At 44.6% G+C, this 55,522-nt stretch overlaps 2 protein-coding genes across 2 annotated transcripts; both read left to right on the forward strand.

The window, feature by feature from the left end:
* The first annotated feature begins 9,069 nt into the window (after positions 1 to 9,069).
* On the forward strand, positions 9,070 to 30,929 carry LOC131282299 (mitogen-activated protein kinase kinase kinase 13-A). Its single transcript, XM_058311714.1, has 8 exons — positions 9,070 to 9,301; positions 20,820 to 21,428; positions 22,929 to 23,123; positions 26,024 to 26,689; positions 26,777 to 27,991; positions 28,034 to 28,204; positions 28,319 to 28,423; positions 29,194 to 30,929. Exons 1-8 carry the CDS (start codon positions 9,180 to 9,182, stop codon positions 29,645 to 29,647), a joined length of 3,537 nt encoding a protein of 1,178 aa, XP_058167697.1. The 5' UTR covers positions 9,070 to 9,179; the 3' UTR covers positions 29,648 to 30,929.
* A 3,098-nt stretch (positions 30,930 to 34,027) lies between these two features.
* LOC131281587 (ADP-ribosylation factor GTPase-activating protein 1) lies at positions 34,028 to 36,545 on the forward strand. Its single transcript, XM_058310933.1, has 6 exons — positions 34,028 to 34,109; positions 34,233 to 34,798; positions 34,872 to 34,986; positions 35,072 to 35,182; positions 35,354 to 35,413; positions 35,563 to 36,545. The coding sequence occupies exons 1-6, from the start codon at positions 34,050 to 34,052 to the stop codon at positions 36,169 to 36,171; spliced, it is 1,521 nt and encodes a 506-aa protein (XP_058166916.1). The 5' UTR covers positions 34,028 to 34,049; the 3' UTR covers positions 36,172 to 36,545.
* Positions 36,546 to 55,522: the final 18,977 nt, after the last annotated feature.

Below are 55,522 nucleotides of genomic sequence, written 5' to 3' on the forward strand. Positions count from 1 at the left end.
ACAGGGTGATTAAAATTGGAACATTTGAGCATATGTAAATGTAAACAAAATAACAAAGTTGGCCTGAAAGACTGCAGATATCGTGGGCGAAGGAAAGCGAATTAAATCAAGTCAAATACGCGCACTTCTCTCGTATGTGTGTGCGTGTGTATGTGTGTGTAGGTACGCGCCATCATCAGGAAACGAACTAGCCTAGCAAATGGGACGTTTGATAAAATGGAACCAAATTGAATTTGAATATAAATCGTGAATCAAACGATAAACAATGGCAGGTGGAAGTCAAGTAGAACAAAATGGTGATGAAAGTTTCGTCAAAGCACACATACACACATACACACGTACACACCTCCCCCTTCACAAACACACAACTGATACTGATACCGATCTGGACCGACCAAGCCACGTGTTTCTACTGGTAGCGAGGGGGGAGGAGGAGGAGGAAGTGTGAGAAAACAGGGAATGGGTCAGAAAAAAAAGAAATGTTAGAAAGCAGCAAACATTATTGCTACAAAACGCTACTAGTTGCTGCAAGCAGACAATGGGAAAACAAATAAGAAAAGAAGAAAAAAACGTTAAGCAAGTGGTGGTTAAGAGTGGTAGAGTTATAAAACTAAAGAGAATGAGAAAAATATGAAAAAAAATACATTTGTTGTAAAATAAGCTGAGAAAAGGTTATAACCTTAGGGAGAGATAAAAGAGCGGTGAAAACGAAAGGAAAAGAGAAAAAAAAGATGAAAAATACTGTGCGATATGAAGTATAACATAAAAAAAAGAGAAAAAAACGAAACTACAAAAGAAACAAAAAAATACAAAACAAACACAAAAAAGAGAAACAAACATGTGGTGTATTTCATTTTTCATTGAAGAAAACCTAGATGATATATTAAAGAACGATATTATGTTCATGATCTGAGGATCATGAAGAAACCTGATTTTCAGGACGGGTGAGTATTTTTAAGTATTTATGAAGTAGTTTTCGTATAATTGATAATGATTCATGTTGGAAATGTTGGATATGCAAGGGGTCGTTTCTATTACTGTACGTTTCTATAGTGAATTACTCTTAGAAAAAAAGAAAAATATGTTGATATCCATTTTAAAATCCATACAACCATTCCCGCATGACGTTCGTTCGCTTTCTCCCCAACTTGACCGCTAATCGTAAGAACAGTAACACTTGGGTCCACTTCCGCCCAAACTGGTTATGCGTGAACGGCACGATCGAAGAATCGACCCGGGAAAAGGGCGATCCGTCGGATGGACGGCAAGAGCAACGGAAAAGCGCATCCAAATAATCGCCTTCCACCGGCCGCAGAGAACGCAAAAGAGCAAAACATACCGAACAGGTTACCCTTCTCGCTAACAACCGTAATTAAATACGGATCATTCGTCCACTTTTTTCCACTTTATTTGCCTCATTCTCGAACACATAAGCGCGTATACACGCACTGCCCGATTGGTCGTTGTTTTTCTGCCCTAGGGGCGACTCATCTTCGTGCGAATGAAGAAAGTAAAGAAAAAAAAAACACTAATTACATAAACGTGCACCACCATAGCGTCGATCTGAAACGCATCTTTAGTCGGTGCGGTGGGACTTGTATGTTTGCGATCTTCTCCATGCTCGGATGACTCATCCTCCGAGGGAAGACACACCCGGAGGGCCAATTTTATCATCCCCTTTTTTTTCTTCTTGTTTGTCACATTTCGTCTTGTTTTGATTTTGTTTCCCAAGTCAAGTTCTAAACGGAAACACCCCGCTGGTGCGGCCTAACCGAGTGAGAGTGTTGTATTTTTTCACATTTCATATTCTACAATCGTGCGATCGCTCGAAATGTCGCTAGAACATGCAAGGGCGGACGAGGGATAGGGAGAGGCAAAAACAAACCCAACCGAAAACCTGATCAAACACAGAAAACGAGCCAAGTGTGGTTGAAAAGATGCTAAAGGGGGAACAAAAGGAAATCTTCTTTCCAAGACGGGACGCGAAGGGAAATGAGGGAAGTCGAAGTGGTAATAAACTGACAGCAAAAGAAGCCAACAATCCCGGCGAAAGACGTAGCGGGCGAACAATCAACAGGAAAGTGAAACAGGTCAAACATATTCGAGTCGTAAAATAAGAAGAATATAATAGAACGTTCGATGCACGGAAGGGAAAAGGGGCGGCTAGTAAGGGCAGCGAGGAGGGGAGCGATATGTTGTGGAGTCCTTTGGGATCGATTTCGGCGGGGATCGACGACGGGCTCGGCTCGATAACGACTCGCACAAAATCCCCTCCCGGAACGATCACAGATTTGGAAAAGGGAACAGAAAGACTTGATCGCGCCGAAAAGCGACGAACTTGACTTAACCTTTTGGGCTGTGTGTTGTTTGTTGGCGAGCAAAAGAAATAAGGTACGAAAGCAAGGGGGCGACAAGAGGACAAGAAAAAGAAGCTGCGGGATGTCGTACGGGTTCGGATCGACAGTGGATGAAAGCCGATATGAGTCATGAAGGAAGTATGTGATGTTTATGTGCTGACCGGCAGCACCAGCAGCAGCAATGTCCGAATAGCTGGCCCAAGGTATTGGGGGGTGGGGTTATGATGATCGTGGTGTTTGAAGGTGCGTTGACCAAAGATTGTGGAACGAGAAGATCTTTGTTTAGCAACACACCCCATCGTATCTTTGCGAATATAAAGAAGCAACAATTAATGCAAATTAATTCTAAAAGAAAGAAAAGTCGAGCGGCTTAGTCATCCCAGTGATCTCTTTTCAATCCAACCATTTTAATTGGTAGAGTAATAATTTATTTTGAAAATGTAGCTTCAATACTTGAAACGTAAACGTGTAAATTAAAAAATTATAAATATTATCGTTCGATGATAGACCTAGTGCTTTACACAACTCATGACGATGATGAAACATGATGAATGATGGTCATGAACATGATGAAATTATTGTCCTTTTCGTAACTCTTGATCTTTCCGTTAATTTTATGGTTGCCATCTTCTGTATTTTTGTAGCATTTCTCCTTCGTTGCTTCGTTTTCGAAAGATCACGCAAACAACAAGTTTTAGACGAAAGGAAGAAGCAATTTTACGACCCTAAATTCGAAGGATACTGCACCGGTCGAAGAAAGAAAACGGAAAAGCAACATGGGAAGAAATGATGGCAGAATTGGAAACATTCCTTCCTTCCAATGCACCACCGTCTCCGTGTTCTTTCAGTGCAGGTAGCTGTACCTGCCCTCCGATCCCTTATTCTTTCAGGTGCACAAACAGCAACCATTCTTCACTGGGTTTTCTTTTCCAAAATCCACCCTTCTGACCGCTGCGAAAACGAAGGGTTCTTTTGTTTACCAACTTCTTCTTGGATTTATGTTCAGTCCCATTTCACGAAAAACTACTTTCTCAAGTGTGGGGACGCATTGCATTCTTTATGTATGGCTAGGGAAATAGACAAATTTATGTACTTTAAAAAAATGAAACTTGTTTGAGGTCATTTAACTTGTGTATGTTATATATATTTTATTTTTATTTAAAGTTCAACGGTTTAGTTTGTTTTTCCATTGTTTATAAATCAAAATTTAAAGGACAGGATTAAAACTGTGAACTAAAAGGGATGGAAAAATAAAGCCGGAAAAGATATGTTGCGCAGAAGAGGGAGAAAAAGTTAAAGCACCTTCTCTCACTCTCCATCCTTTTCATTCTCCCTTCCACAGGCTCTCTTTCTCCGTTGTTCCGCTTTTCGCTCACGTTCCTATGGTTTGATGTTTGCTCTTCGAAACAGGTAGAGCAGAGCACGAAAGCGCACAACTGGTCGTCTCGCTCTCACCGACGTCCTACGTCGCGTTAACTTCGATCCTATCCACGGTGGTTTCAGTTTCCATCGAAGTCGCTCGGCGAACGGTTGTCAGGACCGTCGCGGTTCGTTGTGCTTTTCCCATCTAGTGTGCCGTGTTTGTGGTCCCCCCCTCCGTGTGAAGCAAACTCTCCATTTGCCAATGTTGAGCGCCGAAGAAATGATTGTGAAAAACGCGTCTCATTCGAGCCATCGTCGGGTTTAGTGTAAGAGTAACTAAAAGTGTTGCTAATTGCAAAAACGCAAGAAAAAATTAGCGCACGTAAAAGGTGTCCTCGAAGCCCCAGCAGCGGCAGCCTTAGCACAACTGTGCTATAATTTGATTGGGTCCGTTCACTGGTGTGTGCGAGTGGTGTTGTACGGTGGATACAAAAAGGTTCTTCGCCACTCTAAAGGCAGAAATATTGGATAAATGTTTGAATTGAAAAATCTTCCCTCGCGAAGAAAAGTGAATGTGTCGATGCAAAAAGCGTGTACCGTCTAAAGGCGAGCGTTTTGGTCCAGCAAACCAAGCGGTGGTGCCACACTAAGGTTATGCGAAGCTCGCCTTTCGGGCAGCCATTTTGAGCCGCAGATCAGTGTTTGTGGGTAGAGCTACTAGCAGCGCACAGGCAGCAAGAGGAGGTAGGTGTAAGGGAACCGAACGGTGTGCGCTTGCGCTTGCGAGAGCGAGCGAGGGAAGCTGTAGCAAAGTTGGCGGAGGGAAAAAGAGGCCGATAGAAAATACAGCTTGTGGAAGAAGAAGGGGCGGCGGGCAGTGAAGTGCGGAAGGTACAATCCACAACAAAACAACCAAAACATACTCTACTCGACTATACGCACAAACTAGCATCTCTCGAACGGTTCGAAAGATCGATTTTCGCGATGAAAGCTAGGGCTGAACTATCAAATTCGCGAGCATCACATGTGTGTGGTTTTGCGCTAAGCGAAATCTGCCCGGAACGAGTGGAGTAGGGCAGACAAGGAGTAGGATAGGGGTATGCACGTGTCAGCAAGGAAGAAAAATGACTACGGCATCCTCTTGCCTTCCCTTCTCCATGGTTGCAGCGGGTACCGCATACCGTACCGTTTGTTGTTCACTGTATTTTGAAGGGCTATGTTCTAGAAACGATGTGCTGGGTTTTCCCCGAGAACCTGTGTTTGTGTGCCTTATTTGCCGCATGGGAGTTAACGGTGCCTAATACACGTAAAATTTGTTAATGAATTTTTCCCTCTATTGGTTATTATTCTTTTACGAACACCGCGGTTGACATGTGGCGATAAAAAAAATGAACGCACGACATTCAAAGCATTCTTCTGAAGGTATTGCGGTGGAGAGATGTAGCGATATAAAAAGAAAAGGATTGTTTAAAAAATCACACAGCAAGCGACGAACCTCGATGATCGCGTACGTGTTGATCGTTTTGGCGCAGGAGTTTTCTTCAATGACTAGATCATGGAACACGGTCTCTCTCCAACTTTTGTTTCAGACAATCAGATTGAACAAAATTATAAATCGAACTTGTATTATAAAAACTGCAAAAAAGTTAGTAAAGTAAAATTTAGCTAGCACAATATCACTTACGAAAAAAAATTCAGCTAATGCGACAAAATTTAACACAAAACTGAATATTTCCCTATACAGCAACAAAATCATGCAAAAGTGTATTTTTGCAATGCGAAATTAAACCATCCATTGGGGTTCAATGTAGCACTTTGGTTTAACATATAAAAAAAAGTAATTTAAAGTTATCAATGAAATCATTATATGCTTGCAGTTTCATTTTCTCTGCAGACAAATCTGTTCTAGTCCGTCATTAGAAAAGATGCGTGTAATAAACACGCATTTCAATGCTGCACGTCGCACGGCGGTTTCTCCGAGTGGAATAGCTTATTGATTTTTATTCGATCGTTTAGTTCTTCTCTTCTCGTAAAGGCTTGCTATGCTATTAATGCCAGTTACCTTCCCCTCTCCCTTCACTGCCACTGTTACTTTTCGATTCACAGATTTCCTTCAATATCCTCCGCGAATTGTGGTGATGGTTCTCGTGCGTCACAATTTCGTCACGATGTTTCAGTGACGCTGGGGGTAGGGATGAGGTCCGGGTACGCCGTGGCAACGCATGGCCCCACGGTGGTTTGTCCTCGATATCGGTTCGGTGCGGTATTTTCTTTTTTAAATGCTCTCGATGACCCGCCGAGAAAACCAATGGAAGAGTGAGCGAGCCAAGACGTCGAGGTTCGATCCGCCGAACCGTGTGAGCCGAAACCGTGAAACTTCACGGCGATCGGGGAACGGGAAAGCGGCCAGATGGGAGGAGACCGGTGTCTTGAAGAGACACCAAGGCGCGTGTGGCGTGATGCAATAGCAGAAATGGTTTTATTGCCACCAGAAGCTGCGGCGTGGAAAGTCCGTGAGGGCCGCGCGCTGTACAGAACCCGCCCCGTTACGCCCCGCGGGTTCCATTTTGCATTCCGATGCGAATGGAATGTCGCATAGTCTTCTTTTTTACCCTTTCTTGAAAGCGTCCGCCCAGGGGAAATGCTAATCTGTGGAATTCAAGTGTGATGTAGTGTATTTATCCTTCGAATATTTTGTATTGTGAAAGAATTGCAAAAAAAAAAATCAATTTAAAATATTACTTGAATACTTTCAACCTCTTTCCTCTTTATGGCTATTTTACAAACAATGTTTTAGTTGCAATAAAGAAACAAAAATATATATTGCATTTCCATGTCGCTTTCGTTTTAATCATGAAAACAGATAAGACCTTTTTGGAATGAAAAAATTGCCGGCCCAAACCGCCACTAAGGAACGGAAAGCAATAAATCTTACCCAGCAATAATTTTTCCAACCAATAAGAGACATTTGGCATGGAACAGCACCAGGAGCAGCTAGGGGAACGGTGGTGGCCAATTTTTGGCACGGGTTGAGTTTTGTTTGCCAGCCACCCACCTCGGTGCAGTTTATTTTTTTCTCATTTGTATTTGGCCACAGCAAAGGGAGAAAGAGCCGTTTAGGTTGGTTCGACCTCTTTAGGGTTGGTAGGCAGCGAACACGTGCGTGTGGTTGCGTTTTACGGCCGTGTTGCCGCCATGTGGCCGAGTGCAGCCGCGTTTGGCCATTGTCCCTTTAGTATTTTTTTTATTTAACTGGTCAGTGTTGGCAACGCCGCTGCAACGATGCAACTCACCGCTGTTTGCTGTGCGCACGTCTTAGACAGCTGAAAACCGAACGAACGAAGGGTTCTTTGCAGTCGCTAGCCCCAGGTGTTTTTTTCACATTTAATGCGTTTCATGCGCCCCCTTTTCCAGCTGGGGGATTAACGCGTTAAGTCACTGCGTCGCATGCGGTCACGCGAAAAACAAAAAGAAAAACCCGCCTGTGGTCAACGAAGGAGGGGAGCGCTTTTCCAGAATGGCGATTCGTTAATGAGACATCACAAAACAAAAACCCTTCGAACGTACGAACCTGAACGGTGGTCACCCAACGTATGAACGAGTGTTTTTTTATACGGGGACGATACGTGTTTTTAAAGGTAGTTCTCCCTTCCAAGAAAAAGTAAGGGTCGACACATCTTCTATCAATGGACGCGAGAGAACTAAACAATTATTCGGGCGTTGTCGTAATTGCGTGTCTACGTACGTTATCTACAATATGTGCAATTGCATACGCATTCGGGGGTTCAGCGAGTGCACTTTGATCCACAGAACGAAAAAGTTGTTTTTTTTTGATAATCCAAACCTAAAGCCCCCTTTTTCCGGTCTTGACATGATGAATGAATAAGCTGAGAGGAATGTGGCGTGTACTTGAGCCCTTAATAATTGTTGGAAAAAATGGCATTGTTTCATTTTCCATCCAGGAAATATAGGGTTGTTTCGAAGATAAGTGATTGTTTCATATTACCTAACAATTAATTTCGCCATAAATAAACGATGATCTTTTTAAACGATATGAAATGTATGGCTTTCTTTGTGAAATAGCATTCTGCAGGACTAGAACCCAGACATTTTAGTATGTTTGGACCAATGGACAATTGCAACTGTCACCATCAAACAAAAGGCAATGAAAACAAATTTCCATGCCCTTATGAACCAAAGGAATAATACTAAGGTCGTTTTTAATAAAAATCGTCTTCAGTAAAATAGTTTTAACGGGAAAAATGCTCCTTTTCTGCAGCTGGGATCAATAAACCCTCCTACTTAGCTATACTTCTACGAAAGTCGAGCATTCTTGGAAGCCGTCTCTTTGCGCCACAGACTCATTCATAGTCCAGAGCGAAGTTTATTTTCCTTTGGCACCAGGCCAACCGATTTGAGAAGAGACGATGGCCGCTGCTGTTCGTTCCGATGCTTCTTGGCTCGACACATAATCACCGCAAGACGTTTTATTTATGGTTGTTTTCTCCTCCTGCATCACCCGAAAACGCTCGATGATGGCAATCGTTAGTTTTTCCACTGATGGCTTCGAGACGACATGGCGACATGGCAATGTCCTTTTGTTTCCTTTGCGTCGTCGGGGTAATCGTCTCTGTACGTAGGATGGATAATCAGTCGGGGAGGGAATATTATTCGCATTGCTTGATGCGTGGAAGGAGAATTTTTCATTTTATTTCATAATGTCTTTGCCAAGAAATTCACAAGAGCATTTTACTCAACTTGGCTACATGAAAAACAGTAAAGAAAAATCATTAGAAAATCCATTTTTTTAAACTATCTATTTTTCATCCTCTGACTTTCTGCTTCGTTCTCTCTTTCCCAATAGGTGTGCGTGATTTGCATTGAATCGACTTGTCCGGGAATACTCCACGTCAGCGCTAAAACATAAGAAAAAACGTCAAAGCTCGTGAGAAAAGAAGCAGATCGTCCGACGGAATCGATTATCGATCGCGATCGTTCAAACAATCGCATCCACCGGATTTAGCTAAGTGTATTGGAACACGTGCCCAGGAAGCAGGTTTCTGTGTTTTTTGCTCCGTTTGAACCGCATAACCCTATTAGCCAAAACAAAACTTCAAGCCAGTGTTTGTCATAACACGCGTGTGTGCGCCTCGCGAAGCGTACCTTATCTCACTTAACGGCCATCCGTACCGAAAGGGAAAAGGGTGTAGCCCTCCAAAAGGCACAAAAGTAAAAGTTCTACCCCGCGGGAGTAGGGTTGCAAAATGTTGAGTGATGCGGTTAAAAACATCTCTGGCCGTGGCTAGTGGTGGTGGTGGTGTTGGGTGAGAAAAGTGCTACGAAGAGCTAGAGTGATAAACGAGAAAGGTGGAAAGTACAGGAGGTGGGCCATTAACAGCCCGAAACAATTGTTGTTTTTCCACGGAAAACGGGATTACCGCGATCGAAGGCAACGTCAGAATGGAGCATTCGGGTGAAACGCGAGCTACCTCGAGCCAGGCTCGCATCGACGACTATCAGAAGATGAGCACTTCGCTGCAAAACCTGGCCACCGATCAACCGGATCATCATCTCAGGAAAAGGTAAGTTTCAAGGCCTGCGGGAAACTGTGAGAATGACGTTAGAGCAAACGGAAACGAGAATGTATTTACATAATGTATTTGAGGGAAATGTGCATTATGAAACAATATCGGTATTACTTTCGTTTTGATAGAGAATGAATGCCTTTGAATGTAAATTGTTGAATGTAATTGTTTTGAACAATATCAAAGATAATGTTTATGTGTTTAATTTCTATCAACATTTTTTAGCGCCAAGAACAAGAATAGTTGGATGCAATGGATTATTCTTATCGTTCAGCATATCTTTCAATTGTAATTTTGTGCAGATATGAACCAATGTCAGTTGCTAATTGACTATCGTTGATGGAATTAGGTTTGTAAACATATCCATGTGGCGAATTTTTAACAATAGAGTTTACAAAATATTCACAAAAAATGGTGTTACATCACTTCTTCTTCTTCTTCTTGGCGTAACGGCCTCTTGGTCATGCCTGCCCGTTAAGGGCTTGTTTCCCTGTTGTACGTGGAGTCAGTCGTCTCGTACAGGGGAGGGTCCGGTCTCTGTTGGGATTCGAACCCACGCCGTCGAGGTGGTGTGCCCCGGCGCTGCTTATGGGCCGATTTTCTAAGCGGCGCTACCGCTCGACTGTCGCGGACCCCCTATACATAGGAGTTACATCACTATACATAGGAGAAAAAGAATTTCATCATGTAATCGAACAAACGATGATTGAGACGCGTTAACTCCTGTCCTGTGGGCTATGAGACTAATTCCCATAGTGTGCGATATTCTATTCCTATTGAGATTCCAACTCCAACAATTTTGGGTTTGTCTTTTTGCGTTGTCTTCATTACATTAAAACAACCTGGGACATTTGACATGATTGTCATTGGCAAAAGGATCGTATTTTATATTGATTAAGCTTTCTTATCTTATATTAAGGGTATTGTAAACTATCTATAATGAAATGATGAAATACTTATAACCCTTCATTGTAACAGAACCCCTTTTGCTCCATTCGTTCCATTCGCTCCACCAACTAAACTAAACGAATCCTTGAATTGGTCAACCTTGATTGAACCCGCTCGAGCTCGATTCAATCCGTCCGTGTAACCGCAGCTCCTTAGTCCCGAACGTTCCGTTGCCTAGCCAACTGGAGCCATTGGGGATTATTTGACAACAGCGCGGCAGAAGCTTAAACGTTGCGCGAGGCTCGCTTCCCTTCGCGAACCTATCTCGTGCGCTCTCTGCTCGATGGAGGCACGCGAGTGTTCCGTTACTCTCGGCGCCAGCTGCCATCTTCTCCGGCCGCGAGCGAACTAAACCCGCGCGGCCTCGGTTCGATTAAATACTCGCGGAGAGTGGAACCAGCGTTTTTGTCGCTTGCGCCGCGAAACGTTCCGTCGGATGGCGGCAGTAGAGTTGCTGTGATCATTGTGAACGAACGCACTTTTGTGTCCGGGACAGACTTGGCCGTCGCGCTTAGTATTCCGCCTTCGCGCGTTTACCCCCGGCCCCGTCGGAGCCGGCCCCCGCGTTGGTCCGTACCACCACCCTACTTTCTCTATCAGCCTTTGTGTGCGCCAATGTGTGTGAGCGAATGTGTGTAAGTGTGCGGATGGGGTGGTTTTTGTTTTGCAATTGTGTTTCGCGACTACATCTGTGCTCGGGGAGGAGATACCCTTGAATGTGGACTGTCAAGGCCCAGCCACTAGCGGGGTGGGGAGAGGGTACCGGAGACGAGAAAGTCGAGAGGCCCTTTTTGCCTTTTTTCGGACGCGCTTGTGAGCACAGCCTACTCGATTGGGATATAGTAGTAACGCCTTTGTAACCGCACCGTGCATCTCCCAGCGTTGGCTCAGAGTAGAGACACCTGCGGATGAACTACTACACAACTGGTCCGTGTGTGTGTGTGTGAATCGAATTCTGCCTCTTTGACGGACCTCGCGAGAAACGTCCTCGCGGTGCTTACCTGGTGGCGGATGTTTCGCGTGTCATCCGAACGCAGACAGATGCACAGATGACAACCAGGTGTGCAAAGGACGGCACAGTTTCTCTCCATCTCTCTCCTTCTCCTCCCCTGCGTGAACTGTAGGAGGCAATGGCGTTTTATTAGGTGTACACTGTGTTTTTATTACCTTCCAACTCGGCCCGGCTCGTTATGAGTTGCGTTAAAAGTGTGCAGTGACGGAAGAAAAACGGAAAAATCGAAGCAAACCAAACGCTCGAAAAATCGCCCCCTAGCAACTGGAAAATTTTCGCGCGAGCCTCAGAAGATCGAGTGATAAAAATCCGTCCAATTCCCTTCGCTCACTCGACCGAGGGTTTCGGCAGAAGGCTGTTTGTGGCGAACCTCATCTCGTCAGTTTGTTTCTTGCTACCCCAACCCCTCCGCAAGGGGTGCAGTGTTTTGATTGTGGTTTGTTTCAAAAAAGTTCCTGAAGACGAGACGGTGGAGCCGTCGCGGTGGCCTACTTTGGGTGGTGTTGGTGGCTGGTGGCATCGTTTCGGCCCAGCGGTTGCGACCTTTCGCGCCGTTGGCGGTGGTGGTGATTTTCTAGAAGTGGACAGTGGTGGTGGGAGTGAGGGAGATTGCAGAGAAGACAGGTGGCAACGGGGTCGGTGGTTTAATATTCGACTTATTTAATGGTTGTTTTATTTTCAAAAGGTGCAGTTAATGAAATAAAAGGTCGTTATTGAAAAAAAAACAAAAATAGTGTGTAACAAAGAGGAAATACCAATTGAATTTAAATATTCCACAAACAAAACATCCAGACAGACATCGCTATTTCTTTGTACCTGGATGGAGGGTACATAAAATCCGCGTAAACAACGTGACTCGCCTGATAGATGCAACCCATGCTGCATTGCGAGACCGGGGCAGCCATATTTTGTTTGCTGTACGAGAAGAAAATTGCAAACCCCCATTCGATGCAAGTGGTCAGTTTGAGAAAGTGAAAAACAAAATTCCGCAAGCGTACGAGTGTCGATAGGTGTCACCGTGCGTGACTGACGCGTCCGAGCAATATTGGATTCCCAGCAGCAGACGAAGCAGCAACCATCCTCACCGATCGGTTTCCAACGGCAACCTTCAACATCGGCGCACAGCGAAGGTGGCCAAGACAATCGCACGATGGTGTTCATGGCCTCCTGCTTCGAGCGCACCAGCGACCCCCCGGATAAGCCAGCCCTCGAGAATGCCATCGTTAAGAAAGGGTTGGTATTTCGCAGGACTATGGGATTGATTGATCATTCGATCGAGTCCCGAGCAGCGACAAAATGCAAAAGGAGGGCTATAAAAACGTACAGGAAACATAAAACCCTTTCGACGAACCATCCTGCGACGGTTGTCTTTTTGGACCGAGAATGTCGTGCGCATGCGCAAAATTTGCTGCGTGGTAGCAACGTGCACAACAGCAGCGTGTCTTCTGCAGTCATGGCAGAAATCGCTCGGCCAAACGTGCAAAATCCCACGTGTGGAGGCAGCAAGCGCGAACGCGCACACTTCCACAAATGGCGAACTCTTTGTCGTGCGATGCAATACGCCGGGGTGGGCAATTGGTTGGGACAGGAAGCTCATAAAACAACCCTACACATCATTTCCGGTTGCTAGCTGACGTCTAGCTGGCAAACGATTTCGCCATTTTAATGGGAAATCGTTGTTTTCGTATTGAAATCTTGGATTAGATTATCAGATCATTTAAATCGTTCGCGTTGTTCCTGAAGTAAAACTCGAGCACCATTTATTTCCCCATCGGTTTTAATTGGTTTGGCATGCGCAGGTAAAGGCGTCATATGTCTTCCTTCCTGCAATCAGGCCAAATTTGTTTACAAATATATTATTTTTAGCTTTCGGTAGTTTTTAGTGAAATATTGTTTGCAATTAATCGCACGCCGTCTGATCATGATTGAACTTGATCAACCGTGAATTGCCGGGTGGAAAATGCAAATAAACTCCGATAAGACTGGGAGTAGACACACACTGGCACACTCGATCATCGGTCATTTCCGTTCCAATCGGTGCGTCTCAATAAAACCGACGACTTCCTACACCGACGGGGTGGGTTGGGTAAAAAGTGCACTGTTGGGACAAGATTAAGATGGGAAGATAAAGACGACATTAACTAGACACAGGCAAAGCAACGGCAGACCACTGTGGAGATGTAATGTATTTTCTTCGATGGCGGTTTTTTCCACCTTGCTATTTTTTGTTATCGTTTTTTCTCCCTCAGGCTGTTGTCTATCGCTATAAAGCCGCAAGACTTTCAACATTTGGTGAAATTTAACGAAGTTGTTCCGTGTGTTTCATTCTTTGACAACCTGTACTTCAGTCAGAATTTCAAAAGCTATGAGATTTGTGTCAAAGATTATTTAATTTAAAAGCTTGTTGCATGCTTCACTACCTTAGAAGCAACTCAAGTACTTGTTCCTTGGTTCCTTTTTGAACAAACACGAATCTAACACACACTCGAATGGAATGATGGCAGGATTTCCTACCGTGTCGTAATACTTTTGTATACAAAAAAATGCCTATTTTGGTTTTACTTTCTTTTCCCTTCAGGCTGAGGTCGCATTCTCATTTGCCTCATTTGTGTCGCCTTCGGGAAGATCGATGATCCCCTCCCGCTTATGTCGGCTTGGAAAGAAAATGTACACAACAGAAATAAGGTAACGAGAGGGGAAGGCGGCTGGAAGCGGATCGACCTCCGCTCAAAGTTCATCACCGCGAGTCTAATGTTTTTTCCTTCGCTGCCCTAGGCCCCACAATCATTGTGCCTTCGGTTAACCTCCTCCCTCTTTCTCTCTCTCTCTCTATCTCCGAGCGACCCGATGAGTTCGATTTGATGCTTTGTTTCCTTCGACTGATAAGAACCGATCGGAACGTTGGTACACTACGGACCGGCCCAGCACGGGTGCGGTAATGTCCTAATCGGATTAAATGTGCCCTATACCTGCCCGTCTGCCCCGCCTGCACAACTTATTCCCACCCGCTCCCGTTGGGTGACTGCCGTTCTGGAATTCCTTGGGCGAACCGACACCCCTGGCGTGATTTTCCGCCCGATTGCCGCCACCCAGACGCGTTGTAAGGGCACGTTCGGCGGCTAGCAAGCGATCCAACCAGCTGTGCTCTTCCTTATCGCACACAAACATCTTCACGACGAGAGACGAGTGACCGTCCACCATCTTGACCTATTCGCGGCCGACGACGCGACAGCAGGGCGAGAGATCGGGGGCGCTCTGAGTTTCATTAGCAGCCGGAAATCGTTAATCGAATTAAATTGTGCACCTTTTTCGCTTCCTTTTTGAAAACATTAAAATCTTTCATTAATCCGCATCCGCGTGGTTCTTCGGAGCAGAATTTTACGAACATTAATTATGCCCGGCAAGGGCTAATGACGATCGCGGAATAGCATGTGTCGAGGCGTCTTCGGTAGGTGTTCAAGGCTAACTGATGCGCAATTGTTTCAAATCAATCTAAAAGCGAAGAGAATTAAATCTTTATTTGTATTTCAATCGGACTTAACTTCTTTCGAGTTTTGTCCTATTGTTTAATCATCAATTCTAATTCATTGCTGTTCACTTATCAACTAACTTACTTTTTTTCCTGCAGTTTTGTAAACCCTTTTTAATGTTATTTGTAATTCGAACGTTTTTTTTTAATTTGTGATTGTAAAATTGGTTTAATTTTCATTCAACGATTTTGCTCGTTTGTTGCCGGAACATCCCTGCCAAGTTTCATAGTGGCTTTCCATTCCACTCTTTTGTCGTAATATCACCTTAATTTTTGTTTTACAAAAACTGTACTTTACTCGCGTGGAACTAGATTTATAAATTACCAGCTCCAAATCACATCAACTGTTCGATACACTCGTAAACTTTCTAAGCCAAAGCGAGACGAAAAATATATCGGCACAAACTGCTGGCATGGCAGTGTTTTGGAATCTTCTAGATGGAGAGGGTCGTGTTTTGGTTCAGTTGTGATTGGCCGTGTCAAAACACACACCCCAACCACGCAGTCCAGTGGAACAAATTATGTCGCTACGCGTGACAAACACCACCGCGGCCACAGCGCCATCCCGGAGTCGCCATCAACGATAGGGGTCAAGTGCATCCGACGATGCGATGCGATTCGGCTGGCGGACGAACACAGAAAAACGCCAATCACGAGGTACCGTGGACGAACGCTCCGATGCTATTTAGTTGAAGACACAACCGAACCGAATGTCGACGGGGTTTCATGTTTCCTCCGCCGCACGATGTGAAAGGTGTGCTTGGTGGTTTTTTGTACGCTCGATCAATAGCCATTTTTGCTGTTTGAAAATGCGATTCTTTTATTTGCACGATCGCACGAGAGCAAAACGAACCACACGAAACGATTGATTTAATATTTGAAACATGAACCGGCTACCCACGAACGCCGCAACCACCTAACGGGTCAAGGACCCTTTGATGGGGTTTGAAACAATATAAGTAGGCTATTTAATCATAGAATCTGCCCAAAAGGTTATCGATCGTGAAAATAGTAAAGATCTAAACACTTGTTCAGAAGAAGATAAGGAGCTGTCAAAAGGGAACACTTTGCACAGACCCGATTCTTTACTGCGCAGCAATGATTGACGGTGGAATTCTGAAATAGCAAAACGGGATAGTTGACGGAAGATTATTGCCACCAACAGTACACAAATAAACACACCACCAGGCACATGCCACCCCGTCTTGCATCTTTCCATCTCGACCAGGGAAAAAGGTTTCAGGAAAACATCGTGTTCCGTTCGATGACCGATCGCTCCCTCTCTCTCTCCTTCTGGTGTGTCGCGCGATCGTGTTCATGTTTTGCCATTTGGTTTTCAAACAAAGAAACCAACAAAGACCATTCGTTCGGAGGGGAAAGGAAAGGGGTTCCGCGAGATCAAGCCAAAGGCAACACGTTAGAACGTTGGTTTACTTTTTTTTCCAATCGCGTCTTCCAGATCAGCGCACCTTGCCGTCTTTTCACCGTCTTGCCATCTTTGGCGAGGGGCTGTCGCTTTTAATATTATATCGTCTACTCAACCGAGTCAACCACCGGTGTGTTACTAACGGTAACATCCTGGCGAGATCCGGTGGTTCCCCTTTCGCTTCGCAGGGGAATTTATCGAAGTCACGTCGTGTGGAACCATAAGCAGGGTGTCTGACCGTGCCGTGCTAATTGTGTGTGCGAAAAAGAAATAGTCCCCGGTGATAATTTGTTTAGAAGTTAGATGACAACAAAGGAAAAAATCGTATGACATGAAAAGACAGATGTCTCCCCAGGAGATAACCAAGATGGAAAGAATGTGAGCTTGAGTGGAAATGTGCAGTGCGTTGAGGCAAAACAATTTTGCCACAATGTTGATAATGACATGAAGCAACAGAGTTAGCTTCCAACAACAACCTTGTTTTAGCTCCGATTATCTACAACAATGAACATATAATAATGTGAACTGATTGATTGATTTTCTAGAATCGCACTAAACTTGAACAAAGTTCTGTTTTCTAGTTCAATGCTTCCTTTGGACATGTTAAATGTATTTGTTTTTTTAATCAATTTCAATTTCAATAATTTGTAAGTTAAATTTCTTTCCTCAGATAAGCATATTGTAATTTGTACAATGTTTTTATGTTATAGTTTAATGCTTTTTAATAATTTCTCACTGAGTTTTTCTGAAGCAATCTCGAGTTCATTCTTATTCAATTGTTTTCGAATGCCATTTCAAATTTGATTGAAATGACTATAGCAAAAAATGCGGATTAACGATTGTTCTAAAGTATTTCTCCAGTAATTATCGGTTAAGCAACGTGATCAAAATTTCACAATTGAATCTAAAAAAGTTCATTGAACGTTATCTTTATGTAAGTTTTTACTTTTTGAAGAATTTGGTTCTTCATGTATTTGCCCAGGAGATCTAAAACTAGTAAGAAAGTGTTTATCCTTTGTTAACATGTTCTCATCATTATCTACACGTCTAAACGATACTTCCTCTTGGGGAAAACTGATGTAAAATAAATCACCGTCTGGAGGATTACCTAATGGTATTTAATGAGTTTCCCCTGTCCTCCGCACCGTACTTTGCCCATTATCGGTCAAAAATCTAATCGTAAATCTCTACCCGGTACTAAGACGCAAAATGCTGCGCAGACTAGCATTACTTGACGTTTTTGTGTTTTATTCTCCTTGTTCCGCCATGTTTTGCCCCTTCCCTGGCGATAATGATGATGTCCGTGCCATCGTGCAATCAAAGCTCGAATCGATTGAATCTGATCCAACTACGTATGTGTGCGGTTCTACACACGTCCTTTGGGGGGGGACTTGCGAATGGATGTATAAACGATACCCTCTGCGAAATCAACGTTTTATTCAGCATGTGCGTTTGTCAGTGTGATTTATGGAAAATTAGTTTTTCCCTCCCTTAGCCCATTGCTGGGCCTGGCGTGAAGACGGTAGACTGCTACCGCGGAAATAGAGATAAGTTTTTCCCCCCTTCCGGCAGGTTGGGAAGTCGTTTTCCATGGTCCGAATTTTCGGCCCCAAAAAAACATGCATTGGTTTCCTTTTTTTTTAGGGACACACACACACACAACCCACCAATCCCATTTGGTTGCGGTAGGGTTTGTTGTTTACGGTGATTTGGAAGAGAAGGGCGGGGGTGGTGGGGGCATATTTGTTTTTCTCTTCGCATGCCCTTCCCTCCTTGGGTGGATGTTTTTTCCCGGCGGTTCGACTTTGTTTTGACAACCTACATTTGGTTGTTCTTGTTTTCGGTCGCCCTTTTTCGGCTTGTGTTTGAAAACGCATTTCCATTTTTTAGTCGCCACACAACAATCGCCGATTGGCAGTGTGTCTTGGTAATGATGCATAAGATGACGCTGGCAGAAATAATTCACCTAGCGTTTGCCAACCAACACACATGCCAAACCCATGCGCATCCGACGACATAACCTGGTGTATGAAAATTCCTCACTGGTGGAGGGAAAGTGTGGGGGAGGGGGAAAAGGTACTGTTACTGTTCGCAAACAAGACACTGGCACATGTTCCAGATCCTACGAGACAAGAAGATGGGAGAGAGCGCGAGCGAGAGGGGCAGGGCACGTAAGCATGGACTGATAAGATAAAGTATAAACTCTGTCGAACGATGCGAATCGATGCGGATATTCGAACGGACCGGTCCAAGGCAGTGTAGGATGCGAGGAGGGCCCGGTGGGAAGGTGTGTGTTTGACGAGGGAGCGGTTAAAAACAAGTTTGGGCTTTCAAGTGGGAGAAGTTGCGGGGGTCGGGTCGTGTGGTCGCGCCACGGAGAAAATGTTTGACGCATTTACCCGAAAGGTGCTAGATCGGGGATTGGGTCAGCCCTCAGGTGTTCCGCAATGGCATGATGTTTGTGCGTGGCTTTGCATCATCTTCAAATACATATTTTGAAAAAGAAAGATAGGCGCAGGTTTTTAACTAGAGTATGGTCATCCAGAATCAGGTTCGCGAACCTGAAAGTGATGCGTTATCTTTTTATTTATTTTTGCCGTTGGTCAACACGGTTGAATATCTTTGTGATTTCGTTTGGAATGATTCTTGAATCAATTCGAATAACAAACACTGTTATTACCCCATTGTTCGCAAAAAATGCTAATATTAGGATGCGCCAAACTTAACAGGATATTACTTACTCATTTGAAGAACTAAACAAAATTTTCCATTACTCTTCAATTTTGTCAAAACATACTAAACTAGCTTGAAGTCCCAGCGATGCTCGGTGAAGTACATGTTGGGAAAAGAGCTATGGTTTTTACACTTTTCTTGAGAGTTATGTACTAATTTAATAGTTACAATAACAACATATGTAAAATGGTTGATATTTCATCGACTTCCCCTTGTTGTATAAACTGTGCTGTATAACTTTTGATAGATACACCTTGACATAAATGTTTTTGTCATTGGATTACAGTACAGTGGTCACCGATGGATTTAGGGTTATACATGGTTCATGGTTATTTTTGAATTTATTTTTATTATTCAAATAAAAATTTTTTATTTGTTATATTTTAGTTATTTTTATTAATTAGAACCAAATTTGGGTTAATATAAATGAAAACCCCGTAATTGCTATGAATAACTATTGTTTTACCTAAAAACTACAGAAAGCTGCAGACAATTGTTGGGAAATGCAACCAAAATAATGATTTTATGCATTTTTATGATACGTTGTTTTTTTGTTAAGAAGTGTAGAATGTGTACATGCTTATTTTGTTTGGGATGCACTGAGTTTCAATTGTAAAATTAAGATGATTTTATCGAAAAATAGAGATGAAAACGAATCTTCAACAACATCTGCATTGCTCAAACGTTATGTGAGGAATGCTTCAGAATCGATGGATGGAGTTGGTCGAGTTTTTGGTGTACATAAAACTCCATACGGAAATAAAGCTACAATCTATAATAGATAACTATTCAATAAATTCTACTGTTGCTTGGATTATAAAATTGAACACAGTCCAGCAAAGGAAATTTTTTAAATAATATATTTAAACAATCAGCCAATAAGAAACATAATCTACACACAATTTTAACATTTAATCAGTCCATTTTTTGAACCGTTTCATATCCACCGGTAAGCTTCTAATAATAGACATAAGAGATTGGGATCGAGGGGAGGGTTTTCCTAGGCATTCAATTGCGCGATAAGATGTTGGATGTCTTCCAAGAGAGAGAGAGGGGAAGTATTATTTTATTACTACGTCTCCAAAGGCCGATGGCTGCTTTGCCTTCTAAGGAAGTGTACGTGAAGTACGTTCCGGGGGAGGCAGGAATGCATTCTTATTTTACGTTTATTGTCATGTTCTATTCCGATACATTCCTCCTCCGTTCCATATACGGAAGTGGTGCGCTTGGGAATGTCGTTCCACGACATCCCCTCCTCCAACGTAAAGGATGGATGTTGCAAGAGTGTTTATTTTTCGCTCACACTTTTCTCTATTTGCACCCGATTGTGGAAGGTTGATGTGTTTTCCCTTCCGTTGGACGTGGCAACGTGCCCAGGGGTGGTCGGTGCCCAATGAGGCGTTTCCTCCCCTCCCCCTCGCCCTGGGTGCTCGCTGAAGCCTAACGTCCTCCCTTGCCGCCGCTTTTTCGTCACCTTCCATCCGGAAGGGGTTACAGTGGAAACAAACACGCCTCAGGTGGTTAGCGTAGGCCACCTGCGCCTCAGTGTATACAGATCTAAACACTAACCTTCACCGGCTCGTTCGTTATCATCATGTTGGGTTTGGTTTGGGTGCGTCGATTTCGAAACGCAAACGGGGAAGTAATGGCCCCGGACGACCCTGGACGGGCGTGTGGAAACCGATATCCCTTAGTTGACCTTGCCGTTGAACTTCGGAAACTATCGGAGAGTTTGGGTAATCTTCCGCCGTCCGTGACTTCGGCCATTGCTGGGGAGATAAGATAAAATAGGGAGGAAGTTTGTCTGTGACCCATGATGGTTTGTTGCTGATCTCTCTCCCTCTCTTCTGTTTTTTCTCTTTTGCAGTATGATGTCCATACAAGAGGAGCTGGATCAGCTGGGACTGAACAACAATGAGCCGCAGAAGCAGCCACAGCTGCACCAGCAGCAACCGGCCCCGCCGTACCATCCGCAGCTGATCTACGCCGGCGAGTACCCGGCCGGAGCGAACACGGACAGCAGTCCGGATCTGATGCACCATCAGCTGCACCATCACCACCATCACCATCACGTGGCGGCCACGATGACGAACGGGTGGCCCCGGCTTCCGGTGGTGACGGGTGCGGCCGGCGAGCCTGTGGTTGGTGTCGGCGTCGGCATCGGTGTGGGACTGCCGGGGGGCAAACCGGCGGCGGCCACCAGCTGGATGGACGGGCTGTTCGGGTGCATGCGACCGGTGCTGTCGCTGATCGGCAAGGGCCACATCATGGAGATGAAGAGCAAACAGACTGAGGACTGGGAGATCCCGTACGAGACGATCACCGACATGGTGTGGCTCGGCAGTGGCGCCCAGGGTGCGGTGTTTCGGGGCAAGTGGCGCCACGAGCTGGTCGCCGTCAAGAAGGTGCGCGAGGTCAAAGAGACGGACATCAAGCACCTGCGCAAGCTGGACCACGAGAACATCGTCAAGTTCAAGTAAGTTAGTTAAAAAGGCCAAACCCTTTCGGTGTCCCCATTTCTGCCCCGTTGGCGGCGAAAGCGACACAGTGTCGCGTGCGTCACGTGTCGCGGGCGCCTCGCCATGCTTGAGGTTCTTGGGATCCGACTCGACGCTAGGTCAAAGCTATTTATATCCGGTGGCTTTTTGCTGGTGGCGTGTTGAAGGTTCCCTTTAGCGTTCTTTCCAATTCTCGTTCCGGACAGCCAGCAGTCCTTTGCGCCAACAAATGTCCGTAGTAGAGAACGGGTAACCCTTGAGTTCCTTTGGCGTTCTTGTGGAGGAGTCTCTAAACCAGGGATCGGCAAAGTCCGGCCCGCGGCCCAAATCCGGCCCGCCAACTGATTTTATCCGGCCCGTAAGAAAATTTTAGTGGTTCATACAAAAACCTCATCTCAACTTTGATCGGATTTGTCAGGTTTGTTTTCTTGCCAAAAATTGGATTAAAATTGTTCAACGAGGTGTTCCTGTTATATGTTGGGATCCAAAATCAAAATTCAACAAAAACAAGTATGAAAATGATTTAAAAAGTATAATGCTAAAATGTATATAACTTTATAACACTTTTTATATAACTTTACTATTTAGAAAGATGATACTCCATTAAAAAGGTTACTACTTTGAAAATATTCAGTCATCGTTTAAGGTATCCGGCCCGCGGTTTCAGTTTCCTTTGAATCATCTGGCCCTTTAGGGAAATGTATGCCGACCCCTGCTCTAAACTATAATTCAAGGCCCTGAAGCGGGCAGATAAAAGAATCAAAATAGCAAGTATTCTAGTAGAAAAAAAACGTTTTAAGAATTGGTAAAATGGAAATCAAAACGAACCTTAATCATACTTGATTTTTCTTAAATTTATTTTAAACTGTTGCTTCAAAGATAATTCGGCACATACACTGATAATGTATGAAACTCGTTTTATGGATTTAAGCTTTAGAATTCAGTACCATAAATAAAGCAAAACTTTAAAGACAATATCTTATGCCTTTAGAAATGATTAAGTCATGCAGAATATGTAGGAATTGATAAAAATAATTGGAATCTACCACCTCTTATATCATTGATCTAATTGAAATAAGTTTTGTAAAATATTTTCATTGAATTACTTCCTTCTCGATATTTGCTCGTTCTCTCATAACCATAAGTATAAACGGTTAATGTTAATATTCCTTGTTCATCCAAGAGTTATATCGTGCCGCGCTTGTGCATGATTTAGGGATTGGTGCATCGCGTGACGAGACCGACCGGACTGTGGAGTCCTTCCTGAGTGTACCTGACTCGTATTTCCCTTATTCCCCCTCGATCCCGCGAAAAAATCCTTCGCCCGTTTAGAACAAACTTCTCATGCACCACTCGTTCGTTACCCGTCGCAATACTAATTCATTTGATGTGTTCTTCCTTATTTTTGCTCCCCATTTCCTGCGTGGCCTGGATTCTTCGCTGGGGCGTTTCACACCATACCACCGGTTCCTCCGCAGAGGGGTGTGCACACAGGCGCCGGCGTTCTGCATCATCATGGAGTACTGTGCGCACGGGCCGCTGCATAAGAAGCTGCAGGACAGCGGTGGCATCATATCGCCCCAGCAGCTCGTCTCCTGGTCGCAGCAGATCGCCCACGGGATGCAGTACCTTCACTCGCACAAGATCATCCATCGTGACCTGAAGAGCCCGAAGTAAGTAACCGCCGACCGACCGGGGACTGTGGTAGTTCCGGGGCCGTTGTAATGATTTTTACAATTAGGTCGCCCTGGCGGAGGTTGTTTATCGTAAACAGAAAAAAGACAGGAAAAACCACCGTATATCAAACATTTATGCCAGCTGAAGGGAACTCCGTGTTGGACATTTGTTCGGACACAAAAGGTCCCGAGGGGCATAATCTACCCAAAAAAAAATTTTAGTGCTTTGATTCAACTGCTACCACTGCAGTATGGAACAGTAGAACTTGTACCAGAGTGATAAAAGCACCGCTATGGCTCGATAGGATTTTTTCCATCAAGCTAAGCTTGAGATAGAGGATTATAAAAACTATGGCACATGTGTTTGCCCCCCTTTTTTGTTGCGCTCTTTCTGACGTCATATAGAACTTCCAAAGCGAATGAGGTACGCGTTATTAAACGCTTATCAAGATCAACTTTCTTCTTACTTTTGTTCATCTCTGGAGAGAAATGTTGACAGCACGCCGAAGTTCTTAATGCAGGCAGAAAATAAAACCCGGTTCTGATTCGATAAAACTTTGACGTCGGCAGTGGTTTTTTACACGTAAAACAAAGTTATATAAGTTCGAATAGGGCTTAATAGCGTCTTATCAACACGTGTTCATCCTACTTTTTTCAAAGAATTTTCTGTATTGATAAGGCAGAAAAACGTTGAGTTAGTGCAACCTAAGGAAAGAATACTGATTAAAGCAATGGGTTTTAGCGATTAGGAAAATTGATAAAAAATACTGCTCCAACACTTTCACTATGTTTAGAATCTATTTCGAGTAATTGTCGCTAGATAGGTTTATATGGCAAAAAACCCACTAAGTGGTAGTTGGTTGACCACTAAAAAAGGTTTGTTTAGAATTCTTATCGAAAAGTTACATTTTAGAGGCTTCTCGCATTATTAGTTTAATATTTAATAACTGAAAACACAAGCGACATAATTATACAATTCTTTTTTATCGATCAATTTATTTTTAGATCTAAACGCAAGGTTTTTTTAAAGCAAGGTTACATAATTTTCGTTTAATAATATTTTTATCAGTATTTATCCATAAATCATTCACTCAGCCCTCCGTTACCTTCCGGTACTCCGTCGTTGTAGGCCTCGATTCGTCACGTACAACTTTCCGCAGTAGATACCCCGCACAATACAAATTTTCCGACGAGTTTTACTTTTTGAAAGTTTTCCCCCAATTTCCCTGCCTTTTGACTGGTGTGCTCGTGTGTGATTTTTTGCACAATTATTTCGTTACTCGTTTGTTGTACTAACGCGTCACGTTAAACCGTTCAGCGGACCATTGCCGTGTGTTAAGTTTTTTTTTCTCCTAAGTTCCTTTTCGACAACCCGGAATTAATTTTAGACAACGACGAAGACGACGCGTGTGAAGGGTGGTGAAGCGAAAAACTTTTTCCCATTTTCCGTGACGCATCTTCGGCAGGAATGGAGAAATGAATGGAAAGATGGGGTAGAAGTAAAAACAAAAAACAAACCGGTACAAGTCCGTAAACCTCAGTAAATAATCGCATGACTGTTTCATCTATCGATTGCAGATAGTTGAAAGCTGTACTTTCTTCCATCTATCGTTTTGTTTTAATTTTGATAAGTTCCGGAAAGTCGTGTTAAAAAAAATACAAAAAACACAAACCTCGTTAAGGTAGTGAGACTGTTACTTTCGGATCGGCATATACCTTCATCGGTGAATTTCGTTTTCAATCGAATTCAGCCTTCCACTGCCGAGCGATTGATTGAGCGTGCGTTGAATCTTCTTCTTCAAACCCGAGATTCATATAAAAAAATACCCCTAGTGTGATGCAAACTTAACACTCCGAATCCGCGAACGTGCCGGTGAATGGCTTTTTAGGCGCGTTTTTCCCGTTTTCGATTTATTAATAGATGGAGTCGAGTGTTTTATTAAACTTTCTGTTTTTTTTTGTTGAGTCTTGGCCGTCCTTGCCTTCGGTTGGCGTGTGGATGTGCCTTCGCTATCTTGGGTGAAAAATTCACCACTCAGAGATATGACCTTCACACTCTTGAGAAGGCGAAAACCGCCACAACCCAACGGCCGAAGAGGTCGCACCGAACGGAGGTTTTTTTTCTTTTTAGTGAACGGCACTGGCCGCGCGTTGGAAGCGTATCTTGAAACGCCGCTGTGTGCGTCGTCGGGGTTGTGTCGGTTTATGTTGGGAAAATCCAAAAATTGATCGACCCGGAACCTAGCAGGCGATGGTGGTCGCGCCGGCATAACGAAGGAGAGGGCAGGTGAAGACACACGAGAGGAAGGGATACAGTTACTTCGGTGGAGTAAAAGGAAATCGTAGCTGCATCGTATCGTTTCCACGCAGTGGTTGAAAAAACGACAGGGATACCAACGGGAAAAGGGAAAAGTACCGCCGCGTTGTGTGAACGATGGTGAAGGAAAGGACATACTTTATGCTTTCGTAACGAAAACAAACGCATGCGCAAAACAGTGCGACGCATTCGCGCGTACGGCGGTGGGTTGGGTATCCTTTGCCAAGCGAGGGGTGAATGATTGGACGGTGTTCCGGTTTCCAACGATGTTCCCTGGCTTCTGATGACGTCATGGAATGCAACGCACCGGTTAAAAGGACACATCCTTATGCAATAACTCGATAGGGAGGACGAAACAATGACGCAATAGAATGGTGTTAACCCATGGCATGTTTTGTTTCTCCAAATAGTACAAAACTATTTGAATGCTGTTCTGCACATCAACTGAGATGAACATCAAAGTAACCATAGGATTTTTTGTTGCTTTTAACTGTATGCATCTAAAACTGTTTCGAACTCCTAACCTTACTTTCTAACCTGGGTGTTTTTGTGGTTCCTTTTTCCAACCAATCTAATTTAGCATCCTGATCGGCGAGAACGACGTGATAAAGATCAGCGACTTTGGCACGTCGCGCGAGTGGAACGAAATCAGCACGAAGATGAGCTTCGCCGGCACGGTGGCGTGGATGGCCCCGGAGGTGATCCGCAACGAGCCGTGCAACGAGAAGGTGGACATCTGGTCGTACGGCGTCGTCCTGTGGGAGCTGCTGACCGGCGAGGTACCTTACAAGAACGTCGACTCGTCGCAGATCATCTTCGGGGTGGGCAACAACTCGCTGTACCTGCCGATACCGACCTCCTGCCCGGATGGGTTCAAGAAGTTGATCAAGCAGTGCTGGAACGTGAAACCGCGCAACAGGCCATCGTTCACGATCCTGCTGAAGCACCTGGACAGTGCCGGGTGGGAGCTGCTCGAGGCGTGGGAGAAGGAACAGTGCGCCGGGTATTACGAGACGCAGAAGTCGTGGCGCGAGGAGATCCGCAGCCACATGACGAAGCTGACGAGCAACGGGATGAACATACAGAAGTACGAGCAGGACCTGATCCAGAAGCGCAAGGACGAGTGGAAGCACGCGCAGGATATTCGCATGACGTACGAGCGGAAGTTGGAGCGTACGAACGAGCTGTACTTGCAACTGACCGCGTACTATCTGCAGTTGGAGCAGAAAGAGCAGGAAATTGCTGAGTAAGTGACATGTTTTGCAAGCTTTAAGTTTGTATACCGATACCGATGACCAATGTTTAATTGTATTTTCTCCTATTCATCAATTAGACGAGAGAAACATCTCCCATATAAACCGCAACGAAAGTGTGGCATCCTCAAGCGCACCGGTGACAAATCGAACCGTAAGCGACCGTTCAGTTTCCCTTCCATGGCAGCGGCCCTTCCCGGTGGTTGTGGCGAGTCGACGACACCTAGTCCAACGGCTTCTGGCTACACCGGCGTAACCGTATCTCCACCAAGGGCAACCCTGTACGCTCAAGTAAACCCATCCGGCCCGCACGGTGCAAGGTCGGTTGTGGTGGCTCCACCACCCCCCTACAACACGCTTGCCCATATGGCGGCCGCCACTAACACCACCACCACAGCAACGGCGGCCACGGTAACGCTGCAACAGCAGCAGCATCAGCAGCAATCGACGCCCCTTGCCCCAACGCCAAACTCTTCCGGACGGACGAAAAAGCTACGCCACCGGCGCGTCGGTTCCGGCACCTTCAACTCCCAAAGCCCCAAGTCGAGCCCGAGCCGAGACCGGCGGGTGCAGAGCGAACCGGAGACGCGCCACGTCAAGCTGGTCGACATGGAAACGCAGACGGAAGCGATGGAGGTAAGCGAAACGGATGCGAGTCCGAGCCCGAACGTCGCTACGAAGCGCATGTCGACGAGTTTGCGCGAGGAAGAGCAGGAGGGAGAAAGTCGGCTCCGGGAAGAGGTGGAAGATGAGAAGAAATCAGCAAATGATGCGGATGGGGCGTCGCGGCCAGCAGTCAGTAGTGTGTACAGATGTAGCAGCAAGCCGCAGTCGGAGGACGATGGTGAAGTGCCTGAGGACGAGGAGAACGGAAATTCCATCTCGATCTCGACGATGACAAATAGTCGAAGCAGCGACATGATGACGACGAGCGGCGGAGGTACGGAGCAGAATTACCGGTATGGAGGTGTATTGCGGCGGCAGCAAAGTACCCAACAGCAGCAGCAGCAAAGGCATGGAAACCTCCAGGAGGAGGAAGCGGACGGAGATGTGGAGGAGTACGACGATGAGCGGGAAGGCTCGAGTCCGGATCCGATCATGGACGCGATGAACAGCAACGATGAGCGGCTCGATCGGGCGTGCAGTGACGACGATAAGATCGACACGCTCGATCGGAAGGTGAACCTCATCTCGGAGAAGCTGCAGCAAAGTGCGGCCGCTTACGGCAACCTGTTGAACGACAACAATGTCATCGTGTACCGCTGCCAACCGAAGCTGAGCCAACAACCGCAGCAGTCGCCGGGATCGGCACGTCGAACCGGCGGGGGCGTTGAGAGTCCTCTCGGATCCACGATACTGCTCAAACATCCGGGTGCCGCTAGCAACATCAACGTTGGCGGTGGTGGCGTTGGTGTGTACCTCTACAGTGGACCATTGTCAGCCGGACTTTCCGCCAATGGGGATGGACCGAGAACGGCCGGCAAACAGCAACCACAGCAGCAGCAGCAGCAGCAGCAGCAGCAGCAACCCGCCAGCGGAGACGTAGAGCTTCGGTTGGCGGAACATGCCGCCGGCAATAATGGTCATCCTCTGCATCACCTGCACCACCAGCACCTGCAGGGTCGGCTGCGGGAAGACGAACGCCAGACGGACAGCTGGACCGACGAGGAGGGTGAGGAACCGGTCGAGAAGCAGTACAACAATAGTTACGCACTTCGCCGTAAAAGGTAAGTCGTTGGATGACTCACCGCAGTAGATTCCGATCAACGACGGTCCACCAACGCCGCCGGTGAGAAGTATTCGCAAGATAAGAGATGGCATGATAAGATGAATTTCGAATCAAATTTTACACCCAAACGCGGCCGGCCTTTGTGTGCAATCAATTAGCAAAGCTATTTTCCCTCGACAACTGTTCACCGTTGGACCACAGCTGGAGCGATTAGATGATATGGTATTTGTTTCTTCTTTCTTGATCGCGAAGAAGAAATGTTGTATTTTTTCTTATCGCACACCCACCCGCATGTGACAATGATTGCGTGTCTGTGTCCCGTGGCTACGAAAACCCGCGTTTCATTTATCACGGATTGCATGTGACATAGGGTATTTCGGAGGTTTGTCTTGTTCACCTGATCTTAGTTTCCCGTTTTATGGATCGATTGATTGGTCTTCTGACAGTGAATATCAATGTGATGATTTGTTTTTCGTTGTCGAAACCGGTTTTACACCGAATATGTAGCTGTATTTTAAGATGACGAAGTAGGGAGACCAACACATTTTTGTTTATGGAAAGCAAAAAGATTTGAAAGTATTTATATTTCGTTGTTCATGATTCAGTTTAGTTTATTTATGTCTTCGTTGCCTTGGCAAGCATCTCCCTTGGTAACGCCTGGCGAAGGTTACTTAGAGCTCCCATTTTAAAATGAAATGGTATCACATTAATGACATGCTAGGAGGATAATTACTGACATTTTCTCACTTTATCATCTTACCCCTCTAGTGTTGGACGTCTTCCAATCAAACGTGGTCGCCGCGGAAAACACTCCGGCCCGATGGCAGCTCAAGCACTCGACCACCTGCCGAAGGTGCACCGCAAGATCCCCTCGAACGTGACGGTGACCGACGAGGAGAACACGTCCGAGTACAGCCACGCCCCGTCCAGCCAACGGTCGACGCTCGAGTCCAACCCGGACCTGCCGTCGATGGTGATGAAGGTGGGCGGACGGCGTGGTGCCGTCCAGCAGCCGATGCAAAGGAGCACCACCTCGGCGAAGGACACCGACGACGATGACGACGACGGTGACATTGATGAGCACGACGATGGAAACGTCGCCGACAGTGACCTCGAGCAGGACTCCAGCGATAGCAGCTCGGACGATGAACGCCGCCAGCGTCATACGATCGCATCCCCGGCGCATCCCGTAGCCGATGTCGTCAATGGAAATCGGGTATAAATGGGTGTAGCAAATAGAAAACAGAGAGAGAGAGACAGAGAGAGAAAGAGAGAAAGTCGATGCCATTTAGTGTTGAGATTATGAATTGATGCTCTAGCCCCTAGGGAGAAGGTTAAGTGCAATGCATTCCTTTCTTCACGTTCAGGATTATTTGTACATTGTCCCTTATCTAGATACGTTTATACTTCGTCCTTTGTTTGTAGTGTGTAACATATTGCAATTCTTTCCATCTTCCATTGGGTTTTCCTCGTTAGCCTCTTTTGTTGCATATATTTATCCAGCTTATCTTTTGCGTGTGTAAAATTATTTTCTTTCTTACACTATTTGTACATTCGTTACCGGTTAGTTCCGTCCTTCATCTCGTTCACTTCCGGCAACCCTTTAAGAGCCCCCCTTGGTTAGCCTTTAAGTATGCATGTGTACACTGACCCGACTGCAAAGAAAGGTGCAAGCTCAGGGCGAAAGGATATTACATTAGGGTTACGATTGTTTATGTATCTGTATGTGTGTGTGTGTCTGTGTGTGCCGCCCGTGTGTGGGCATAATTGTGAATGCAGAGAGACTGAAACGAACGATAGCTGATGCGCGGGGGTACGTGAAACATTGTAGGTCTAGGATAAGCGATAAGGCAAGCAACTGCTAATAACTGCATTGGTAAATAATAGTCCGTAGCGTCGTACACGAAACGAGAAGAAAATCGTGCGCGCACGCGCGTACAAATCCTGGTGGCCTATTTAATGGACGGAAAATCTGTCAAACTTAGTGGTAAGGAACTGAAGTGTAAGCTACGGGAATGTAGGCTCGAAGACAAGCGGCAGTTTAGGGGAAAACCCTCAATCGTCGAAAGATTAGGGTCTCAGGGGAAGTGATGGTGGTAATTAGGTTATAAAGTACCTTTTTTCGTTTGTGTTTTTCGATGCGGATGCTCTATAATGGTTGCACCAATTATGCGTACTCTTTTTTTGTTGTTGTTATTAGTTCCTATTTTTCGTAATTTGTACGAGTTTCACTCATCACTGGACACTTCCACTCAGTTATATATGTACGTTTTGTTTGTAAACTTTCGATTCGATTTCATCAACTTTACGATCCGCTGCTCCGAATATGCTTCCTACGTGGACTACATTCAAATAGATCAGATGAAAAAAAAAACAAAAGAATCAAATGCAATATACCCGAGTGTAACGTTGGTAAATTTAAACAATAATCCGTAAATTCTGCATTTGCGTGTACACGAAATGCGCTTGTTAGTGCTACGAACTCTATTTCAATCTAAACAAAACTGTGCAGATAGATTAAAAATATGTATATGAAACACAGTCTACAAAAAAATGTACGTCCGACTGAAGTAAGAGTCAAACTTAGGCCCCCCCGTTAAGCATTGTATTGTTTAAACAACGAAACAAAACAAAAAAGAAGTCCTAGTGAAAAACTCCATTATTGAATGAACGGTGAACGGTGAACATAGATACACATTCCAAATTGCCTTGAAATTTTATGTAGCGCCTATATTCGCCTCTTGTAGGAAAAAAACACAGACAAAGATGTTGCCTAAGTGTAAAACTTCAATTAAAGTGTCCGCCGTTTAGCAGCAGTAGCAGCAAGTGTCGAGCAATAGCATAGCATTTAACACATCCTACAAAAACTCATCGGTACCTGGCTAGAGACATTGAAGAATAGAAACGTTGTTGTAGTAGAAGTGCGCTCAACAAAAGGCAACGACATATGGTTTTAAAATGCGAGACACGTGGTGGAAAGCAAAAAGAAAGAATACACACTAATCGTTGCTTAAAGCACCAGGCTGAAGAAAAAGATATTAGTTTTCGATGGATTTTATTCTCTTCGCACCTCATCCCAACGAACGGTTTTGCAATATTTGACTCGCGTAAAACGTTGCTATCGAAAGCATGCAGGAACAATTAAATGGACTAACAAACAAAAACGAGTTCTAGGCAGATTTATGTAATAGTATATACAACCACCTTCTGAAGTATCTGACGCTGAACACTAGTGGTGGGTAAATTCGACAAAAAATCGGAACCGCTTCCGAATGACTCCACCAATATCGGAAGCGGCTCCATAAGGTAGGTGCAATACTCCGAGCTCGGAACCGTCCGGAGCCGTCCGGAACCGTCCGGAACCGTCCGGAACCGTCCGGAATCGTCCGGAGCCGCTAGTCGGCAGCCGGAACCGACCGGAGCCGGAGTCGTTCGGAACCGTCCGGAACCGTCCGGAACCGTCCGGAACCGTCCGGAACCGTCCGGAACCGTCCGGAGCCGGAGCCGTCCGGAGCCGTCCGGAGTCGTTTGGAGCCGTCCGGAGCCGGCTCCGGCTGCCGACTAGCGGCTCCGGACGGTTCCGGACGGTTCCGGACGGCTCCGGACGGCTCCGGACGGCTCCGGCTCCGGTCGGTTCCGGCTGCCGACTAGCGGCTCCGGATGACTCCGGATGACTCCGGACGGCTCCGGACGGTTCCGGGCGGAATCGTGGGTTTTACTAAGCCGGAATCGGAGCCGGTTTAAAGATGCTCGGAAGCGGTTCCGGGCGGTGGGTGCGGTTCCGAGAACCCATCACTACTGAACACGCCGGGCTTGTGTCACACCTTTTTTAGGCCTTTTTTCTACTGCTCATAGCAGACAATAGAGATTAGTTTATTTTTGCAATGTTGAAAACGAAAGTAGAAACGTATGATAATATATAAACTCCAATTAAAACATAAGGTAAGCAGCCAAGCAAGAGAGCAGGTGTGGGAGTCCAGTATATTAAATAACCGTTCAAAAGACACTTTAAATCCCATTCAAAAGTAACCGTTAAAAGAATAAGAAAAAAAAATCAAAAACTATGCAAAAATTGGTTCAAGGAAACGTCTCCAGTCGAAACGTGCTTAAATACAAAAACAATATACAGGAAGATGGTGGACGAACGAATGGCTGCATATGCGGGAACGCGGCGGTACGCAGGAAAACTGCATGGAAGCGCTATGTGCTAGAGTTAAGTTAAAGGCAGTTAAAAAATAAACCTCGTGTAAATCCACTTCTACTGGTACGATACTTAAGCGAAGGAGAAGGCAGAGTATGAATGTTGAATGCGGTGAGCAGAACAGAATGTACGCAACGTGCAAGGTATGAAATGATTGTCGAAGAAATAAACAAAAATGTGAAATAATTTGTGGATGTTAGTTTATCCTTATTCAATTTTGTCTTTAATTCACATCGATAGTTTAAATTATATCGCGATAAATTAAAACCCACGTGGTCGGTACGGATTTCGAATTCGTTTTGTTTACTATTTCAAACAAATCTACTGTAAACTGAATACGAATTGTATCGTATATTTTTCCTACTCCTTTTCGCTAGCTTTATGTTTTGCAAAATATTTGTCTTTTCAGGGGTTAATAGATAATCGGCTGAAACCTTCGAATAGTTTTAATTACAATAAATGAAAATTAAAAATTGGATAAATGCATAATTTCTTCTTGTGACCGTTGCTATAATCCTTATTTTAGTAACCTTAGTCATAAGGTAAATATGTTCAAAAAGCATCGCGACGCGCTGGTATTCCGATAGAGGTGGGTGTCGAAGCTCGAGGAGAGTGATTCCTTACTTTTTAAGCGGCAAAACAGTAAACCATTGAGCAAAAAGTAAATTTGCATTATCTTTACTTCGTTCACTTCGATATATCCACGTTAAACTGCCTCATTAGAGTTCAAGATTTAAAATTGAAAGGACTGTTCAGACCTTAATCGACACATTTATCAATAACAACAAAAGAACTGTGGAGCGAATTGTCAATATACCGCTAAGAGAAACACATTGCTTGAAATTTTCTTAACGTCTTGAAAGCACTTTCACCACATATTTCATGCAGCATGAGGAGCAAAACACACTACAGCTTGGATCTGATTGAAAAGCTCCCTGTTGGGATCGGATCCGGCTCCGACTTTGCATCTCTCACCGACTGACAGAAGGCGCTGGAGACAACGAAACGGCCACAGTGGCGATTGTGGAAAATTGATTTTTTCTCGTAAAAACAAACCGCGTTTGGGAGGACACTGTGGCGTTTCGTGTTGTCGTGCAAAACGTTCATGAAAAGCGCCTTCCCTGTCATGATCGCCAACGAAATAGGTGCAATCGTTTGCGTTCGGTGAAGACGGTGAAAAGTGTTTGTTGCGGTGAAAGTATTCGGCAGATACTCCGTTGGGAACACATTTCTAAAACTTTCCTCACCCACCCCAACCCCCACATCCAACCACGTTTTGGCAAGAGATTTTTGTGTTGAAACAGGTTTTTTTGTGTGGCAGGGGAGGAGGCAGGAGGGTTTTGTGGAGCATCTCTGTCGAACGTGGACGGTTTTTGGAGGTCGAATTTCCCTAGTGTTTAGCCGTGGTGTGTAGCCTAGCACAATGGCCAGTCCACGTACACGTCGCGTTCTGAGCGAACTGAAACCATCGGATGGGAACAATGTAAGCAATGACTTTTCGCTATGCTTGATTAGTTCTGCTCGCTGGTACCATATGTGACCGTACGCTGCCCTAACGAGCGGTTGACTAATTACCTTTCCGTGCTCAACAATCACCAATTTGCAGAAATGTTTCGAGTGTGGAACCCACAATCCCCAGTGGGTTTCGGTAACGTACGGCATCTGGATATGCCTCGAGTGTTCCGGCAAGCACCGTGGCCTCGGGGTGCACCTTTCCTTCGTGCGCTCTGTCTCGATGGACAAGTGGAAGGACATCGAGCTGGAGAAGATGAAGGTCGGTGGTAATCGGAAGGCACGAGACTTTTTCGACACGCAGGACGACTGGGATGATACGGCACCGATCCAGCGAAAGTACAACACTCGGGCGGCCGCCCTCTATCGGGATAAAATTAACGCGCTTGCCCAGGGCCAGTCGTGGGATGCGTCCAGCGCGGCGGCACGGGTAAAGGCTGCCGGGCACTCGGGTGGTGGCGGTAGCAGCAGTGGCCACAGTTCGGCCAGCAGTGGCAGCTCACATTCCAGGGGCGGTGGATCGACGGGAGGCTATCAGAATGGCGGCGATTCGTACTATCAGGATGGTGGCAGCTACCAGCAGTATCAGACGCCGGAATTCAAGGCTCAGAAGGAAGACTTCTTTAGTCGCAAGCAGGAGGAAAACGCTTCCAGACCAGAGTAGGTACATCCTAGAGTGGAGATGTTGATCATTATTAATCCATGTTTCGGGGTGCCCTTTTCTTTTCTACAGAAATTTGCCACCCAACCAAGGAGGAAAGTATGCCGGGTTCGGCTACACGATGGATCCGCCACCGCGCAGTCAATCGCACGAGCTTTTCGATACCGTTCAATCATCACTGGCTACTGTGAGTTTCTTATTTCCCGTTACCTTGGCGACGGTTATACTGTGCTCCCAGCATTCTTAGAATCTACATTTCTAATCTTCTACAGGGCTGGAATGTGTTCTCGAAGGTGGCCAACGTGGCCAAGGAAAACGCTCTCAAGTACGGAAGCATGGCCTCGCAAAAGGTAGTTGAAGTTTCTAGCAACGTTTCAGAGAAGGTAGATGTCTCACGCACTTTATCTTTTATTTGCTTATTGCGGTTTTCATATTGTTTTGTATTCATCTCATACAAACCCCTTATGTTGTCTGTTTTTATTTTTCCTTCGGTTCTTTCACCCGCACCAAACGTATGTTTGTGTTGTTTATGTACGTGCGAAAATGGCGCACAGGTTAAGGAAGGTACGCTACTGGAAGGAGTCGGGTCTCAAGTGTCCAGTTTGGCGACAAAGGTTCGTATGTTTGCGATATAGAGCCTCCGCTATGAATCGCCATTGGTGCCTTTTGTTAGCTTTTCATCAATGCACACTGTTTTAATTTGCGCGTTTCTGACGCCATAAGAAGTTCCATGAAATTAACATGCTTACCCTTTTCGATGCAGGTAACCGAAGTAAGTCGCAAAGGATGGGGTGGAATCGGAGCCCCAGGCGGAAGTTACAGCACCCCGTCCGGAAGCAACGATCAGTACAGCAACATTTCCTCGGACAGCGGCGTCAACAGCCCGATCAATGGACGCCAGCAGCAGCACCGCGGTTCTTCCGGATCGAACCGCAACGGCGGCGGCGATTCTTGGTCCAACGGTAGCGGTGGTGGTGGAGCCGGTGGCTGGCAGAATGATAGCAATTCCAACAGCTTGCCACAATCGTACCAGAATGCCGACAATGGCGACGATGATGGCTGGACCGGATTCGAGTCGTACTCGGGACCAACGCAGGGGTCCTCCACAAAGCCGACTTACGGCGCTTCCTCCGCCGATCCGGCCAGTGTTGACCTGCGCAATGATAACTTCGAGCGGCAGTCAAAGTCCGGTGGATCGCGCCGAACCAGTAACAACGGTGCTAACGGCAGCAGGCAGTCGATGAAATCCCAGTCCAGCGTGGAGCAGGACTTTGCCGGCCTTGATATTAAAAACAACCGAGCACCGAAGAGTGGCGGCAAGAAGGCGAACAATAACGCCGAGGATGACCTCTGGAACATGTTGAACAACTAAACCAGGGGGGGTAGAGAGAGCTGTGCTCCTATTTCCTTTCCCCCCGGGATGGTGTGTGAATTTTATCGAATCGAACTACGAGACTTACCCATTGCCAGATGAATGACTTACGTCCCGAGCCCCTTCCGCCCTCCGTTTCCCTGAATCCTTAAACTTTCGTGGATTCCGATATGTACCCGCAGAATGTGTTATCCGATGTATTATAAGGTTGAAGCGTGCGATCATGCGTCGGTCGTTTCCTTGCAGAACATCACTCCGAATTCAGATCTGGTGGACGTTAAGCGTGTGTAGTGCAAGGATATAAACAAAGCAGGCTTCTTATCGGAGGAAGAAAAAAAAGAAAGAGATAATAGACAGAAAGAGAAAGATAGAGAGAGAGAGAGAGATAGAGAGAAAGAATTAGGCTGGCAAAAAAGAAAAAAATGGTATATATATACACATATTCTATATTCTAGTTGAAAGTGAAAGCGGCAACGAAAGTGGACCGTCCTCAGGACGGCCACCTTAGTGCAAATCAATCCCCGATTGTCTCCCCGCCCCGAACCTCCCCACGTATCCATATTTTAGCAAAATGACTATGTTTATGAAGATGAGGAAAAAAAAACAGATCGTGCGCCACGCCGATGATGATAATAAAATTGGTCGTACTTGTATAATCCCCAAACGGGCTTCGGGGTTTGTGATGGAAAATGTAGCATCCGAAGTGTGTTTCGCAGTGGTCAATACATTGTTAGAGGGAGTAATTTTCTTGATATTTGTTTTGGCTCTCGAACGGCAGATTGAAAAGGATTATTGAATAACCAATGTCGGAAACAAGTCAGCAAATCAGTTTTAATTTCGTTGATAGGAAAATTATCACCTCGAAATACGTCGTTTTTATGATGCCTTTTCCAAAGGAACTATTTCTTCGTACTGACGTAATATATTAGGTCATGTTGCTACTCAAGACCTATCACTTTATAGAATTTCTTTTTAATCTTCTAAGGGCCTGCGAATGTTTGTAAAATATACCTAGAGTTCTCACAGGTCAAAACCACGTAACTCCCGCGGAATGCTTATACAGTAATAACCGAAACGGTGCGCGTGTCTATTGACTCGGATGGTTATCAACGTTACGTGTGCGGCTAGAGTTTTTAAATTTATCAAACGACTAAAGCCGTCGAAAAAGCGCTCATACCGCGATCGCGTCCAGCGCTTTAGTTTGTGATCGTGGATGGAATATAATTGCTCATCAACGAGGAGCTGTGTTGGGGAACCTAAGCGCGAGTGTTGGCCGTCAAGGGGTTACCACAAACGAGAGGCAATTTATCATTCAGGCAAATGGGAGGTCCGGGTCCGTCGTCGACTCCTACGGAACTACGATGTTGCTGCTTTCGCATTCACGTCACTAATCGCATCTTTGACTCCAACCTGCTACCGTATATTTCGATTGAAGAATAATATTTCCCCCATGTGACGCCATAGAAGCGGTTCGTCCTGTGATGGACTCGCGGTGAACTGTTGACATGTAATCGTCGTGGGTCATTTGATGGAGGGAGGACTGGTTGCGGGCAAAACACCCACCGTCACAAAGGGGTGTTGAGCCTGAGAGCAGATTGATCTTCAAGCAAGGTAGAACATAAACCAACGCACTTAAAGGCCGCGATGCTGAAGCGCTGCGCGATCGCTCGTCATCCCGGAACTTGACAGCCAGCCAGCTGAGCTCCCACAGTGACACATTTTGTAGCCAGTATGGGGGCCGATTTGAAATCGACTGTCGTTTGTCCCACAACCAGAATAAGGTTACGCGGGGGATGAATCAGAGAAATGTGCTTTTAGTTTCCTATCTGAAAATATCGAAATGCTTGAATTCAATTTTAGAAAAACGTAAAAAGAAGCCGTAACGTCGGCGAAATGTTAAACCCGGAAGTTTGTCCCTCGCTGTAGTCGACATTAAATTTTAAAGATGCCCCATCCTAGTCTTGTATGGTATTTAGTTTCTCATTCGAACAGGTTTTCTTTAGTCGTCTCGGAGGGGTTCGTCTTATAAAAAAAGGTTCTTTTATAAGGCACCAAGGATTAAGGAAGGGTGGGGCCGTACAAGAACACCGTTTCTCATTCTCAACCTCACCGAACGATTCGGAGTAGTTGATGAGAGTCGTTTGAAAGCCAATTAGAGGAACAAAAGAAATCTAATCTTCTATCGTTTTCGTGAAGAAGAGCTGAAGATCTGTGTTTTAACTATTGTGTGTTAAACGAGGACATTACAGGTGCGTCCTTGCGTGATTAAGAAAGAGTTCCTTTTTCGTTGTTTCGTTGTAGAAAAAATACCACACCAACCGTTGCGATATTTAACCTTTCTATCGGCGCGACAAGAGTTCGATTGATGCCGCGTTTCGGCTCGTGAATGAACGGAAATAACCATGATCTGAGAGCTTAATAGGTACTTTGTTGCTCGGTTCCGCATTGAGGGGTTGAATGAGGTAATTGTTGTGGGATTAGATACGCGGTTGCCCCTTTTAGGATATCTTTCGAAAGGTTCGCCGGACCTAACCCCGTTGTGGCAAGTAATTTTGGAAGATATTTTAGTTTGTTTAAAAAAAACCTTCACCTACAACTGATATGATACAATTCACAATATGCAAACTTTATTGAAAGACTATCTTTAAAACGACCGCCTATTACCAATCGAACCGGTGATCACTCACCAGATGATGATGATGGTGATGATCATGATGATCTCCACAGAAATGAGTCGTTTTGACACGCAAATGTGCTGCCGGGACCATTTAAATGCAAAATGGTTTGGCGACGCTGTCACAATCCTCCCGCTAGGTTCGAAGGTCTCAAGAGCGGCCACACGCGCTTGACCGTGTCCTTGAGGCACATGCGCATGCGGCGCAAATCCTCCGTGCCTGCGATATTATAAAAGTTATAATTTACCGCTTCCAGGGACTTCGTTGGCGGTATTCGATCCTTTTGGTTAAGACGACGCTGATGAAGTTTTCGAGCGGACGAAAGGTACGCAGAGTAATGATGCGACATGTTGGAGGAACTGTTCCTGTACAGAAAAAAAACATTGAAGATTGTGACGGCAAACTTGTCCGATAAGTGCTGGATGACAAATTTATCGCCACTTGAGTGGAAATATTTATAGCTGATTTTTCATCGGAAATTTTTGGCGCTGCCTTGCGCTGACACTCGAAATGTTTGACCGCGTCCCCTTTGACGGTGACAACCGTTTCTGTGGACGGAAAGGAAGCCACCCGCCCTTGAACTTCTTGCGCCGATCAATGGGCCATCGATAAGTGATCGCTGAAGGAGATGGATCGTTTGAGCGGTTTGTTTCAATGCTATTAAAACTGAGTTGAGTGCATTTTCCACGTTCACCCTCGTAAGGCAGGTTATAAGCTTCTTTGCAGATGCATGTTTAACCTTTAAAGTCACAGTATCGTTTTAAAATTACAGATCGCTAAAAGCATCCACGTGGTAGCCATATTTTTAAATTTTGATAGTAATTATTTATCGTTAACTAAAAATGCTCAATTTAGTAAGTGTTTTAGCGTTCAAAGTTGATGTTAGGAAATTTTGAATTGTAAAAAATTTCGTTTTATCTGGTTTAAAAGTCCTTATTGTTAAAAGTACCTGTGAAAGTTTATAGTTGTAAGATACACGATGGTTTCAAAAGCATATTGTTTTTTATTTGCAACAATTTTTTTTACTTTCGATACTATTTAAAAAATAATTGGTTTTGGTGCATGTTATTTCCACCACCATTGTTGTTTGTCTTTTACCCAAATTTCTTTTTTTAACTTCATTTTTAATATTGAGTGACACTAGAAAAGCAACGAAAAACATTTAAATTACCACGATGCATATCAATTGTAAGAAAAAAATTCGTTTTGGTATTGAGATATGACAAAATTTCCTTATTTCTTAATTAAATTTTTAAATTACGGAAATTTATGCAAAAGACGTTACAGTAAACAGAGAATAGCATATTTTGCAGGATTGATTTGATAAGGAATATTGTAGTTAAAAAAAAAATGCTACAATACACAGATGGTACATGTTTTGTATTTCGTCCCAGAGCATAAATAATATTTTGCTTTGGGTTAAAAATGTTCAACTCTAATTAAAAATTAAAATCTTAAAAGCATAATGCTGTTGTTAAGCAACATATCCGTTTTGAGACTTGAGTTTTTGAGGGTTAAGATGTCCAAAACTCCAAAAGTTTCTACAGTTTAAGGCCGTCCACAAAACCTCTTCAGCAGGCTTGAAGGAAGTGTCCGTTACCTCGGGGCGTTTGCTGGCATCATTTGTTTCGCCCGGCGACGGCCATCTTTTCCACTCGATAGCTTGATAGCGTCGGTATCAACCGCGCGACAAGGCGACATCGTTCGGGCTTTTCATCGTTCATGTCGCAGCGAGCGCATTTTTGGGGGATAATCTCGATCGCCTCGAGAAGCAGAAGTAACGCCGCCCCGAAAGGCCGGTAGGTACGGCCGGATCGCTCCACACCCGTCGCTCTGTAACCGGTCTCGGGCGTCCCAGGGAGGGCCGACGGCGAAAAAGGTCGCCCGGTTTGTAAATTGACTTCTTTTTTAAACTCGTTCGAACGCACCGTGAGCGTCTTGCGCAAAGCGCGTCTTCGCGGGAGGAGGATCATCATCCACGTGGGTCGGAGATGAAAATTCATCTCCATTTACCTAGCGGAAAAGGGGGTAAAAATTAGCCTCAAAATTTCCAACTTTATAGCCCCGTTTCTGATTGCACGTTCGATGCAGTTTTATTGCCTTTCCATTTTGTTAAAACTTCCTCTAACGCTCTGTGAGGGTCAATATCCTTCCTAGAAGCGAATTGGGTGAACAAAAACAAATCGAATCCAATAAAAGGAAGCCGACACCGATGGCGATTTTTCGTTTTTATGGCGATGTGAAAATGTGCACGACAGTTCGCCGGAGGCCAAGGGCAACGCGCGTTGGTCGGTATGTCGCGCGGAACTTGAATCGGCGGACGTTACTTGTTGCATTCCTTAGAAGAAGTAGAAGAAGAAAAAAATACTAACCTTTAAATGTCTTTACATCCAAAGGCAATGATTGTTGGCAAGTAGAGACGGTGAGGAATTTTTTTTGTTTCTCGTCAACTAGGAAATCTTTTGCAAACATTAGATGTCGATCGATATCGTATTTTATGTGCGGCTTCGCGCAAAAACAAAACGAAGATGGCGCATCCTCGTAGGATATTTACCATGGGAATACAAAAAAAAGGCCAAGTGAATGTCACTGCCAAACTCATCAATTCGGAAGAGAACAATTATCGTTAATCATTGGGTCGAGGTTGTGATCGAGTCGAGCGTCTGTCCCTACAGTTTGTCCGGGAGTTGAGTTTGCATGCTCCATCAAGTAATTCTGCTCCCGGGTTCTGACAGACAGATTGACAGCAGGGATCGTCGGCCATTATCGCACCACCTGTCGCAGAACTGTGAAAAGGAGCGGTCGCCAAAAAAAACAGAAGCATCTGGGCGAAGGAAAAGTGCATCCCAATTAACGCAAGGACGTGTGCGATAATTGACGAAAATGTGTGAACACCGATTTGCATCAAAAGGCCGGACAACGTGAAGGTGAACTAGACATCAGTGTGGCTCCTGGAGCTTGGAATTAATTTTATTGAACTCTCGGAAAAAAAGTCATCACCAAGAGTAGCGCTGGGGGTTGTTAAATTAAAAGCCGTGAAAAACCCATCTCCGATCCAATTTTCCTTTCATCTCACGATAAGATTAAGCTCACGAATTAAGACCCATCGGTGCCAGGTGTGAACGGATTATTTTGACGAATCGTTATCGTGGATGAAAAAAAGGAACAAACCTATCTCGGGCGTTGCGTTTGCGGCGCTTTAGCAATTCTGTACCGAATATGACAAATCGACTTCCACCGTTCGGTTCGGTAAGGATTAGCATACAGATCGGGGCGGTAATTTGTCTTCCGTCGATGCCTGCGCGCGGTGTGGCTTACCAGAAGATCCTCCTTCAAGATTAATGAGCCTCCAAAATAAGCCGCACCAGTCTTAAGCGTTGTCATTCCATTTGGATCGCTTCTGTCTTCTTTCAAACATTGTTGATTCTTCAAGACTTACTGCTTCTTCTTTTGCCTGATTTGATTTTGTTTAAATGTAATCACAAGCGTGGATCACAAAACAATAGTTGAACGGTGTTTTGGTGATCGTCGATAATGTGCACATGAGCTTCCATCATCGGGTAGGGTCATTATGAATTAATTTCTCGGCTCCATAGCATGGTGATAAATCACCAACGTGCGAGGCTACCGAGCCAAAGGTCAAGGATGGGAGGGATGGTTTCAGATTTGCGATTTTTCTTTAGCATATTTTTATAATACTCTTTTTGGTTTTGGTTCATATTTTTCCACGAACTACAACGATTCAGATTGAACCATAGGTATTGGCTCAAAATTGAACTTTTGTACGAGATTTTGAGTTATGAATTACTAAAATATTGAAATATGGAAACAAGTAAAAGTTTGATAGTAGGATTACATTGTAGCAGGTTTCTGTTACAAGATATCCGATGTGTTGCAAAATGGGAAAAAAACAGAGATGCGTTTAATTTTTATTTAGAATAAATAAAACAAAACTACGATCGAATGTAAACTGTCATCCTTAGGTTTGGTTCTTCAGGGTCCTGTTAACATAAATAGCGATCGCTGAAAGAAATCGAATGATTTCCTGTTTCGAATTTTATTATTAACAATTTGGCAAACTGTCGACAACGAACGTTGCTGAGTTGTGAATAATTAACTTGTGTTAATGAATAACAATATCAAACAACCCTGAGTCTTCTGTTAGTAATAAAAGGTATATAAATTTGGGGATTTGGCTTGATAAAACGCATCGCTCTAAAGGCAACCGGATCACGCATTCTCACCAATCGCTCGCGATTATTTCTTGGTGTGCGTATTTTTAAACACAACATGAAAGAAAACCTGTTCACTATTCTAAGGAAGCAGGAAAAATGAAACACAAAATTTACATTTACGATCAAAAATGTGACAATGGTACAGGGAAACGTTGGGAGAATGGTTAGTTGGGATTTAAAATATTAAAAATTCATCATTTGAATTCTTGATGAAGGTCAAAGGAAGGATGCGAAATTATTAAAGATTACCGGTTGGCTTTAGCAGCCGTTTTGCATAGCGGCCTTTTCATTCGATCGCTGCTCGCTGGGCCGATACGATCTCGTTCTATTTGCGATGGCAATGGACATCAATAGGAACTAGTTCAATGTTGGCGTGCACTTCATGTCCCTGACCATCTCTGTGTCCGGATGCCCGCGTATCGGTTGACAGTTTCCTTGTTGCATCATTCTAGGTTCTATTGAACGCCGGCTCTTCCACTTCATCCCTCGCGAGATCGATTTTCCCATTCCCCGCACGGAGTCGCGTTCGTTTCGTCCGTCAAAATATTCACCTCACACAACGCAACAAAGTAGCAAAACCTCAGCGTAGGTGACAAAATGAAACATGTACAAGAGTCTTCAGACACAGGTCGGAACCCCAGACGGCGACCAGATGCTCCACTGTCGCTGGGAACCGGTTTCCGGTATTTGTGGACGCCAAAAAGGACGCGCTCACGATGCGAACTCGTGGGCCGGTTTGCTAGCGATTTCGGATTCCGCAGCTGTTTGTTGTAAAAATAGGATCCACCCCAAAAAGCCTCCGCCTGAGAATAGAAATTGAATTCTAGCACCGGTTCGATGTTGAATCCGGTTGGGGTGTTATTTTTCTTTGATGCTATTAATTTATACGAGCCAGTTTAAAACTGTATGCCTATTTTTGTGCTTGAAACGTCTGAGGATCGTATCGATGGTTTGCCGCTCCTTTGTCGAAGAATTTTGAACCATAAAAACACGTAAATTCGTGGTTGGATCTTCAATCCACTCGGACGGTTCGGCTGACCTTCACGACGATAACGACGGAGCGGAAGGGTAATGGAGTGGTTTGATTGTGATTATCTGCCCGACAGCCTTCAGCCGAAGGTACGGATGCATAAAACCGATGCTCGAACGGTGAAGATGAGTGTGCGTCAGTAAATGAAGGTGGCTAAATAAACCAATCAAAATTCGACCCACCAATCAAGAAGGCTTATCCAATCCGTGGGGCTGCACTTTGGGCACTCTTCATTGCATCTTGTCGGCACGTTCGCCTCCGAGGGCTTGATAATGTCATGCATACCACTGTGACTTCATTCTGAGGAACGATGGCACGCGCGCTGGGCTTGAACTTTTCCACTTGCGTGCCGAACAAGGCGAGCAGCATCCTGGGCGAGTGTCATGAGTTTTATCAGTTTTATTGCTAGCCTTTTCACCTGCCGTTTTGGCCCCGAAACTCGACCCGGTCTGGAGGCTGTTGTTTTGGAAAAGGAAAACACCGGGGGAGAACCGCCAGAGACCGCGTCGCAGGGCGCTATAAATTACACCGTTCCGATAGCGATAGCTTTGCTCAACAATTGTGTGTGCGTTTAACCTCATGGGGCGCATGTTGCGAGGAGCCATTACTTTCAAGGGCGGCCTGGTTGCGGTCAGCATGGAGTGAAGATGCCAGTTAAATGCTGCAGATTTAAAGAAGATTTTTGCGCGACGGCTACCGTCGGCGGTAAAGTTCAAAGTTAATAAGCTCCGTCTCGCTGTTCTCATCGATAGTGGATTGGAATGTATACTTATAAGGGGTTGCCTAAGTGATCATATGTCAAATTTTAAATTTACATTAAGTCAAAAGTTGTCATTTCAGAATTGTCCAAGGATTGGATTGGCGAAAATTATTCAAACACACAACAATCTCAAAACTATAAATACTGTTTAATCAAACAAAAAAAAAAAAAATCAAAATCTTTCAATACATATTTGACTGTTTGTGTTTTCTTCAATACATTTTTGTTTACATTTTTTTTCAATACATTTTTGATTAGTCATACAATTGTTACACAATTGTTATTGTGCATATTCCAATTGGTTTTAAATTGCAATGAAAAGGACATATCATTCAAAAATTGAAATATAGGAAAATTATTTGCTACATTTTGGTTTCTGTTCATGCATAACAATGCTTTGAACATTACGTAACAAAAACATAAACTTTTCCAAAAATATTATTGTTATCGTGGACACTTTTTAAAAGTAGGTTTACACACCCATCCCGGCAAGGACGAATAGAAAAAATTAACCTTTCCCGCGACATTCCATCCGACCACGTTTTCCTAAACCGGGTTCGTCGCTTGTCGCCTCGTCGAGCTTCTTTCGCGACGGTTTTGCATTTTCAACTCGGCAAGAAAGCAAGAAATACGATCGCTCGATCGACCTGCCCGTTCTAGTTGAGTTGTTTTGCTTTTATCAGCTTTGGCGAACCGTAGAAACCTCACAGTTTCCCCGTGTTTCGTGATGTTTTATCGCGTTTGTTTGCTTCTTGTTTGCATATTTTACGCACTCATTCATGCGACTGATGGTGGAGAAGCTGGCGGGTCGTTTGGGGGTCGAAATGCTGCCACTGAGGCCATTTCTTCTGCCACCGCTTGGGGGAATGAAACAAGAAATTAAATAAATTCACCTATTTTGGAACGCTGACCGGGTTATATGTGGATGAGGTTTTTGTTTGTTTGTTCCTCGAACGGTACGGTTAGTATTATTTCAATATTCGGCTATATCGGTCCGTCTGGAGCCCGTTATCTTGCGCGTGGTCGTGCACGTTGAGACTGGGTCGCCCGTGTCGTAGGTCAGACGTGTGTTTGGAACGGGTTTTCCTCCTGCAACCGGTCAGCAAAACTACTTTCGAAGGATGAGACCCGCTGCTGGGCAGGCGTCGAGCGGGCCAAAGGAGGTGGGGGTATGCTGATTCGAGGCTATCGATGCGTCGTTCGGAATTGGCATGCGTTTCATTTCATTTTCATCATTTCACGAAATCGAAAGTGCCTTTCGCACTCGCTTCGATTCTGAAGATGTTGCGTTCGAGTGCTTTCTACGTCAACGATACATCTCTATTCTCAAACTAATCCCCCGGAACGGAAGAGCTAATGATTCGTCCCATGCAAATGAAGGATACTTCAGCTGTCCTTGCTATAATTAGTCACTGACACTGACGGTTGAAAATTTTCCACGCTCGCGTCAACGACCGGCACAGGCAGCTCGCCCATGACATTCGGGGCGCCTTTGAGTCAGCTAATTTTTGGGATCTTTTTTACCTCGAGTTTCCGGCCCGGACAAGAGGCTTCCAACATCTCGTTGGGAAATGTTCGAAAAGATGTCGTTCGCTTGATGAGCAACAGAAGATGGTTTCACAGCGTCAAAAGTGGACAAAATTCGACCTGATTTCAGCGAAGGAAGGAAATGGGAGCCATTTTTCCTCACTTCCATTGGACCGAGGGAGGGCTAGAAGGCTACTGATAGGCACCGGTTACGCGCGCTCGGATTAACTACCACTTGTTGGTGCAATAGATGTGTTCATCTAATCACTCTTTTATCTTGTTAACGACGTGTTGATGGGCTGAAGATCATCGAGTGAGTCCCAGTGGGGTAATAAAACTAAACAAGCCTATCCAACCGACTGCCGGGTAATATGTGATATGGTTATTGCGGTGATATAATGTATACCTTCCTTCGGATCGGTTAAGGCACGATCTTCAGGGTGCGCACTCCGGAATTCATCCATCGCTGAACCTCTGGACGAGTGTGTTCTCTGCCGCCGTATGACACGTTCTGATCTTTCATTGCATTTACAATGCTGTTACGGTGCAGCTAGGACATGCATGCTAATTTGCCCTGCAACTATGTGCTTACGATGCAAAATTATCGGTATTACAATCTAGGTGACATTCTCGCAAAGGTGATGGAAGCCATACAAATTAATGTGGGGGGAAGATCTTTCCCGGATAGAACATCCCGGATATTCCTGTCGATTGCTTGCTGTTTTTTCACTTAAGGTTTGTTTGAATTAATTTTTAAAAATTGTCTCAATTCAGTTTCACAAGAGATTGTAGAAGCTGTAGGATTATTATTTCTTAACAGTTTCGTCCATTTGACGATCGATAGTGATCGACGATAAGCCAAACAAGCCTTCACTGATTGACCTAATGGCTGTGTAATAGCTATAGCTTCATGAAAATGTCAACCATGTCCAAGCTACCATCGCGTTTACTGTTGTATCCCAAATCGCAACCGCCGTCTTATGACCCCTTGGCTCACCCCATATGGTTTTGCAGCTTCATAGCGTCCTCTAGCGGGTGCCGTGCCGGCCATCGGGTTAACCGTTAAAGCAGTAAGACCTCCCGGCCTACAACAAATCTAAAATCAATGTTCACCAAACCGCCATCCACCTTTATGGCCACGCCGGTGAAAGAGAAGTCTACTGTTGAGGCTGCTTCTCGTCATTTGAAACTGTCATAAACGGTAGGACGTTTGACCGGGGGAGGAGTAGAAACGATGAGTTCAAACCGCACCAGCCGAAGGCTACCGTTTGAACTTGAAGGCAACACAAGTGTCCCTGAGGGCAGCCGATCGGTGTAGTGGTTGGATGGTTGGCTTGTCCGCAAGAATGTTGAACTGAGAAGATGAAAGTTGAAAGGAGGTAGCATCCGGCGTGACTAGGTGACAAAAATAGGGTCAGTTCTAAGGGAAGCCGGGATTTTCTGAGCGTCCTGATTGGAAGCAGTTGATTGTGTTCAACTGATAACTGATGAATTAAACATTTAAAGTTCATCTAGGGTTTAATATGACTATTTGAATCAAGATTTCATATCGCAATGTTCTTACTTGTCGTATTTATGACACAGATTGTTTCAACGTTGTTGTCTTCTAACAAAAACAGTTATATTCACTATTGTTTTCCTTAATATACGGTTTAACCTAAATATACACTTTAACCAAGATTTTTAAGCATGGGAGAGTCCTGCGAGATTCAAAGGTCTTTTAACTTTTGGATGAGAGTGGATTCAGCAACAGGAAGCAGCAGGAAATACAAAATGTGTGTGACCATGCTCAACTCAGCTCAACTTTAAATAAAAACACATATGGTACACACATTTTCAATTGGCTATCAGAGCCTTTATCAATCACTTGGTTTCATTGAACTCTTTAGAAACTGTTGCACAAGATAAACATTGCCCTATGCTGATAAGACTAAGTTTACTGGATTAGAACAAATTGTCTATCTCCTGAATCATTTTTCTAAGAGAACAAGGATTTGGCTCAGGATAGTGATCAAGACAACGCCTCATCCAACGAGCAATGCATCCAACGAATAATGCAACTCAGCATTCTTGGAACATCGCGACTCGGCCCCTGGATCGTTGCGACTTGGACCACCATGATTATGCTGCGTTGCAGTTCTAGAATGCTAACCGCTAGAACTCGAAAGTTCAGGTGATATTCAGTCGTAGACCAAGTTAGGCAGCTATCAACCTGCATAGGTTATGGTAAATAAAGTTAAGTGTTTTTAAAAACCCAACCACCATGCAGTCGTGCGATAACTGATGTTTAAAACAAACACTATGCTTAAAAAAAGTTATAACTAAAGGTAGCACCTTACCATAATTTCACATTTACAAACGGTATACCGCTAGCATAGTGCACTGGCATTCGGTATCTATCACTAAAGATAACTTTGTGTTAACCCCACGCACGCTACAGCATCCGAAAGATCGCGACGATCGCGCGAACATCGCTTCCATACAGTCTTCATGATCGCGCGACATCTCCGAGATGATAGTGTCTCCACGGGCTGTCCGCATCATCTTCTTCTCGCTGCTTGGCCGGCTGAGAACAGCACGCGCGTGGTGAAGTAGGAGTACGCAGCCACCATGCGCGCGCGCGCGCGCGCGTGTATAAATAAGCCTTTGAAATTCGCAGCGCATTTCAGTCCGCTGTGGATTTTGGCGCGCTTTGGATCGTTCTGCGTTCGACCCGTACCCGGGTCCATTCCGGGGAACAGACTCGTGTTTAGGGCGTCCGTGCTAGGGGGAACTCCCGTGACCACGGTGTGGTGTGTGCGTGTGTGACCGTCGGTAATGAGTTAAACTGAAGAGAAAGGACTAAAGAATCCTTGCACTGCCAAGTGAACATAGTGTTACCAATCCGTGATAGTGAAAGTGCCATTCTTAGTAGTGATTATTTGACCCAACGAAACACCGTTTCGTTGATGGATTACCAGTTCGTGAGTTAGTCAGAAATAAACCCTCAGAAACACCCAAAAACGATCCCGGTTTATACTGTCTTGTGAAGTTCTTCCAGTGCTCAAAAATGGTGAGTTAACATTTGATTTGTGCAGATGTGTTTCTTGTACTGTTGAATAACGGACTCGTAAAACTTCGTTCGTGGTGTCGAGGACTATACGTGATGAGATTTTGGACTAGAATCCCGAAGACTTAAATAGTGTATGTTAAGCACGTCCGAGTGGCGAGCACTTTTGCTTTTGTGTTCCATTCCGTGGGTGTAAGAACGAATGGTCTTTAGATCCCTTTGTTAGAACACTCCGTTCAGGAGGTGAAAATTCTGGTTCTACTTTATCGTGCCATGGCGCCTGGACGTGTGAATGTGGGAGTCGGAAGGGACTGCGGAAAGATCCACTGTGTGGGTTTTAAAGTTGACAAGATTCTTGATGAACTGTCGTTGCGTGAAGTGGCTGCTCGCTTGCAAATAGATGGAAGAATGTAGATATTCTGTTGAGTTTGTCATGTCCGATGTAGATTCAATCGCTAGCTCGTGCTGGCCAGCAGCTTGGACGAGAACAGGACCTCCGAGCGTTGGCTCTGTGTGTAGGGATTTAATTTGTGCTTAGTAAAAACTTGCCGGACCTTCGTAAGGAGCACGGCAGAATAGCCACTGCACGTACCGATAAAAACGCTGGATAAATGGTCATGATTTACGACGAATGTGTTGCTTATGCAAATGTTTCACTGGCGAACAAGAGATCCTCCTCAGATGTGGGTTGTCACTCTTCTTCAAAAGGGCAAACAGGAGGATGAAGCTGGTCTAAGTACATTCCCGGGGTTTCTTTTGACTCTCCGCTCAATAAGCATTTTTGATAAATTTCTCTCGAGAAAATGAGTCAGTTACGACGAATTCTAAACAGGTAACCGTCCTAAACTTGCACCAGCTCTGCATCCGGTATTGAAAACACTAAAATGCATACATTACAAATCGGGATACAACAATCGCATAGTGCTTTGGTGACTCACATAGCATTAGAAATTCCAACCCCGACCAAGGATAGTGATACCGTGAACTTATACCTGGGAAATACAAGGCAAGGACATCGACAATAATTGGTCGATAGTAGAATCGGTTTTTAGTCATAGTTGCAACGGTGACTAATACAAACGGAGTGTCGAACGAGGTTGGATGATGCGCATCAAACGACTACAGGAATGTGGGAGGAAAATTTATTATTATAGTGTGATCAACAAGATTTGTTTTAGTTTGCTTGATTAGTTTCGATCGAATGTGGTTTCCTCCTTTTTTTGGGTTTCTTAAAATATAGTGAACACTACGAGTATAAAATATTTGAGTTGATATATTGCTCAGTCATTGTAAAATATTCTGAGAATGTTTTAAGATATTTTTTTTTATCTTCAATAATTGCTCCACTTATTGTTTTATGTTACTGTTAAGTGATGCTATCATATGTTACATTTGAAATTATTACACATATAACATTTTTCGATCATTTATCAGTTCTTTAAAAAACATTTACATTTTTCAATCATTCATCCGTTTGCAATAGGAACATTTCAAAATTTCCTACTTATTTGGTTTTGCTAATAATTTTTTTTTTTTGAATGCGATCTTTGGTATACTATGCGATCATATCGCGTATTATATGATCGTTGCTAAGTTGCATTCTGGTGACATTATTGAATCTCAATCCATTATAGTAAGAAATGGTCAAGGAAACCACATCAAAAAGAGACATTTAAATAAAGTTTTAAAAAATGCTACATCTATTAGATCACGATCCAATATTTATCACCCCAACACTTCCTGTTGCATCACTGTTTAATCGTTGGTTGAGCTTTCTTCCTGACTTATATAATCATGTGTTGATATTTGGATTGCTTTAACTTACCGATTAAATGGGTTCATTTGTTTTTTGTTTAGCGTGAACCAAATCGAAAAAGAAACTCAAAACGCTTACCCCTTCTCTAAGCCGTTCCCAAATAAAACATCTAAATTCACTTCTGTAACTGTTACGGACCGACGCCACCGTCCTCACCTACATGTCGTCCAGGGTGTGCGACATTTAACGAGCTCATTGTTTGATCTTCCAACGGGCCGGGTCCAGGTGATATGGTTTCGGAATGGTTCCATTGGAAGCTGGAGCGAAAACCTGGGGGGAAAATCTGCGCCAATACTAACAAAATGCATAACTCGAAGGGGTAAGGGTGGGCAAGGAGTCGTAAAGAGGGACGGAATGCGAAATGTTGGGTTGCTCGGCGTTCGCCGGTGCTACATGGAAACTTCATTATCATTTCGCTGCTCTCAAGCCTTAAGATGGCGGGATTGAAGATATGCAACCCTCTTGCCCGGACGGTATCTTTCCAACCGTTCACCCTGTTTTCCGCCACCAAAAAACCCCGGCGAGGTCAAAGGCTAGCGAGCCGATTTGTCACGGCACTAAACGAGCACCGTTGTTCTGTTCCGGGGGGTACTCGACGTTCGCTTGCATTTGATTGCAGGAAACAACAACACCACGGCACGGCCCGGCGTGGTTCTGCACCTCTCGGGGCCACCTGACACGGGTTGGATGACGACGTTGGACACGCGCCGTCTCATAAATATGTATGATTGATATTTGGCTATGCTAATGCTCCACTTTTTCGGCCGGCGTTCACAAACAGATCTGAGGCGCTTGCAACAGGCCGGTTTGTTTGGTGTTTGTGTATGTGTGTGGATGTCCCACTTCTTCCCTAAAGGAAGCCAACGTCCAAATGCAGGCAAAGTGCAACCCAACGGAGGTTTCGGGTTCAGGCGATCCCATTTGAGTGTGGGATCATGGAACCCACTCTCGATTTCACGCACTGCATTCGACGCTGGACGTCGCATAATTCATCCGGTTGATGAGCATCAGCTGGATTGCAGCAGGTTGCAACCAAACCCCCCGGTCGGTGGACCGGCCTGGATCTCAACATAGATGAAATGGGCGCAGGTTTTGTCGTCGGTAGGCGTGTTGCATAACTGTTCCATTTGACGAACGCCAGAAAGATTGAACGTCGCTGGCGCTGACACTGACACAGCGACCGGCGCGGTCTATGCTAATTAGCTGGACCGTGAACGCGATGGGGGGACAGGTCAAAACCCGCCCGAAACGGGCTCCTCTGCCAGCGACAGCGAAAACACAAGAATCGGAACGACCGTTTGCCGAAGGTTTCAATTTCGATTGCTCGTATCGATACGGGAAATTGGTCCATTCGGGCCGTTTCGGGGCGGTGCAGTTCGATAGGCCGTTTGCATAGCAGCATATGTGGGGGGCTTTAAGGTCAAAGCCCGTGAGAAGACGGAGGGATGGGCTACACAGCTTCTCCTGATAACGATTATTGTCTATCGACGCGGGGTATCCAACGGGTTTCGATATCGATTAGGCAGCCGCTAAACGAACCATCATGCGTTTCGACCAGTTTTTGGCCGATCGTGATATACGACTTAGTGATGAGGCAAGATTGCTGTCCTCTTGAGGATACAACGATTGATTTTTTGACTCATTTCATGTTCGGTATGTTTTGAACATATGCTCATAATGTGTGTCCTTCAATAGTCGTATGTCCTTGTTTGGAACGAATTGCTTAATGCGTCTTGATTGCTTCTGATTTTGAAATGTCCTTAAACATTGTTATTAAAAAAATGCTTTTTAGAATTAAACCAATTAAAGAGAATGGTTTAAAACACGAACATAAAAATAACGCTTAAAGGCCCCATTAAAGGTAATCTTAGAAGCAGTTTTTTTTAGTAAAAATGAAAAGTAAAAGTGCTGGTAAGCCCTTTAATAATATTGTGCTAGATCGATATACGTGAAACAGTATTTCGTTTTTATGGCTAAATAAAACGGATTTTTTGGTTCTATAGTAAAACTTCAACCTTAATATCTACCTATTATTTTAGATCAAAACTGAATTTCTAATTGTTTTAAATAATGAATTCTTTCAAGAACTTTTGAGATAAATATGTAAAGTTTAGTTTCATTTGCAAGATATAAAATTTCCTGTGCATCACGATTGTTTTTTATTTTGAACTTCGAAGTGTCAGATTTTACGCAAAAAAAAAAACAATCAACTTCTAATGCTGATAGTTTTGTTTAATTTATTTTAATTCGATCAATAAATTTCTTGAATCAAGTAAAATGTCAATTTTACCAAAAAAGGACTTTGCCCTCAAGGGATAAATCAACAAAGATTCCTCCCATCAACAGGGAGGACAAAATTCCTTAAAAGTGCTAATTTGATGATCATTTTTAATGTTTTTACCCGCAATCGCTGAATCTTCTTTTCAGGTTTTGATAATGAACGAAAAGACATCCCATGCAATAACACAACGTTGAGTTGATTAATCGATCGAAGATACGAAGGGAAGCAAGCACGGTGTGTGGGCTTATTTAGAGTTCGGTGCAAAACAAAGCTCAAGGCACAATGAGTGACCATCTGTGTGAAACACCTTAAGTTCCTAACTACTCAAAGGTTGCAATCAGATAGGCAGCATCATCAAAAGACATTAGCATCCTACCAATCGGATTCCAAATTTTGTTGAGCCTATATTCGTTGACCTCACAACTCATTAGATCATGTGACGGTGTTTTAATCTTATTATCCTACGCGGTGTTTTTTTTTCGAGCATAGCCTCCACGTTAATTGGCCAAAGCTAAGTTAAGAACATGGCACGAAGAGCGCTCGGTAAATTAATTTCTCCTGGTAGTAAGCTGAGGTGTGGGCTAGGAAGGTTGGTAGTTTTAGTCAACATGTTTCTATCATTTGGATCGTTAAAGTAATTTGGATATGGCAGACAAGCGGGTACTTTCGGCTTACGTCAGATTTCGCCTGCCATTCTAACGACGCCTCTATGAGTCGTTGAACCCGCGCCGCTCGGAGTGTGTGTCTTCCAGGAACTCTCCACCGACACGCGACTTTGGACTTCGGCTGGATGTAGTTTTTAATATTTTCCTGCCTTCGGTAAGATGAAAAAGCCTACGGCCAACAAAATCTGTTTATCTGTTTGTTTGTTTTACTACCCACTTTCCTGGCACAGATTCCGGCTCCATTCGGGCTTCTTGGGGTCGATTTTGTGGTTCTTGCTGAGAGAACTCCAGGTGTACGGCGTTCCTACCCCTTTTTATGCAAATAAATATATGTATCTGGCGAAATTGTTTGTCGCAACAAATGTGTACATTTTTCAAACCATCACCGCTCGTCGCTTTATCTGTTCAAATATCAGATTTCCCGTTTTGGTTTTGAGGTTAAATTTTATGATTGAACGACTCGGTTGTGGCCGTTCCTCCGGGTAGAACCTGTCTCCTGGGGAGAAAACAACTTTCCGTCATGTACCGACAATCCATGTGTGTTTGTGTTCTGTAGCCGTAGTATGATTAATTACAACCAAGAATGCATTTACCTAAAAAAAGGCTAATGAGTTCGAATGACACGAATAAATGAGGTTGGTCCATGACACGATTCGCGTCTGTTTGCCGCAAGCCGTCTTCCTCGGGCAAGGGTGACGATGGTTCCCACCTGATTGCATTCAATCGCTTGATATTAGCATACGGATGTCACACTGGAAGCATTTTGGCAGCGTTGCATTGTTGCATAAAAGTGGTCTCGTTTCCCTCCTCTAACTTGATGTGTTTTTCTTTATATTTTTGTTTCTCCAAACACCACACTTCCATCCAAAGTTGGTCAAAGTGGCAAAGATTAAACATCCAACGCCGTTCTGCGCAATCTTCGGTGGTGCTGCGAATTTAGCACGATCCGATCGTGGGTCACGCGGAGTCGTGTGACGGCGCACAAGACCCCCCACACACTCGGGCAGCCTTCAACTCGCGCCCGTCCGGCCAGCGTTTCTGTGTGCCCCGCAATCCGTCACAGTTGCTTTTAGATAATTCAATTAAGATAACACATTTCCACAGCAATTTGTCTTCGGAGGAGTTTTTTACTGTTTTTTTTTCGTTTGACTACCAACGACTATGTGTGAAGCCTTTTTTTTACGATTAATTTCAATGTCTGGTTGTCGTAATGTGTGACCGATGTCCGCAACCACAAAACGGGGCGAGCTGTGAGGAGAAGATTAGATTAGAGGGCGCACGGAAGCGGGCCGAGGTTCAGGGCGTGCCATTAA

The sequence above is a fragment of the Anopheles ziemanni genome, chromosome 2 (genome assembly GCF_943734765.1).
Source record: "Anopheles ziemanni chromosome 2, idAnoZiCoDA_A2_x.2, whole genome shotgun sequence".
NCBI lineage: Eukaryota > Metazoa > Arthropoda > Insecta > Diptera > Culicidae > Anopheles > Anopheles ziemanni.

Coding starts and splice junctions, on each gene's coding strand:
- LOC131281587 (XM_058310933.1), top strand. CDS start 34,050: ATGGCCAGTCCACGTACACGTCGCGTTCTGAGCGAACTGAAACCATCG. Junction 34,799..34,871: donor GAAAACGCTTCCAGACCAGA/GTAGGTACATCC, acceptor TCTTTTCTACAG/AAATTTGCCACCCAACCAAG. Junction 34,987..35,071: donor TTCAATCATCACTGGCTACT/GTGAGTTTCTTA, acceptor AATCTTCTACAG/GGCTGGAATGTGTTCTCGAA.
- LOC131282299 (XM_058311714.1), top strand. CDS start 9,180: ATGGAGCATTCGGGTGAAACGCGAGCTACCTCGAGCCAGGCTCGCATC. Junction 23,124..26,023: donor CGTGACCTGAAGAGCCCGAA/GTAAGTAACCGC, acceptor AATCTAATTTAG/CATCCTGATCGGCGAGAACG. Junction 27,992..28,033: donor CTGAGCCAACAACCGCAGCA/GTCGCCGGGATC, acceptor GGGCGTTGAGAG/TCCTCTCGGATCCACGATAC.